The sequence below is a fragment of the Magnolia sinica genome, chromosome 8, assembly GCF_029962835.1.
Source record: "Magnolia sinica isolate HGM2019 chromosome 8, MsV1, whole genome shotgun sequence".
Taxonomy (NCBI): Eukaryota; Viridiplantae; Streptophyta; class Magnoliopsida; order Magnoliales; family Magnoliaceae; genus Magnolia; species Magnolia sinica.
Window position 1 is genome coordinate 19,723,194 of NC_080580.1, and position 72,089 is coordinate 19,795,282.

General features: G+C 38.2%; 2 protein-coding genes and 1 long non-coding RNA gene across 3 annotated transcripts; all 3 read left to right on the plus strand.

Annotated features, from left to right (window-relative positions):
• The first annotated feature begins 26,692 nt into the window (after nt 1-26,692).
• LOC131254155 (uncharacterized) lies at nt 26,693-28,463 on the plus strand. The gene is made up of 4 exons (XM_058255159.1): nt 26,693-26,759; nt 27,327-27,611; nt 27,805-28,019; nt 28,106-28,463. The coding sequence occupies exons 1-4, from the start codon at nt 26,693-26,695 to the stop codon at nt 28,418-28,420; spliced, it is 882 nt and encodes a 293-aa protein (XP_058111142.1). The 3' UTR covers nt 28,421-28,463.
• A 74-nt stretch (nt 28,464-28,537) lies between these two features.
• Nucleotides 28,538-29,810, plus strand: LOC131253893 (uncharacterized). The gene is made up of 3 exons (XR_009175337.1): nt 28,538-28,673; nt 28,772-29,053; nt 29,584-29,810. It is a non-coding gene; the product is annotated as an uncharacterized LOC131253893 (long non-coding RNA).
• Nucleotides 29,811-36,564: 6,754 nt separating this feature from the next.
• Nucleotides 36,565-38,448, plus strand: LOC131254157 (exocyst complex component EXO70H1-like). The gene has a single exon (XM_058255160.1). The coding sequence runs from the start codon at nt 36,565-36,567 to the stop codon at nt 38,446-38,448; it is 1,884 nt and encodes a 627-aa protein (XP_058111143.1).
• The last annotated feature ends 33,641 nt before the right edge of the window (nt 38,449-72,089 follow it).

Genomic DNA, 72,089 nt, shown 5'->3' on the forward strand with positions numbered 1-72,089 from the left:
TAAATCGCATCAGTTTTTCTCCCTTGTTTTCTTTTAAAATGGGAGATTATCACTTGTAGCCATGTTAATGTGTCAGGCGTGTATTTCACCTGATCCGTGAAATAGGTGCGCCTTATCACTGACTTTTATGCCTAATGAATGGTTTGGCTTTATTTTTGTGCAACTACTCATGCCATGCATGTCTACCTTGTTGGGTTGCAATTGATTGTTCTCTTTGAATGTTCTTCTGGAAAATTGGATTTTACTTGTGTGGCATTGTAAGGTTTTAACAATACCAGATGTTGGTATTAAAACCATTATTCTTTTGTTAGTGGGAGTTTGTGTGTATGTTTGGATGCACAGAATCCATGGAAAAAGAATGGAAAAATAATATCTAATGATGATTTTGATTAGAATGGTTAAAATGGTTAAGCATGGATTCTAATTTTGAGTTCTTGTTGGGATAGGAAGTGGAAATCTCATATTTCCTCTCACAATAGTCACATAGTTTATTGTGCCAAGAGTCCAAATTATGGATGAGGGTGATATGATTGCTGGGTGGAATTCACCCTTTCCTTTGCTACCTAAACAACACAAATTGTCATATCAAAGGAAAGCCTTTTCCATTGTTTGGTATGGAATCCATGGTTTCCAAACATGGCATACGTATTTGCCTGATTTTTATCCTTTTTTTTTTCCCTGGTGGGGTGTGGTGGAAAGATACTGTTCAGCTTCCTTTTTTACGTGCATGTAACTGTTTTGTTTTCTAATGTTGTTAATCTGGGTATCTGTGAATTTAAACATTTTGGTGAAGAAAACTTCTTTCATAGTTTATTAGGCCTTTTGTTGAGTTTGTTTCTGGCTTCACCATCTAGAATACTCTTGTAATTCTCATTGTTTGGTGATCGCAGTTTAATTGTTCTCTGTTTTGTTAGCCATCATGGGAAAGAAGAAGGTTCACAATAACATTGTCGTCATTGGTCATGTTGACTCAGGCAAGTCGACCACAACTGGGGGCATCTTATCTACAAGCTTGGTGGAATTGATAAGCGTGTGATTGAGAGGTTTGAGAAGGAAGTTACTGAGATGAACAAGAGGTCATTCAAGTATACATGGGTTCTTGATAAGCTGAAGGCTGAGCGGGAGCATGGTATCACTATTGACATTGTAATTATAATTGTAATTGATTGAATGAATGATCGTAATTGATTCATTATTGAATGAATGAATGATTATGCAGGTGTTGAATGAATGAATAATTATAAAATATTTTAAATGTAGGAAATAGCTACGGATATTGACCATAACTGGTAATCTGACTACCATAGCTGTTATTAAATTTGACATATTGCTACGGATTCAGCACTACTTTTAGCTACAAATACTATCCGTAGCTGTATGTAGTTTTCGCTATAGAAATATTTGCTACGGATTATATATGTAGCTACTTTAATTTATAACTACGGATTAAATCCGTAGCCATAGAGTTTAGACCTATTGGTTCAGTGCCTACAATGACGGTCGTGCTACGGGCGAAAATCGTGGCCATAGGTCTATGGCTACGGATTAAATCCATAGCCTTTGCCCAATTTTCTGGTAGTGCTCCCACACCCAAATCCACACCGTCCACTATGTTATGACATATGCATGCTATAATACATCAAAGGAACTTGCTAAAGGGTAGGGATCCTTTTTCCCACATGCATGCAAGGCCTAGATGGCCCATGGGGTGCAAGAAATAAGAAGGAGAAAGCATCATGGTGGTTCCATGGAGAATGACTCACCATGGATAGAAATATGGAGGATCTAGGCCCATGGCCTCATCCTAGGAACTATGTAGGACCTCCATCATGGATTGGTGGGTCTTACATGCTTCCATGCATACAAGAAAAAGAAAGAAGAGACAAGAAAGAGAAAAGAAGCTAAGGGAGCACCCACCTAGAAATGTGCCTTCAAACTCCAAGATCTAGGTACTAGGTTACAAGAGTAAGATGATTAAAGGTTGTGGATGGGTTGCTAATGGCTAGATGGAGAGGAAATGAGGGGAGAAAGGGCTAGAAAAGAGGAAAGAAGGGGTTGGAAGTTTTTACTAGGAGGAGAGGAGAATGAGAGAATGAGAGAGAGAAAAAGGAGGAATGGGAGAGGTATAGTAAAGAAATAATGGGATTTTTAGAAAGAGGAGGAGAATGATGAGTTTTCTCCCTTAAAAAGAGAAAAATTCAGATTTTTGCTAGAAAAGAGGACTTGGGTTAGAGCAACACATTATGAGTTTTTAGAAAAGATGTTATCCTTGCCTAGGTTAGAGAACTTCTATCATTGCTAACTATAGAGAGGCGTAGGGTAGGCTAGGCACTAGACTAGACTAGGCACATGGAACCTAGGGTGGGCCCACATGGAAAAATGTGCACACGGATAAAGTGAGCCCCACATCATGATCGATGGCCCAAATAATATACGGCTTATAACTTTTGAAGGGCACGTCGGATTTACACACGAGATGCACGGCGTTGGAACCGTGGTGACGATACGATCGAGATAACATAGATCTAGGGTCGATCCAAGTCGGGCCTACGTGACCGAACTCAAGGATGACCGCAAACACAATCTGAGGGTTACGGGTCGCCGAAATTTGACTGGTAGAACCACGGGACCAAAATGGATGGAATGCATACTCACACACACATATGCACACATGCAAACTCGGGTTAGGTCTCACAATCCTCCCAACCAACAAAGAAATTTCGTCCTCGAAATTGATAAGACCGGAACAACAAAATGCATAAATATCATATATATATATATATATATCTCAATCATCAAACACAACAGAAGGTACTGCAAGCAATACAAGCAATCAATCATCGAATAAATGGGGATAATGCTCTCTAATCTCGGCCTCGCATTCCCAAGATGCCTTGGCCTCTGAATGATGACCTCATTGCACCTTCACCAAGGGAATGGCCTTGGTCCTAAGGACCTGCTCCTTCCAATCAAGAATATGAATCGGCTGTTCAATGTAGGAAGCATCCTCACGGACCTCGAGTGGCTGCTAATCAATTACATGAATAGTGTCTGATCTACATTTCCATAACATAGAAACATAGAACATGTCGTGGATCAGGGACAACTCGGGAGGCAAGGCAAGCCTATAGACCATAGTGGCCAGGTGCTCGGTAATCTCGAAAGGTCCAATAAATCTCGGAGTGAGCTTGCTCTTCACACCAAAGCGAACCACGCCATTCATAGGTGAGACCTTGAGATATACCATGTTCTAGACTGTGAACTGGAGGGGTCGACGCTGACGATCAGCAAAAATCTTCTGCTGGCTCTAAGCTGTACGCATCCTCTACCTGATAACATCAATAACATCTGACATTTGTTGCACAAGCTCGGGACCTAAGAGACGACGCTTTCCTACCTTGGTCCAACAACTAGGAGATCTGTACCGTCTACCATAAAGTGCCTCAAAAGGAGCCATGCTGATAGTCGCCTGATAGATGTTGTCATACACAAACTCAGCGATGTGCATATGCTCATCCCAACTGCCCGTAAAGTTGATCACACAATGCCTGAGCATATCCTCAAAATCTAGTTGACCCTTTCGGTTTGTCCATCCGTCTGCGGATGATAAGCGGTGCTGAGATGCAAGGTGAACCCCAACGCCTGCTGAAAACTCCTCTAAAACTGAGATGTAAATTTAGAGTCTCGGTCTGAAACAATCGAAACTCTGACGCCATGCAGTCTCACTATCTCCTCAATGAATATCCTCGCCAATCGATCAATAGACCAGGAAGCACACATTAGAATGAAATGAGCTGACTTTGTCAGACGATCGACGATAACTCAAATGGTATCGTGACCACGGTAAGTCCTTAGTAAACCTACGATGAAGTCCATCGATACGTGCTCCCACTTCCACTCTGAAACACTCAACAGCTGCAAGGGACCAGGGGGTCTCTGGTGATCGGCCTTGACACGCTGGCATGTGTCACACTCAGCCACAAAACAAGAGATCTGGTGCTTCATCCCCTGCCAAAAATACTGCCTCCTCATATCACGATACATCTTCGTGAAGCCTAGGTGAATAGTAAGTCTTGATCGGTGTGCCTCGATCATCAGATCACGACGCAACTCTGGCATATCCGGGACACACAATCAGCATCTAAAGCGTAATCCACCATTGAAACCAATCTGCCAGTTTGATTGCTCCACGGATGCGGCCTCTTCTCGGTACTACTGAGCTTGGATCACCCTAGCCACAAAGAGGTTTGAATCGATAAGCTCGAAAGCTGAACAATGGAAGACTGCAGACTGAACTCAAAGTCATACTCTGAAACATCCTCAAGCATTTGCCACTGTCGAACTATCATATGTGCACCAGGCCTCATGGCTGATGACTAAGCGCGTCCGCCACCACGTTCGCCTTGTCCAGGTAGTACTGAAGATTAAAATCATAGTCCTTCAACAGCTCCATCCATCACCTCTGACGCAGGTTCAACTTGGACAGCTCTTATGATCCGAGAAGAGCTCGAACTTGACCCATATAGATAATGCCTCCACACCTTCAGTGTGAAGATGACTGTTGTAAGCTCCAAATCATGGGTGGGGTAGTTCAACTCATGGACCTTGAGCTGGCGAGAGGCATACGCCACTGGCTTCCCGTGCTGCATCAGTACAACACCAAAAACAACTCTAGAGGCATCGGTGAAAACAACGAAAACCTTACTCCCATCAGGAAGAGTGAGAACAGGAGCAGACGTGAGGCAGTCTTTTAACTCTGTGAATGCCACCTTGCAAGCGTCACTCCAGATGAAGTCGACGCCCTTCCACGTCAACCGGGTCAGCAATGCTGCAATACGGGAGAAACCCTCGATGAACCGTTAGTAATATCTCGTTAGACCAAGGAAACTACAGATCTCAGAAGCATTCGTGGGCTTGCCCCACTGACGCACTGCATCAACATTTGAGGAGTCCACAACGACACCCTCCTTTGTCACCATGTGACCGAGGAACTTCACCTCCTCTTGCCAAAACTCACACTTCTCCAACTTCGCATACAGCTGGTGGGCACAGAGGGTCTTAAGCACAATCTGCAGGTGCTCAGCATGGTCCTCTCGGGTCCTTAAATATACCAGAATATCATCAATGAATACCACCATGAACTAATCGAGGAACGGTCGAAAAACCTCGTTTATCAACTACATGAATATGACGGGCGCATTGGTCACTCCAAACAACATGACAAGGAACTCAAAGTGACCATAGCACGTCCGGAAAGCCGTCTTCGAAATGTCCTCTTATCGGATCCGAATCTGATGATAACCAGAGCGTAAGTCTATCTTGGAAAAATACTGTGCACCCTGCAATTGATCGAATAGATCATCAGTATGGGAAAGCGGATATCAGTTCTTGATGGTGACTCTGTTGAACTCGTGATAGTCCATATAGAGCCGCAACAACCATCCTTCTTCTTTACAAACAATACCGGGGCTCCCCAAGGTGAACTGCTGGGACGAATGAAACCCAACTCCTTGAGCTCATCTAACTAGTCATGCAGTTCCCTCAACTCCAACGGTGCCATCCGGTAGGGGGCCTTCGAGATTGGTGTGATACCATGCACCAGATCAATCTGAAACTCCACTTGCCGACGCGGCGGCAAACTCGGTATCTCATGGAACACATCCGGTTACTCACAAACAATTGGCAGCTGGTTAATACTCTCTGCCATAGAATCCTCAATGACATAATCCAAGAAGCTAGATAATGGATCTCCCCTGGGCTTGGCGACAAACTAGAATATTGGCAAGCCTAGAATGTGAAACGTACTGTCCTCACGGGACAGTCTAAGACAGCATAATACTCTGCAAGCCAGTCCATACCCAGAATAACATCAAAGCCTGACAGCAGCATCATGAACAGATTGGAAGGAAGGAACATCTCGCCCACTAACACCAGGCAAGAAGGACAGCGATGGGTTAATACAACAAACTTTCCCATGGGAGTCGAAACGGCCAAGGCCTCAAACACGGCCTTTGACGGAATACTGGTCGATTGGCAAAACTGCTCGTCCACGAAAGAATGGGAGGCACCAGAATCAAATAAAATATGAGCAATGCAGGAAGAAACAAGAAGAATACCCTTGACGACTCCACCGATCAATGACTGCGGGTCCTGGCCTGGCGCCTGCTGCCGAGGATAAAATCTGCCCTGAGCTGGTAGGGGAAGCAAACCGGAAGACTGAAGGTCCTGAGTCTGTGCCTATTGGGCTGCGATACATACTCGACCCAGGGACTGGACATACAGATATCCCATCTGCTGGTGCTGCTGCTGCGGTCTCTACTAGGGAGGTTTGCTTGGCTGCCTTTACTACTGAGGAGGAGCCCTAGGAGCAAGGGCTGGAAGTTGCACTTTCTACTGTTGCTGCTTAGAAGGATGAGGAGGAGGCAACGCGGTGGCCTCTTCTACTGAATGGGGAGAGGGCACTCACGCCTCCAATGCCCGGTCTATTCACAATCGAAGCAAACACCAGAAAAGGGGCCGAAAGATGAAGCGGATGGCGATGCTGATGATGATGAAGAAGATACTGGCTAAGCCACAGGCTGTCAAAACCCTGATCTGCCCCTCCATCTCTATTGATGATGCTACTGGAACTGCCAGTTGGTGCTCTCCTCTTCCGGTCTCCACTGAAACTCTGCTCTCTCGACCTTTGGGTCATAGCTCGGTCCTCCTCATAGACCAATGCCTGATATACGACCTGGTGAATGTCTCCAAACAATGCCTTACCACATGGCTGTGAAGGGCAGGATGCAAACCAGTCACAAAATGACGGGCTCTCATCTTCTCATCACTAGTGAGATGAGGAGCAAATCTTGACAAGGTTAAAAAACGGGCTTCATACTGAGATACGGCCAAATATCCCTAAACTAGTGTCTCAAACTCGATCGCCCACTGGATCTGAACGTGCTCAGGGAAGAACTTCTGGTCGAAACGGACCACGAACTCCTCCCATGTCCAAATGAACTGAGGCCCGACCATCCTGGATACGGATGACCACCAGTGACGGGCCCCACCCAGAAGAAGATAGGTTGTAAGGGATAATCTTTGATCTACAGGACAGTGAATAGTGTCAAAAATCCTCACAACCTCAGTGTGCCAAGCCTCGGTGGCAGAAGGGTCAGGGTCACCACTAAATCTCAGGGGATCATGTTGCCGGAACTCTCGAGCTATCGCACTATCACGAGGTAAATCAGACTATCCAGAAACCTCAGCAGTAACAGGCTGATGAGTTTACAATGCAGTGACAGCAAGCTGCATCAGCTATTGGAAATGCTCCACTCCTATGGGTATTATCGAAAAAGCAGGGGCGACACTCGCCTCAGGCAGAGGCACAGGTGCCACCGTCGAGGTAGGAGCCTTTGTAACTGGAACGGGAGGATGAGGAGGGGGAATCGACAGGGGAGCTGAAGCAACTAAGGGAGCGGGCGCTACAGGCTCAATCGGAGGAACATGTTGGATCGGGACCTCGAAAATTGGATCCTCAACAACAGGAGCAGGATGTGCTCGAGTAGGACGAGTATCTCGAGCGCCTCATCCACGAGCAACACAACCACGAATGTCGTGACCTCGGGTGCTACGTCTAAGCGGCATCGTCTATAAAACAACGATGATGCAAGGAATTAGGACAATTATAGGCTTGATACAGAGCGAAAGGAAAGGTCTCGGGACACTACTTGGCCTAAGCCCTAAGCAGACATATGATGTTATCCTGAGTTATTCTAGGACTACTTGCTATGTTTTGATACCAACTCCTGTCATGCCCCAGACTCAGTAACCGGACTCACAAGGAACCCGATGGTCGGTTCTGGCCGTAACAGCCTCTGTAGTACTCCATTCTCAGTTCATGAGGCAGGTTCTGATCCTGGGATCCTACAAGGAGGATTTCTATAACAATATAATCATTTTTAATGTGAGCATACCTAAGAATACTGCAAGTATATCTAAGAATAACAAGGCACATATCACAAAATTCACTAAGAATTTGAACTTTTACAAATATCCAAAAGGACATACATAAGATAATAGAAGAAGAGAGAAAAGTCAGCAATACTGGAGTCCTCAAACTCAACTCTACTCCAAGCTCTGTCGTTACGACACCCGCCTAGGATCACCTACATGCATCAATCGTACATAAACTTATAGAAGCTTAGAGGGTGGTGAAAGTGTGTGACAATAGTGCACAGACGAATAGAAGGAGGTATAGGAAGAGAAATATGCTCAATGATAATGTCGGTAGCCTTACCAAGGCTTATCATGAATACAATGTAATGAGTACTAGGTGTCATACTAAGGCAATGCATAAAGGGGCTTATGCAGCCGATGCGAATGCGATCCAAAATAATGTCAGTGCTCATAACCAATCCACATATCAAGTACATTTCCAATCATAAGAAAATCACCAGGGTCCATTATACTACTGAATAACTGCCACTCTACAGACCCCGCACAATCAAACGAGCGTAAGAGACCTCACTACCCGCTTGTAGACAACCAATCACCAGCAAGGCCTGACGGTAGTGGACCCATTTACGAGCTAGTCAGACTCAGCCTAGCAATGCCTCCTCACACCAAGCAAGTAAGGCCACACCCCTATCTAACCGACTACACGACAGTGAGAGTCGCGGCCTAACGGTATAATGCCCTCGTGTGCTCATAATTTTCACTCAGTCACGGCGTTGGAGCAGATCCTTGGTGCCATGGAAGTTTTAAGAATTTCACATATGGGCATCCTATGCACCCAGTATGCTCAAGTAACATTTTCGGTGTCCACACATATGGCTATCCAAGAATGTCCCTTTGGAGGCAAGGCCCTGATGAAGAAAGGGCAGTATCATCATGAAATATGATACCAATGCATGAGTCACACATATAGATAATGCACTAGCTGCAGGCGCATAATGTACATGAGAGGAGAAACTCCATCCCTCTATGACCACGACACAATGCAATCAATACACACAAATGATGCATATGGGTCACAATGACGTAATTGTGCTACCTGTAAAATATATTCCTCCTTCCCAAGGAGGGATAAGGTCTAGATCCATAGATGGTACTCTAAGGAGAAGTGAAGTCATTTAGTGGGGGCCCAATACTCTTGGATGACCCACAAGCTAAGAGAGTCATAAAGCCTCAAGGAGAAAACGGTCCTAACAAGGCCCAAGGTGGGCCTTCAACCACCTATAAGGGCCCTATGGGCCTACCTTAAGGCTATCAAGGAAGACATCTAACCTCAACTAGGTCCCAAAAAGGTAGCTTGCTACATATCTAAAGAAAAGTCCATGGCCCAATCAATCCATGGCCTAGTGGGCCATACACTAAGCCTAATATATAGGCAACCTGGTAGGCCCTTAAGCAAGGTTAGGGCCCAACCATAAAGGTCATGGGTTCACTCATTGTGGTGAGCCTAATGGGTAGCCCATTATCCCAACATAAGGAAAATCCTTATATTTAACACAAGTAGGTTGGGCTTCACATCTTGGCCCAAGTATAGATTTATTATATGGGGCAAGTAAGGGCCCAACTACTTGAGTATTTGGCCTATAAGACCCATCACAATGGCATGATAAATATAGGACTCAAGGGCCCAGCGGGCCTATCAAAAGTTCCAGCCCAACCAAGGCTATAAGGCCCATCAATTAACTAGAAAACTAGCCTAATAAGACTCCAATTGGAATGGGCCTTTAATCATGCACTAATTAAGCCCAAAATAAAATTAAAATGGTAAGATAACTGACTTAAATTTTTCTTAAATATATTGGGTCATATTGCTCTAAAACAAACATTTACAGACAACAATTATTGTGCTTAATGCCAAATTCCAGCCCATCCAAATTTCTGGGTTGGTTGGAGTCTAACAATAAAAGTATTTCTTAGTGTATTTAATCCTTGATGGCCCACACACATCACTGTGAGTCCCACCAGATAAGAGAGGATATGCAACACACATATCACGTGGGCCAGGCCATTGGCATGCAGGCCCAGCAGTAGCCTAAGGAAGGTATGTCCCATGTGTAGACTGCTCTATGGGCTCCTGGTGTCTAGCCCAAAAATTCACCTAATGGGCCCCAGTTGAATACCCAAAAAAAGGAAGGATAATCAATCCCCTAAGGACCCTATATTGATAGATGGTGGGATATACAACACATCAAGGTGGGCTCACGAAGCAGGCTGGATGGCCAGCCCACGCTGGACGCCCCAGCCTAGGCATCCCTGCTTAGTTGGCCACTCCCGGCCGTACCACGGTCAGCTTAAATATTTGTTATATCTGAAATTTTGTAGAGTAATACTTCCATGGGTGGACCACACCTCCAAAAAATTTTGTAATTTTTAGATAAAAAAAGTATTTTAATTAATTTATAGAAATCAGTCTGTCCAAAAAATTAGACTGACCTGGACATCCCAACGTGGTGGGCTGGTCTAGCCCTTGTCACGGTGTGCACAGGGGTCCATTGGCCCCAAAAAATTTTAGTTAGGTCCTAACATGAGTTGGGCACATCTTTGAAAAATTTTAGTATTTTTGAACAACTAAAAATATTTTAATTCATTTTATGAAAACAATCTGTTCTGAGATTCTACCTGATCTAGACACCATAGTATAGTTGGCCGGTTTAGCTATTGCCATGGTGAGTACAGGTATCTATTAGTCCTAAAATTTTGTAGGTGTATCCTAATATAAATGATCCATCCCCCTAAAAAAATTTATAAATTTTAAAGTGGTAGAAGTATTTTATTTAATTAATACAAATTCTGGACAACAATGTTTTCCAAAAAAAACCGGCTACCGCACAATGTTTTTGTCCCCATGATTGGCACCTCATGGGGTTAGCATAAGTCTCTCAATTCACTGGGAAAATAGGTGGGTTTGGTACTCCCATGTATAGATAGAAGGTGGGATCCACTGAAGCAGCCCACTTCCCCCAAATTCAAGGTACAATAGGCTCCACTCCAACATGCAACATTGCTGGACTGTCTAGAAATTTCTGGACGTCCAGCCTACTTTGGCCCATCCCATGGGCTTCAATGAAGGGTTAAATGATATGGGGCCCATCCTACATCAAGGTGGGGTCTACACCTCAGAAAAATCCTAAAGAAATTTTAGAGAAAAGGGCATGCAAATAGATCCAAACATTAGCTCAAAAGTCACGCTCAAACTGAGCCTGAAATTTGAACAGCAACATATGTTGTCCATATTTCAGCCCATATAAATTAATCAAAGGGTTTATGGCCTTAATTCAACATGTGGGTTCCACCTTGATGGGTTAAAAAATTCCAAACCCATGAGCTCACTCAGACCTCTATGAAAAAGCCATTTTGGAGGCCACCAAAACCATGCATGCATGGTAGGCTTGGACATCTAGTCAAAGTGGGCTTGGACTTCCCATCTAGCTAAGGGTCTGAGATGTTGTTGACCTCTCCCTAGTGGGCCACACATCATCAGAATACACAAGAGAAAAATAGAGAGAAATGGAGAAGGAAGAAGCAATCGGCCATTTGGTGGAAGGTCCCGCCATTAATGGACCTCCCACACCCAAATCCACTATGTTATGACATATGCATGCTATAATACATCAAAGGAGCTTACTGGAGGGTAGGGATATTTTTTCCCACATGCATACAAGGCCTAGATGGCCAATGGGGTGCAAGAAATGAGAAGGAGAAAGCACCATGGTGAGTCCATGGAGAATGGCCCACCATGGATAGAAATATGGAAGATATAGGCCCATGGCCTCATCCTAAGAACCATGTAGGATCTCCACCATGGATTGGTGGGTCCTACATGCTTCCATGCATGCAAAAAAGAGAAAGAAAAGAGAAGAAAGAGAGAAGAAGCTAAGGAGGAAAAGAAGGGAGAAGGGGCTGAAAGTTTTTGCTAGGAGGAGAGGAGAATGGGAGAATGAGAGAGAGAAAGAGGAGGAATGGGAGAGGTATAGCAAAGAAATGATGGAATTTTTAGAAAGAGGAGGAGAATGATGAGTTTTCTCTCTTGAAAGAGAAAAATTCAGATTTTTGCTAGAAAAGAGGACTTGGGTTAGAGCAACACATCATGAGTTTTTAGAAAAGAGGCTATCCTTACCTAGGTTAGAGAACTTCTATCATTGCTAGCTATAGGGAGGTGTAGGGTAGGCTAGGCACTAAACTAGACTAGGCACATGGAACCTAGGGTGGGCCTACATGAAAAAATGTGCACATGGGTAAAGTGGGCCCCACATCATGATCGATGGCCCAAATAATGTGTGGCCTACAACTTTTGATGAACACGTCGAATTTACGCACAAGACATGGCATTGGAACCACGACGATGATATGATCGAGATGACATAGGTCTAGGGTCGATCTGAGTTGGGCTTACATGACCGGACTCAAGGATGATCGCATCAAGCTGACATCTTCCCTTGCCTTCCCAATAGCACCTGTTGCTGGACGGTGCAGATGTAATACATATAAGAAGGTGGGGTCCATGTGTACGTGGCACACCAAATTCAGAATCAAGCTGATGTTCATGTTTTCCCACCGTCCACGCCTGCTAGACAATGAGGATGAGACACATACCTCATGATCAGGTCCATAGATGGACAATTTAGATATAACACTTCAAGGTGGGTCCATGTGGTGGCCCATCAAGGTTAAGATCAGACTGATATTTGTGGTTTCCCTCATGCAGGCCTATCCAGACGCATATACAAACATGCGAACTCAAGTTGGGTCTCACAATTCTAAAGCATGATCTCAAAAAATGAGGTATGTCCAAAGCTCAAGTGGATCACACCACATAAAGCAGTGGGTATTAAACAAACTATTATTAAAACTTTCCTAGGGCCAACCGTAAGGCTGATTTTCCATATGACATATTCATAAGATCACACATACTTGGATGATGTTAAAATACAAATATTAGCATTATCGGAGCCTTTGTGACCTCAATAAGTTTCAGCATTATTAGAGCCTTTAGTGACCTCAAGAAGTTTTTCAATGGTGGCATCAATTCCTAATGTTTCCAGTAGTATGGTCTACTTTAACTATGGATCTCCCTTATTTTTGGGCTTGAAATATGAAAATATGAATAGATGGTGTGGGTCTAAGAAATACATCATCACAGGGCCACCTAAATTTCAAGCATAAGTAAATTCGTTAGTTGTTGTGTGGTGCAGTGGAGAAAAGAAAACCGAAAGTGTTCACATCTGGAACTTCCATGGGCCCATCATGGCTTATGTATCAGATCCACACTGTCCATCCATTTTTCCATACCATTTTAGGGAACTATATGAAAAAAGGAGGAAGATCCAATACTGAGGTGGGCCACACTACAAAAATAGTGTGAATTGGACTTCTATTGTTGAAAACTTTGCCACCGAAGACTCTTATCAAGCTGATATTTGTTTTTTCCCTTCATCCAAGTCTGTGTGACCTTATGGAGAGGTTAGATTGCAAATAAACCTTATATTAGACCCTAGGAAGGTTTCGACATTAGTGGTTCAATCCCCACTGCTTTTTATGGCGTGGTCCACTTGAGGTTTGGATGTGCTTTATTTTTGGGCTCATCCTCAAGAATGATATGTAAAAATTGATGGACGGTGTAGATTTAAAAAACAAATTTTTGTGGGGTTCAGAGAAATTTCATATTAAATATTGGGTTGTGTAGCACACAATCTATTTGTAAGAGACGGCGTATCTTGTTAGCTAAAGTCATCGGCAATGACGTGGAACAATGAGAAGCGACCACATTGAATTTTCTTACACCTTTAACATCGATGACCCACACTCAACGAACGAATCTCCTAAAACAAATCCATTTAAAATAATTTTGTGTGTGTGTGTGTGTATGGGAAAAGGTACTATGCGCTCGAGCTCATGATAATGTCCCATGAGGTCGAGCTGTGTGGGCCCCACTGTGATGCATGTCGAAAATCTACCCCATCAGTCAGATGCACCATTCCATCGTGGGCCTAGGTCTCAAAAATCAAGTCAATCCGTGACTTGTGTGGGCCACACCACATACAGAAGTTGAGAGGGGCCGTGCACCATTAAAACATTCATAATCATTTTTTGGGCCCACCGAGATGTGGTTTGCAAATCCAACCCATCCATTATGTGTGTCCCACTTGGATGAGGGTTCAGACCAAGTTTCAGCAGCATTCAAAACTCAGGTGGGCCCCACCAAGTGCTTTTATATGTTTTTGGCATGTCTTCACATGATTTTAGATGGTATGGCCCACCTGACTTCCGTATACGGCTGATTTTTGGGATATCCCATAATTTAAAGGGGACCCATCAAATGCACGGTGTTGATGGTCGACACGCATCACGGTGGGGCCCACACAGCTCGACCTCATGGGACGTTATCATGAGCTCGAGCGCATAGTACCTTTTCCTTATATATATATATATATATATATATATATATATTCCTTGTATGGTCTCATACCAGTAAGGATTACCAATAAAATTATATGCACACACATGAAAAGGAACAAGAAAGAGAAAAACCTAGCCTAAAACGTGAGAAAGAAGGTTTTCATTAGAATATAAAATGCAATAAATAAAATATATTAAGAAAGAGGATGAACATTTGAATGAGAAGTTACTGACTCATTTTATATACAGGGATTTTGACCAGAAAAGCATTATGGTATTACCAAATGCCCCAAATATTAGAAGGATTAAACAAATGCCCTGCATAGTCACTTAACACCTTTTAAAAAAAGGTTGGGATAGAATTACCCTAACTGCCTTTTGCGTTAAGCAAGCATCTGACAACAGCGGGAGGGATTCAGATGGGGTAAACACTGTGGGGCCCACTATGGTGTTTGTGAGAAATCCACACCACTCACATGTTTTTTCAAATCATTACATGAGCCCAAAAATGAGGTAGATCCAAAGCTCAAGTGGGCCAGACAATGAAAAATAGTGGAGATCGTATGCCTATGATTGAAACATTCATGGGGCTGTAAAAGCTTTGGATCAGGCTAATATTTTTATTCTTTCAGTCCATCCCCATGGTAAGGAGTTTATGAGCATTTGGGCGAATAGTTTCGATTGAATATAAACATCACAGTGGAGCCTAGAAAAGTTTGAATGGTAGGAAATTCCTTTCCATTATTTTTAGTCGTGTGGTCTACCTGAGTTTCAAATCCATCCAATTTTTTGTCTCATGTATTGACATGATCTTTCAAAATGAATGGATGGAGTGGATTTCCCACAAACATGACGATGGACCCAACATAGCTTACGGTGGTAGAAACTGCCTCAAAAAAACTTTTATCTCAAAATCTGCATCATTGTGAGGTGACGTGATGTAGATTAGGTAACCAGACCTATCTAGATATGGATGGTCCTGTGGGACTTGTTGTGATGTATATATTTTATCCACATCGTCCATCCATTTTGAAATATCATTTTAGGGCATGAGCCCAAAATCGAGGCATACCAAAGGCTCATGTGGACCACACCATAGAAAGCAGTGAGATTGAAAACCTACTATTGAAAACCTTTTGGGGGCCATATAATTTGAAGATGTAATTCATTTTTTTGGCCCATAATGTTAAATTAAATTCTAAATCCAATAAATGGAGTAGATTCGATACATAATCCATGGCAGGACTCATAACCCTTGACACATGACAACCTCGACCCTTATAATTTATAAGCACTACCTCGACGCTTATAACATTACAACCTCAACCCTTGACATATTACAACCATGACCTCGACCTTTATAACATTACAACCTCGACGCTTACCAAATTACAACTACGACCTCGACCCTTATAACATTATAACCTCAACCCTTATAACATGCAACCTCGACTCTTACCAAATTACAACCATGACCTCGACCCTTATAACATGAAAGCCTCGACCCATAACAAGTTATAACCACGAACTTCACTGTATAACATGACAACTACAACTCTTAACACATTACAACCACAACCTTAACCCTTATAACATGACAATCTTGACCCTTAGCACATGACAATATCGACCTTTCACATGATAACCATAACACACACCTTATACATTAACAACATTGACCCTTAACACATGACGATCACGACCCAAACCCTTAACACATGATAACCTCAACCCTAAATAAATGACAACCATGACCCAGACCCTTAACACATGACAACCTCGACCCTTAACACATGACGACCACGACCCAAACCCTTAACATATGACAACCTCAACCCTTAACACATGACAGCTATGATCCATACCCTTAAAACACAACCTCAACCCTTAAAAATGATATATGTTCATTGTCTTACAAGGTAATGCATTGGAAAATCCAAAATTTATCTCCTTCATTGTCTTCCATATGATAACCACAATCATACTTATTTACCTCAAATCCCTTCTAACAATCACTTGTCCCCATGGCAACAACCACCATGACCATCCATCTCTATACACAACCAAAAGTGACTTCAATACATAAGAAAATGCTATTATAAAAAAATAAAAATTTTATTTAAAATATCTTCCACGTATTAGTGGCTTACCCATATGCTGGAGAAGTTGATGGTGATGAACGTATGCCAGGAAATGCATTCGAAAGGAGTGGTGGTGGGTCATTGTAAAACATTTTTGAAAAGGAAGAAGAAGCCCCAGGAAAATTGCAAAGAAAGAATAAGAAGAAGCTCTGTATAGATATCAAGTCCCAAGGACAAGCGCAATTTAGTCTAAAAAATTTTCAAAAACCTGTCAGATGACTACCCTCAGAATATTTGAAACTTCGCCTCTATTTAGAGATTCTTAACATACCTCAATGCTAGTATGGTCAAAATCCCTTATATTTATTCGACGATTGCCAGTCCCACGCACATGGAACCACCTACATGCAAACACATGTGCCAATATAGTATATGTGTGTGAGATCTGAGTCTTCCATTCGGTTGGCCAAATTGATTAGATCTGTCTCAAAATTTAGGATGTTTTAGTTTGTGGGTTAGTCTATAGTTAAACACAAATTGAGAGCAAGCATATTTTTGTAGTCACCTAGTCGGTGGTAAATTATGGCTCACCTGAGAATTCAAACTTCCTGGATATTATTTCAATTTATCCAATAGTGTGGTCGACTTGATGGATAGCTCTGATTCGGTACGCATGTACCTATGTGCCAAGCGTGCTTGTGTTTGTATGGCATGGCTCTATACATGTGTGGGCTTACTAAACATTCATAGAGTCATGCCATATTTCATAGGAATCCACATATAGGTATTTTTTTAAAAAAAAAAAAAACAACTAAAAAAGAAGAAAAAAAAACTCAAGTTTATTTAATAATGTGTAATAATGTCCCTTAACTCTCAATTACATGACTAATAAAAAAAAATTAAACTCTAATTGATAATTACAAAAATAGTAAAATTCTAACTTTAATAAAAGTTACCCAAAATAATAAAACACATTTGAAGCCTAATTTATCAAAAAATAGGAAGTCTGGATAAACTTTACTAGAGAAGTCCTAAGCATGATTATAAGTAATTTCTAAAAAAAAGTTGAAAAGCTAAAATTTTAAAATTAAGAAAATACTACAAAACTTAAAATTACTAAAAATAGAAAAAAAAAATTCCATTTTTTTAACTAGAACCGCATGTTTTCTTGCGAAACGGACTATCATGGCCAACCTCTGTGGGCCAATCACCCTGGACGACTCGTTACAATTAAGATTGATAGGTTGTGCATCCCATAACGATAGCCAGATTAAAAGTTATAGCAGATTTCTGTCTGGTCTTCTTTTGGTCTAGCCATTCTAGGAATGTATCTGTGCCTCATCTTACATCGGTCCGTTCTACTTGAAAAAATTTCATTCTCGAGTTATTTAGCATACTTGGCTCATGATACTCATATCGATCTGCCATAATGAAATTCCATGGCATCTCCATGCCCTCAAGATGATCAACAACATAGGCTCGATCTTCTTATTTCTTTGTTTTTATATGTGCTAGTCGGCTACCTATCCTTGTGCAGGGAAACTAGGTTTGTCATGTTTTCTCCCACAATACTCTTAACCGGTAACTTAGGCATAGAAACCAAGTCGAGTGTATGTTTGGTAACACGATCACGCACAACCTCAAATGAAGACTTACTAGTTGATCAATTTTGTATGTTGTTAAAAGTGAATTCCACTTGAAAAAGAGCACTATCTCGCATGGTGGGGGGGGGGGGGGGGGGATGGGATTCATCGTGAAGTTTACTAGGCATAATTCCATCAGATTCCTAAAATATTGGTTTTAACTTCTCTATGATGTCCATGGATTCCACTTCCTTTTCCTTTATAACTAATGCATTGATCTCTCTCGTCTTCTCATCTTTTTTTACGACCTCTATGATGTTTGTGGGTATTACTTCTTTTTCCTTTTCTAATGCATTGATCTCCACCATCTCATCAGATTCTTTGATGAAATCTCGTACATTTATGGGAGAGTACCCATCCAATATAGAAGTCTTTAATTGGTAGTGCATACTCATAAGGGCGAGGATAATCTTTCTATAATATATGACAAAAATAAAAATATTATCCCGACCTCTATGCATGACATTACGATCATACTGCCATGGTCGACCAAGTGACATGTGACGAGCTTCCATATCAACCACGTCATATATTACTTCACCTTGTAATATTTACCATTGAAAAAAGGAATACGACATCATTCATTTATACCTTTGTTTCAATGACCTCCTTCATCCATCTAATTGTGTATGGAGAGGGGTATTTTTTCTGTTTTTATTTGCAACTTCTCTACCATATATTTTGACATCATATTCTCACTGCTTCTACCATTTATGATTAGATCACAGACTTTTTTATTCACCATGCGTGTTGTTCAAAAGATGTTGTGTCATTGTGGGTCAACTTCCTTCAACATATACAACAACTTCCTCATGATCAGAGACTCACTATGATCTCCGTGCGTCCATTCATCTCCTTCTCCCTCATCCTTGACATGCTCAACATCACTGATTTCTAGATCCTATACATCTTCTACTCCCCCATTGTTGATGGTTAGATTAGACATCTGTCTTAGAGGACACGTATTGGATCATGTGACTAGATTGGTTACATCGAGATGTCTCTTTTTCAATAGAGGGTTGTAGGGGTTAGGGATTTTACTTGGACCAATAGCATCAATTGCACTTTCTGAGGTCTACTATAGGCACTCCCCGAATCTCGGTTCTTAGTTGGATGAGGTTGAGGACGCCCCTTATTGGTTCTTTTTTTGGGGGGTTTCGATGCATCCTGCTATGGTTCAGAAGTTGTTACCCCGTAAAAATAGGGAATGCTCCACTTGCATCTCTGCTTGAGTGACCAATTTGATTGCCTCGTTCATTGTCTAGATATGTTACATCCAGATTCGATCCTCGATCACTATACGCAAGTCATTGATGAATATGGCAACCTATTGTGACTCAACCTTAGCCAGATCATTTCTCGTGGACAGGCGATAAAGTTCCCCTGCATAATCCCTCATGGACAGCTCCCCTGCTGACAATTCTAGTATTGCTGGAACAATACCTGATCATAGTCACTTGATAAGAATCATGTCCCCATCAATTGCGTCATCCATTGCCATGTGCGGATGTATTCTTTCATATGCCTGATTCGAGTAAGTTGAAGTTTCTCTCAGCAAGTCGAGACTCTTCCCTTCAACTTGTAGGTCACAAGCTTGACCTTTTTCTCCTTATGAATCTCTATATAGTCGAAGAATCATTCAACTTTAAAAAGTGAATCGAGAAAGTCCTCAATATAAAGTTAGCCGTTGAAGCTAGAGAGATCAACTTTTATTCGGGAATCCCTATCTCGATCCGGCATGATGCCCCTTCGTTCTTTTTGCCAAAGAATTATATCATCAATCTCCTCATCACTAGATCCACCATCTTCGAGAGGTGGTCTAATATTCATCATCGAGATTATACCATGACCATGATGATTATGAGCACCAACAAGAACATCATGTCACTCATCATCACGAACATGGGTTTGCCCTAAGACTTTTGTCAAACAGTCAATTGTCGCCCGCAGCCTTTACATGACTTGTATATTCTTACGCCAAAAAGCCTCGAACACTGCCATTTTCATATGATTATTTCCTAGAGCATCGTTTATGGGATTGTTGCTGCCACGTTCATTAGATGCCATCTTCCTAAGGAAAAGCCTCACTCTAACACTAAGTAACATAGGGAATGGTGTGGAAATGAAAGAGGAGGAACACTGTCTTCTATAGGTGATACAAAACTTGAATCCACAAGGGTATTTTCTTAAATCCATAAGAAAAAAGAGAAAACTTGAGTTTATTGAATAATGTTTAATAATGTCCCTCAACTCTCAGTTACATGACTAATAAATAAAAAAATAAACCTTAATTTATAATTAACAAAAATAACAAATTTCTAACTTTAATAGAAGTTATCTAAAATAGTAAAACTCATCTAAAGACTAATTTGCCAAAAAATAGAAAGTTTAAATAAATCTTACTATATGAGTTTTAGGATGATTACAAGTAATTTCTAAAAAAAAAAAAAATGAAAAGCTAAAACTCTAAAATTAAGGAAATACTACAAAAATCGGAATTATTAAAAAATAGTAAAAAATTTCTAAGATTTCATTTTTTAAAAAGGAACTGCACATTTTCTTGTGAAACGGACTGATGCGACTCACCTTTTGGGTCAGCTCACCTCGGATGGCCTGTTACAGTAAAGATTGATAGGGTGTACATCCCATAACAATACCTGAATCATAAGTTATAACCTATTTTCATTCGACCTTTTTCTAGTCCAGCCATACTAGGAGGAATATATTTGTGCCTGCTCCTACATGAAAAACATAATAACAAAGTGTGTAGTGAAAATGAGGGTGTAGATATCAGTACACTAAAAAAATTTACATTATTAAAATTGAATTTAAAAACTTAGTATAAGGGATCGATCATGGGATGGGGATCAGATTGCGTGCTGAGTTATCTTACTGAGTAAACTGTGCTAGACCTACTGTCAATGTATGCGGTTTATCCACACTGTACATCAGTTTTTTCAGGCTCATTTTAGGGGTTGAGCTCAAAATTAAAGTATATCCAAAGCTTAAGTGGACTACACCACAAGAAATATTGGGAATAATGATTTCCACGGTCGAAACCTTCCAAAGACCGACAATGATGTTTATTTGTCATCCAACCTCTTCATAATTTCACACAGACACATGGATGAAGGGACAAAATAAATATCAACTTGATCCAAAACTTCTACAGCCCTTAAGAATGTTTCAATAGTAACTGTTTATTCAGTATGGGCCACTTGAGCTTTGGATATGCTTATTTTTTGTACTCAGCCCTAAACTCATGTGGTAAACTGAATGGATGGAGCAGATAAAATACATAAATTATGGTGGCCCCCCACAAAATTTACTCAGTATGTAATTGGCTTTGATAGGATGAAAATTAGTGAAGCGAGTGGTTATTTTTTGTCTCCCTAAATTAATAAAGAAATGGGCCATCATGTTATATGTCTGATAACCAAGTACAGTTGGTTGGAACTTTGTTCAAACTCAATCTTACCGTTTTAAGAAACGTGTAAGGGAGTTGAATTTCCACCCTAAACACACCCACCATTTCCACTTTTGGTTAGAAAAGTTGGAGGTACGTGACAATTACCCCCGTTCCGAGCTCAGGCTAGGTAGAGACTCTTGGGGCCACTGAGGGGCCATTGTGATTTATGAGTTTTATCCACATTATTTATTAATTTTTAAATATAATTTCAGATTATTAAGCCAAAAATAAAGAATGTCCAATTCCCAAATGGACCACACAATGGGAATTAAATTCCTACCATTGAAAATTTCTTATGGGCCATAGAAGTTTTGGATCAAGACAATACTTGTTTTTTTGTTTCATCCAACTGTATATAACCATATCAATAGGTTGGATGGAAAATAATAGACACAATGGACCTTAAGAAGGTTTCAATGGTGGGCGTCCTTAGTATCGCTGCTTCCTATAGTGTGGTCCACTTGAGCCTTAGATCTTCCATATTTTTGGTTCAACAATCTAAAATGATATGTAAATATGAATGGATGGTGTGGATAAATCTCAGAAATCATGGTGGCCCCTCAGTAGTCCTCGGAGCCTCTGCCTGTCCCGAGCTCGGAATAGGCGGGGTAGTACATAATCCGCGCCCCTCAATAACTTTCGAGCATTAAGTTTGGGGCCTTCTCTTCAAAAGCAGATTGGCTGGTGTATGACACACCAGCTATATAGTTGGTGTAAGTACGTGTCGTGTGAAGACGAGCGTTAACGCTCCTCGAGCTCCGAGTTGTACTAACGGTTCAAAGGAGATCAAAGTTACATGGCCCCACAGTGATGTATTTATTATATCCATACCTTTCATCCATTTTTTGAGATCATTGTAAAGCATTATCTAAAAAATGAATGATATCCAGATATTAACTGGACCACGCCACAAATAGCAATGGGATAATGATTCTCATCGTTGAAAAATTCATAGGGCCCACCATAAAGTTTATTTTCCATCCAATCTGTTTGTAAGGTCACAAATACATGCATGAAGAGGAAAAACAAATTTCATATTGATCCAAAACTTTTGTAACCCCTAAAAGGGTTTCAATGGTAGACGTTCAATCCCCCACTGCGTTTTGTAGTGTGGTCCAATTGATAGTTAGATCTGTCGTATTTTTCCTCTCAAGCCTTAAAATGAGCTCACCAAAATGGATAGATGGTTTGGATATAACACATGCCTCATGATGAGACCCACAGAACTTGCTGACGTCAATACACAGCTGTATAGCTGGTGTGTGCTACACCAACCAATCCGCTTCCCTTATCTTCACAGTAGCGTATGTCTAGTCAAATTCTACCTAGTCCTCAAAATTAAGACAGATGAGGTGGAGGGGAGCTCGCCACCAACCTTGGTGATGAAATGACCAGGTGAGATTTAGTTGGTGATGCAGCATTTTTTGGAATTTTGACTGTACTGACCTCAAAGTTTAGGCAAATTACCTAACGAGATTCAACCTTTCAAATATCCTAAGAGTGGCCTTCTGACAAGCTTTGAATATTGTTTCGAATGAAAATGCCCCTGTCCTTGGTTCAGAAGTCGTATGATCCTGGAGAGATGGAATGACTACTCTCCCAAGAAAGTGACGGATCAGCTACTCCCCCCTGCCACCAGGCAATAGCTAGTACTCGGTGCTCTGTGGGCCCCACCATGATGTATGTGTTTCATCCATGTTGTCCACAATCCATGTCGCCCATCCTTTTTGCTGTGTCATTTTAGAGGTAAGGCATCCATGCCATCCATAATCTATACCGTGTCATTTTAGGAGTAAAGAATACATGCCGTCTATAATCCATGCCGCTCATCCTTTTTGTCGTGTCATTTTAGTGATAAGGCTCAAATATCAGCCGACAAGGTGGATAGAAGTAGATATTGCCTAACTCAGGACTTTTTAGACCCATAGCGAGCTAGCTTATAGGGTGGATGGATCGAATCACCTCATTGTGGGCCTTAAGTTAGGGTACCAATGGTTTGGTAGAAAAAGAAGTGAACACATTGAAAACCACAACCACGATTCAGGCAACATGACAATTACGACCCATATAACATGGCAACTACGACACATGCAAACCACGACCCATATAACATGACAACCACGACCCGTATAACGTGACAACCATGATCCATGACAACTACAACCCATAAAACATGACAACCACGACCCATATAACATGACAACCATGCTAGCTTTGGTATGGGTAGTGGTTGTCATGTAATCTGAGAGTAGGAAATAAGAACCACGACCAATATAATATGATAACCACGAGGGTCGTGGTTGTAATGTGGTGAGAGTCGTGGTTATCATGAGGTAAGGGTTGTGATTGTCATGCAATCTAGGGAAAAGACAACCACAACCCATATAACATGACAACCACGAGGGTCGTGGTTGTAATATGGTAAGGGTCATGGTTGTCATAAGGTAAGGCACTACGCCAAAGTGGCCATTTTGCAACGTAGTGAAATTTAGTGATGGACCAAAATCCGTCGCTAAAATCCAATTTACGACGGATTTTTTGTCCGTCGTAACTAGGCAATGGATGAAATCCGTCGCAAATTTTGATTTGGCGACAGAAAACGAATAGTTGCAAATTCCCGCCGAAATTAGCAAATGGCGGGCTTTTTAGTTGATTTTGCGACGGATCAGGTCCGTCGTAAAAGGACTTTTGCCTAAACATTAATTTTTTTTTTCATTTTCTTTAGAATATGGTGGAAAATTAAGTTTTTTGTAGTCTAATAATTGTTTTTAATATAATTTCAGTGGTTTAATTGTACATATTTGTATCTAAGATTATTTTTTAACAATTGATTGAATGCAAAAAGAAAATTTAATTATTTTTATATCAAATGAGTGGAATTTTTATTTTTATTTTTATTTTTTAATTTAAAACTAATATTTAAATGATTTGTAATATCACATGAAAAAGAATATTAAGAAGTTTAAAAATTTTAACAATGTTTGAGAAAAAAATTAGATTTTGAAAAAAATAAAAATCGTGATTTAATAAAAATCTATTGTGGGAACAAAAAAGAATATTTAATAAAGTTGATAAATTTGAAAAAAAAATAGCATTTGATTTTGAGAAAAAATAATATCCTGAAAAAGAAAATTAAAAATATTTTAAAAAATGTGAAAATTTTCACAATGTTGAAAAATGAAAATATTTTTAAAACGAAAATGAGAGTTTGAAATTTGAAAAAAAATAAAAATAAATTGTGAAGTTCAATTAAATTGACAATTTTGAATAAAATGCTTTTTAAAAAAATGGAGAACTGAAAAAGAATTGAAAATTTTTAAAATAAAATGATATTAAAAAATCTATACTTTATCAAAAAACAAACATTTTGAAACGAAAAATAAATAAGTTGAAAAATTTTGTGATTTTGAAAAATAATTGAAAATGTTCAAAATTCGAAATTAAAAGAAAAGGTTATTTATAAAAACACTAAGATTTTGAAAAAATATATATAATTTTTTAAAAAAATTGAAAAGTTAAAAACAACATGATGCTTTTAAAGAAAAAAAATTGCATTTTGGAATTTTTGGGAAAAAAATTAAAAATTGTGAAAATTTAAGATATTTTGAAAATAAAAATTCAAAATTTGTATTTTAATTTATTTTTTAAAAATATTTTATATTAAAAATGATATTTTGTTAAAAGTTTTCAAAGAAAAATTAAGAGTAAAAAAATATACATTTTGAAAAAAAATGTTATTTTTGAATGGAAATTGATATTTATCTGTGAAAAAGATATTTTTTTAATAAATTATTAGGCACATCCACTAATTGAACATTTAACCATTTTTGGACAATCGAATTAGTCCAGATTGAAGAGTAAATAACTTCATATGTTTAAATCAAATTTCACTCAAATTGTTGATCAATCTTGTTTTCCCAATACCTTTCTCACATGTAGCTAGCCTGATTGAGGCGAGTAACTAGTCAAATTGAGGATATTGATCAATAAAATAGAGTAAATGGACTATACATATAAAATGGGCTAAATGTTATTGTCAAAATTGTGACCCAATTTATTGACCTTGTGAGAACCTACGAATTGATGTAGATAAGTTTTGTGGGCCCCATCATGATGTGTGTCAAACATCAACACCGTGCATTTAATGTGTCCCCTTTAGGTTATGAGATATCTCAAAAATCATCCGTAAACGAAACTCAGGTGGACCATACCATCTAAAACCACGTCAAGACATCATAAAAAATATAAAAGCACTTGGAGGGGCCCACATGAGTTTTGGATGCGGCTAAAACTTGGTCTGACCCCTCATCCAAGTGGGACACACATAATGAGTGGGTTGGATATGTGAATCACATTAAGGCAAGCCTAATATATGATTATGAATGTTTTAAGGAAACCCCTCTACATTTAGGTGAATTAGTCATTACCTTTACCAAAGTAAACTTTGTGGGGTCCACCGTTATTTATTTATTTTATCCATTCCGTTTATCCATGTTAACAAATAATTTGAGGTCTAAAGAACAAAAAGGAAGCATATCCAAAGCTCAGGTGAACCACACCACAGGAAATAGTGTGATTGAACCTCTACCATTGAAAAATTCTTGGAGGCCATAGAAGTTTTGGATCAAGCTGATGTTTGTGTTTTCTCTTCATTCATATATATTTGATATTATGAATAGGTTGGATGGCAAATAAATTAACGTTAACGTTACTGTGGGCCCGAGGAAGGTATCAATGGTGGAAATCATTATTCCACATTGTTTCGTGTGGCATGGTCCACTTGAGCTTTGGATTTACCAAAAATTTGGGATCAACCCACACTGTTCATCCATTTTTTGAGATCATTTCAGAGAATTATTCCAAAAATGAATTATTTCCAAAGATTAAATGGACCACACCACAAAAGTATGTGACGAATCAAACTTATCCAGAGGGTTGTATTGCTGAACGCTACATACTGGAAGAGTCCATGATGTACTGCATGGACTACATGCCTGATAAGATGTTAGGAAGCCATAAGAGAGTGAAAAGGATATTCTATGATGAGGGTGATGATAATGCCGATAATTTTCAAATCGATAAAAAAGGAAAAAGCTATCTTCTTACTAATGTGCAATATCAACAAGCACGCAGATGGGTATTACAACATCACGCTGAAAATGCTCAATGGCTGGGGTAAGTTGACAAAAGTCTATGTTTCTATTCTTAATGTTTTTAAATTGTACCATGTAAAGTAAAAAGTTTAATTCATATATTATATTATATGTGAATTGTAGGAAGTACAATGAATACATTCATGGCCAAACACGTAAGGGACAAAACAGGAGGGGCAATCCGTCAGTACAAAAAGAAGTAGACTACAATGCTTGGTTAAGGGAACAATTAGAGAATGCAGAAATGTCACAATTTAAGAGAATCGCTACTGTCCTAGCTACGATGCCACATCATACAGTACATACTCAGTAAATGGATATGTTTTTTGCACATCAGACTCTGAAAAAAACTTGACAACACAAAACAGCGGAGTCTCTATGAAAGCCTTAACTATGTTCAGGGCGAGTGCCAGGGATAAGAACTTGGTAGAATAGGAAGCCACCTACTATGGTATCATTAGACAAATTCTTGAATTAAACTACTTTACCTTTAAGATAACATTGTTCTACTGTGATTGGGTGCATATCGAAGATAGTTCAAATGGATGTTATGTAGATCCTGAAACAAATCTGATATTTGTTAACCTAGGAAGGTTTAGAAGGAATATCAAGGAAGAGGATGAGCCATTCATACATGCATCTCAGGCGGCTCAAGTCTTCTATTGCAAGGATCCGACAAGAGATGATTGGCATGTTGTATTAGATGTTCCGAAGCGACTAACAAAAGATGCATATGCATTTGAGGATCCGCTAGTGTTTGAGGCCAGGTTGACTGCATGTTCCTCGAGCCCTTCCTTGGTAAATGATTTGTATGACCCAACTAGTGAAGATATACAAGAAGGGTCATATGTAGAAATTGTATTAAGTAACCCACGTATTCAGAAGCGAAAAAGAAACTGATCAAGTTTCATATCAGGTTGAAATAAATTTAACTACTTTCACTATATTAGATTATTTTCCTTTTCATTTTTTCTAAATTCAGTAAAAACTTATGCATGTGTATAGTGTCATCTCTTTATTATGTATAGCAACATATTAATTGACTAATAATCTTAATTTTTTTTTAGGAATTATGTCATATGTAGGGCCTTCTAGTTCTGCCCCAGGAAGCACCACAAAGATAAAAGTTTCAATTAGTCCAGTTGGAGAGATTACTGGAGATAACAAAAATCAATTCACCTCATTTCTAGGAAATGTGGTCAGGACTTATTGTCCAATTGCATACAAAGACTGGCGGCTTGTGCCAGATACCATCAAGGATAATGTTTGGTCAACTGTTTTAGTAAGCATTTAAATACATGAGTTTTACTTTTTAATGTTTATAATATAATTGTTGTTAACAATTGCCCTATTTAATGAAATATGTAGGCCAAATATGATGTTGGCGACAGTGACGGCTGTAAAACTGCCATAATTAAGCGTGCTAATGATATGTGGAAGGATTGGAAGAACCGATTACGAGGAACTGTCCTGGATATGTATGATAATGATGGAGACAGGAAAAAAAATTGCCCTAATGGCGTAAAGCTAGAAGATTGGGTCAAATTCGTTGATTACGAATCTATAGAAGAGGCAAAGTCTCGTCGTGGAAAGGGAAAAGAATCCAGAAGCGAAATGAAGTTCCCTCACACGACTGGGCGACAGGGATCTGTTAGGACGGCAGAGTTGATTGTAAGTTTTTAATATAACTTTAATTTCTTTTAATCCAATTTAAGAATACAGAATAATTAACATGATTTCTCATTGTAAATTACAGCAACAAAAAATTCCAGATACTTAAATCAGAAGAACTGAATTATTTCTGGCAACTCATACTAGATCCGATGGGTCTCTCCCTTCACAGGAGCTGAGCATCACAACGGAAAAAATAAAAGACATAGTTGCCATTGACCCGGCTTGTATACATAATGATTTAAATCACGACCCGGTTGCACAGGTTTTTCATTCATTCTCTTCACTTTGACATACTTAGCTTTCTGAACATTTTTTATTATAATATACATGCATTACTAATAATAGTTGATTATCATTTAGGTTTGTCGTCTTGATAAAAGAGGACGTGTAAGGGGGTTGGGTCATATTGCAAAAACTACCATTATTGCTTCAACCCCTTACATTAATGAAATTAGAGAAGGAAAGGGCGAAATTGCCGAGGTTAAAGCATCGATGATTGTATTAAAAGAGCAAATGGAAAACAAGATCAATGAGTGAAAGGACATGATATTGACCATTGGAGAACGTTTTCTTGAAGTTCAGAATCAAATAAATACTCCAGTTCAACCAATGCAATGCTTTCTAGGCACTGCTGGTTCTCAGGTATTTTAACAATAAAAGAATAATGTACAGTTACTATTTTATCCATGAAAATAATAAAAATTATTTCTTGTAGGCATTTTTTCGATCTGGCGATACCTCAAGTCATCGTGATGAGTCAGCTCCACCTCCACCTCCACTTCTACGGGTGGAACAAATCTGTCATTTGACAGATATTTGTAGTCGAGTTGTTGCACGTGGGCGTCTGATTAGAGATAATGCAGGCATCCCTCCAGATTGCATCAAAGTTATATTGGATGTTGTTAAAGTTCCCAGTGCGAATGTGTTTGGTGACATTGAGAAGACGTTAGCCGATTGTGACGTGGGTGATGTTCTCGTTTGGCCTAGAGTGCTGATGAAAACATAGATATTAAAGGAGTTTACTTAAAACTTTTCCTAAGTCAAGAACATATTTTTGTAATTTGGTCAGGACATATAGATTGTGTTTGAGGCTATTTTGGATATTATTTGACTAAATCTTTATCTTGAATTATTTAGTAGTTTTGCTTGACTAATCTAGTGATTTGTTTCAGCTTTTCATCTTCTTATGCGTGACAGAAGGTACACATTTCTATTATGATTTATTTTAATTTTTTCTTTGCTTATGCGTAAAATGTTCTGATTTAAATATTAAGAACTACGTAGTGGCTTGATCCCAATCTTCTAAACATTGGGTACGTAGGCAGCCGTTCATACTAGACCGTATCGGTGCAGCCATAAAATTTTTATTTTTTTTCCCTTCTCGTAGTATGGATGCATTTTCGTCGGGACTACTTGGCAATAAGAGCGAGGTGGATGTAAGTTCTCGAAACCTTTAATTAATCTCAAATCATTTATATCTTTATCGCTTCATTTATATGCTGTCGTTAGGGTCAACTTGTAACTCCTCAAAACCCGCTCTGCCATAAGACATTATGGTGCATAACGGTTCCCAGTAGGTTAAGTTGCAAATTATTATTAAGAGTTGGTTGGATATATTTTATTTTTTGTAAATGTTGTTAATAGTTTGATGGATGATGAATGTATTTGTGAATGTAAATGAAAAAAAAAAAAACTTATTATATATATATATATATATATATATATATATATATATATATATATGTTATCAATGGAGGATGCCTTGTTTAGGGGGACATGAAATTTTGTAGCTTATGGTATGGTGCCCCAATATTGGTGTATGTTACTAGTATGTAGTAGATAATACTAGGATCAATAGTAAACATTTTGTTTTGAGTGGAAGACCGAGTAAAAGAACTTGGAAGATGTACTTTTTATGCCTTTCAGCTTCAAACTAGATACCTTTTGGATAAACCAAACATCCATTCACCACTAGTTTTCCAACTTCAGATTCATACTTTGGAATTCAGATTTAACAAATACCAACCTGGCATGTTTTGGAAGGAAATGAATGGATAGTTTAATGTTTATTTTTTCTTCTTTTAATGCGATTTGTGTGATGGACGGTTGCAAGTGTTCAGTTTATGTGATTGAATTTGCTATTTTTTTCCTTATTTTTTCATTCCAAAGTTATCTGGGATTTTTTTAGTCTAATATCATCCCTTGCACTTGCATTAAGCACTTCTGTGGGCATTTTCAAGTTTTGTATCTTTTACAGCATACATGGCTGACTCCAATGGTGATGGTTATGGCAAAACTGAAGATGTTAATGCAAATGACAATCATGGTTTTTTTTCCCCAACTTAACAGTCATTGAAATCAACTGATTCAGGTGAGATTTTACAAGGACATTGGTAATGAACTGCACATGCATTGGATTCTTTTCTTTAGTTTGATCTCCAAATTCTTGTATTTTACTACTAACAGTATTTGTTTTAGTTGTAATGCATGTTTGGGGATCTATTTATCTTTTCTTCTTTTCCATTACACCTAGAGCTCTTCCTTAGCTCTGGAATTGTTTGCCTCTCTATTTATTCATTGGTTGCTAGGATCTTTAGCATGAATCTCTCATATACATGGAATCTAAACCATGGATATCTATTTAAATGGGTACATTTTCTCCTTTTTTTTCCCTTTCAAATAGACAATATGTGCTTGACTAAACACATGATATTTTCGTATACAAATCAAGTTTCTTCATGTGGTCCCAAACAGTCAACATGCATGTGGGACCAGCCTGAATTATGGGCTAGGACATCTATACATATAGGGTTCATCTGATGCATGGATTGTGCTGATTTTTGCACAAGGTGCTCCTCATGGTAGGCCCACCTTTTGGACAAGTTGGATGTTGCATGCACGACAGGTTAGAAGTTGTCCATTGGCTGGACAATAACCTACAGTCCAACTTAGCTGAACTTGATGCATTATCCCTGCTCATAAAAGAGTTCGAATTGTTGGGAAATAGGAATTTCCCAGTTCCTACACTTTCCTTTGGTCATGTCGTTAGACACTAGTGCATTAAATGCAGATTGCCTTGCACTGTTGTGTATTGATTCCAACATCTAAAGATCCTTTCAAACTGTATTGTGCTCTCCCAGTGAATGCTATGAAGTTAAGAAATGCTCTTACCTGAACCTCTAATGGCTAGGATGAATTCTAATCTTTTATTTTGTTAATTGGTTTCAGTTGATTAAACTCTTCACATTTCATGGATTTGAGCTGGTTATTTGTAATATATGAAGGGTTGACTAAACTATTCTTTTCTTGGATTGAATCTGGTTATTTGTAATATATGTAGGAATGGCTCAAAAGAAGGTTGAACAAGAGTAGATACTAAGTAGCCAATTCAAGGCAAGGCATAGTCAACAGTTGAAGTTCTGGGTAATTTCTTTTGTACGGTTCCTAGTTTAAGAGGGGGAAATGTTTAGTTAGTAGGGTAAGTCAATTTTTGTTGGAGTGGGCCACTTGGGTCATTTCCTCTTTTATTGAATTGAGTTGTTACCAATTTTGTGAATAGGATTCTTATCAAACAGTAGTGTGAATTATTTTTTAAATGACTATCAGGTGCAAGACTAAAATAATAATAATAATAATTTATCAATATTTTGTTTTATTTACAGATATTTTAGCGACGGAACAAATCCGTTACTAATTTGTGAACATAAACAACCAACGACGGATTCGAGGTCCGTCGCTTACTCATATTAGCGACGGACCTTATCCGTCGCTAATTTCCGACCGTTGAACGTCAACGACGGATTTGAGGTCCGTCGCTTATTCATATTAGCGACGGATCTTATCCGTCGCTAATTTCTGACCGTTGAAAATCAACGATGGATTTGAGGTCCGTCGCTTACTCATATTAGCAACGGATCTTATCCGTCGCTAATATTTTTAGTAATGACTGATTTTTTGAATTTTACCGACGGATTTTTTATTTTTTACGACGGATCTTATCTGTCGCTATGAAACGACGGACGTTATCCGTCGCAGATTGAACGATGGATTTTATCCGTCGAAAAAAAAAACAACCCAGTAAACAGCGACGGTCGAAATCCGTCGTTTATTTGGTTTTACGACGGATTTGGTCCATCGCAAATTAGCGATTTTGGCATAGTAAGGGTCATGGTTGTCATGCAATTTGGGAGTAGGAAATGACAACCACAACTCATATAACATGACAACTATGAGGGTCGTGGTTGTAATGTGGTAAGGATCGTGGTTGTTATAAGGTAAGGGTCATGGTTGTCATATAATCTGGGAGCAGGAAATGACAACCACGAGGGTCGTGGTTATGATGTGGTGAGGGTCGTGGTTGTCATGAGGTATGGGTCGTGGTTGTGATGCAATCTGAGAGCAGGAAATGATAACTACGACCCATATAACATGACAACCACGACCCATATAACATGATAACTATGACCCATATGCCAACTACGTTCCATATGTCTACATACGCACGACGATGGCGTAACTTGCACATAAGAACCTTACCATCTATCAAAGTTACTACATGACATATGTAGATATCGTTTATCCCATATACTCACCAAGTTGGTGCACATAAGATACCGTCCATCAAAGTTAGTGCATGACATACGTAGATATCGTTTATCCTATGTACTTACCAAGTTGGTGCACGTAAGATACCGTCCATCAAAGTTAGTACATAACATACGTAGATATCGAATATCCTATGTACTCACCAAGTTGGTGCAAGTCACGCCATAGTTGTGCAAACGATATCTATATCGTAGCATAGGTCGCATCAGGTGGTTGTAATGCGGTAAGGGTCGTGGTTGTCATGAGGTATGGGTCGTGGTTGTCATGTTATATGGGTCGTGGTTGTCATGGGTCGTAGTTGTTATGTTATATAGGTCATGATTGTTCTGTTATATGGGTTGTGGTTGTAATGAACCACGGCCCATCAAAGTTAGTACATGACATACGTAGATACTGAATATCTCATGTATATATGGGTCATGGTTGTCATGTTATATGGGTCGTGGTTGTCATGTTATATGGGTCGTAGTTGTCATGGATCGTAGTTGTCATGTTATAAGGGTCGTGGTTGTCATGTTATATGGGTCGTGGTTTGCATGTGTCGTAGTTGCCATGTTATATGGGTCATGGTTGTCATGTTGCCTGAATCGTGGTTGTCATATTATTATATGGGTTGTAGTTGTCATAGATCGTAGTTATCATATTATATGGGTTATGGTTGTCATATTATATGGGTCGCAGTTGTTGCATGTTCACTTCCTTTACTACCAAATGAAAGGATACCCATTGGTATAATAGCCTAAGGCCCACAATGGGGTGATCCGTTCCTTCACCTTGTCTGCCGGCTCGCTGTGGGCCCAAAAAGGATAGGTGGTATGGATTATACACATACATCAATGTGACCCCACCATTATTTTCTTTTTTCTAGCCCACACGAGCGTTGGATCGAGCTGATATGTCCACAATGGGGTGATCCATTCTCTCCATCCTGTCGGCCTGCTCGTCGTGGGCCAAAAAGTCCTTACTTAGGAAGTGTCCACTTCTAACAAGCATCACAGTGAGCCTTGAAAGTTTCAACAGTGGGTTCCATTGTCACCATTATTTTCTATTATGTGGCCAACACGAGCTCTGGCTAAGGCTGATATTTGGGCCTTAGCCCTAAAATGACATGATAAAAAGGATGGGTGGCATGAATTATACTTAAACATCCATGTGGGCCCTACTAGTTTGGTCCTTGCCAATGCACAAAAAAGGAGTATGTACACATCACTTTCTTAGCATTAAATACGATGTAACTTCTTATTCCTTAAAAAATAATAAAACTAATCAAACAAGGACAAGGGTATTTTGGTCCAAGTAATTTAAGCTTGACAGAGAGCCACTCTTGTGATATTTGACAGGTTGAATAAGGTTAGATATTTTACACAAACTACGTGGTAAATACGGTCAAAATCCTTATTTTGTTAGGGATAGGCCGGACCTTTTTAAGACTTTCCGCCACTCTTACGTGCCTCCCATCAAATCACACCTCGTAATCAAAACTAAGATGCCGATTGGGTTACGAGGAGCTAGCGACTCTCCTCGGTGGTGTAATGTCTGGTGAGATTTAGGTGGTGGGGCTTACACTATCAGAGATGGGCCCAGTCTTTTGAAAATTTTTTGGCACTGGACATCTCAAAGTTTTCGGCTCCACTGATCAAATCTCACCATGTCATCTTACCAACCAGGTGCTCATCACCTAATCCATGTCCTGGCGATAAATGATCTCTCGTCTAATACAATTTCTATAATGTTACAGCTCTTTGGATTTTAGTTTTTAACGGAAATGCGCTGAACGGCTGTCAGCGACTCAGCGTGTGATGGTTGATAGGGCTGTGGCAAGGAATTGTAAACGCGTTGTACAAGTACCTCAAATCAAACCGTTCAAATTTATGCTCAGGTGAATCAAACCGTAAACTCTTGTAAGCGGTGGGTAAAATACCTCAGCTCTGTGGGGTCCACCTCTTGTTTATATAACATCCACTCCGTCCATCAGGTGAGCCATCTTATGTTCACTGGCCATCCCAAAAATCATATATACGAACGGTTGATCAATGGCAGGGCCTACTAGATGAATGGTAGAGATCTCTTACACGTGCGTCTTGGTATCGATCCCTAGTGGGGGTGGCTAACATGGAGTGTGTGTGTGTACCGACATGGGTGTGTAGTAACCAGCTAAGCCAAAAATAAAAAGTACTATCTAAGAAAGACATTATTTTCCTATTTTCATCAGGCCCATGGAATATGACAGCTGAACTAATATTCCGCCATAGCTGGACCATGGAATGAATGCATGCTTGATGGGAAAACCCTCACACTCCAACTGACGATGGCATGCAAATAGACAGTTGAGAAAGGGAAATACATCACTGATCCACGTTCAACTGAAAAAAGCTAGAGAGTGGACGTTCGGATATCTTTTCCAACCGGCGAGATTTCTCCCAACGGTGTGGATCACCGAACCATGGGGTCCACTTTTATTTATCGAGGCCCCGGTATGCTATCTCAAATGCTCCGCTCGATGTTTCACTTTCAAAAGAGTGCGGATTAGCCGATTAGGTGAGACCCCGGCCTCACCTAAGATGGTGCGGCCCTTACCGTGGGATAACTGTGGGGCCCACCTTGATATGTATGTTATGCATCCATGCCGTCTATCCGTTTTTCCTGATCATTTTAGGCATTACCTCAAAAATGAAGCAGATCCAATTATCAGGTGGACCATAAAATAAGAAACAGAGGTCTATGACCATTTACCATTAAAAACTTATTAGGGCGCACCTTAATGTTTCTGTAGTGTTATTTACCATCCAATCTTTTGATAACACATAGGCCTGGATGAACGGGAAAAACAAATATCAATTAATCCAAAACTTTTATGGCCCGTTAATGGTCACTCATCACTGTTTCTGATGGTATGGTCCACCTGATAATTGGATCTCTTTCATTTTTGAGGTAATACCTAAAATAATCTGGAAAAATCGGATGGACCGCGTGGATACAAAATAAAACCATCAAGGTCGGCCTCACGGTAACCTAGCCGTAAGGGCCGCACCGTCTTGGTTGAGGTCGGGTCCTTTTCTCTAGCCGCCTTTTATCTTTCGCCCGCTGATGGGACCGAAGAAAATATCAACGGAAGCAAGGTTATTTTCGTGAGTCCGGATCCTCTGTTATCAGGTCAACAGAGAATTTCTGATACCCTAATTCTGATTGGTCCACGTCACCATTCACTAAAAAAGTAAAAATAATGAAAAACAGCTTCGGACGCCAAACCATTAGGGTAACAGGAATTCTCTGTTGACCTGATAACAGAGGATCCCGACTCTATTTTCGTCGTTTCGAGACCGATACACGGCGAACGCGTCCCGTAGTCTACCATCTTCTCTGACCGTCCACTCGTTTCAAAGAACCCTTCCATCCTCCCTCTCTCTATAAAAACACCTCCAGATCTCTATCTCTCTCTCTCCAAAACACCAGGAACTACAACAGCATCGTTTCTTCCCGGTCCTAATACAACACAATCACATACAACCACCCAAAAACACCCTCGCAAATCTCATCAAATAACTCACATGGCGACCAAGGGAATGAGGACTCTCTTCTTCCACCACCACTCAAAATCTCCTTCCTCTTCTATTCCCTCCTCTCCTTTGCATACTCGTCCCTCCTCTCCTCTCCATCTCTCCTTCTCCGAATCGATGATAGACGGAACCATTGCCACTGCCGAATCCATTATCTCCAAGTGGGACACAGAGTCATCTTCCTACTCTAAGATCACTTCTCTCTTCTACGAAAACCGCCATGAAGCGAGAGAATTCCTACAATCGGTGAGAGACGTCCAGCGATCCATGCATTTCTATGTGAACCATAACTCCAGATCTCAGAAGCTTGTCCATGCTCGAACTCTCATGCAGACTGCAATGAAGCTGCTCGAGAAGGAATTCTATCAGATCCTGGTCATTAATCGCGATCAGCTGGATCCAGAGTCTGTGTCCGGTCGCAGTTCGACTGGGAAGAGATCGAACCTCTCAGATTATGAAGAAGATATGGGGTCCGAGGATGAGATCCAGATTGCCGGGAAGTCAATCCAGGAGGTCGAACGGGTGGCATCGATCGCCATGGAAGATCTCCAAGCCATTGCCCAGTGCATGATCTCATCTGGGTATGGCATGGAATGCGCGAAGATATACAAAATCATGAGAAAATCGATCGTGGATGAAGGAATCTATCGGCTCGGATTCCAACAGATGAGTTCCAATCATATACTGAAGATGGACTGGGAGGTCTTAGAACACAAGATAAAGAACTGGGTGAACGTGTCAAAGATTGCTGTTAAAACACTCTTCTACGGCGAACGGATCCTATGTTATTACGTCTTCACAAACTCAAACACGATCAAAGAATCCTGCTTCTCTGAGATCGCCAAGGATGCTGCGACCCACCTCTTTGCATTCCCGGAAACCGTCGCAAAATGCAAGAAATCACCTGAGAAGATGTTCCGATTCTTGGACCTCTATGACGCAATCTCCGAGCTCTGGCCCTATGTAGATTCGATCTTCTCCTATGAATTGACATCCACCATCAAAACAAAGGCCATCAATTCTCTCATCGAACTCAGTGACGGAGTCCGATCCATGCTGGCTGAATTCGAATCATCAATGCAGAAGGATTCATCACGATCACCCATCTCAGGCGGTGGGCTTCACCCACTCACCCGTTACGTAATGAACTATTTATGTTTCCTCGGTGACTACAAAGAAGCCCTTGCAAATATCTTAGCTGACTATCCATTGCAAGTGCAGCATCCAATGCCTGAGGCAATGCTCCAAAATTCACTCACAGCAGAGAATCCACTGTCGTCGATCTCGAGCAGACTCGAATGGCTGATCTTGGTCCTTCTTCGCAAGCTGGACGGAAAAGCCGAGCTATACAAAGACGTTGGATTGTTGTATCTCTTCCTCGCTAACAATCTACAATACGTTGTATCAAAAGTACGAGGCTGTGATCTACGGTACATACTCGGCGCTGACTGGATTTCCAAGCATGAGTCGAAAGTCCGGCAGTATGTGGCGAATTACGAGCGGATGGCATGGAGCAAGGTGGCTTCCGCATTGCCACAGAATCCGACTTACGAAATGGAACCCCAGAAAGTGAAAGAGCGTTTTCGGGAGTTCAATTCGGCTTTCGAAGCCGCATATCGGAGCCAATCTGGGTGGGTTGTGCCGGATGGAAAATTAAGGGACGAGATTAAAGTTTCGGTGGCCAAGAAGATCGTGCCAGTGTATCGGGCATTTTATGAAAAGTATCGGGTTCTTTTGAGAGGCGAGAGTGGCAAATTTGTGAGATTTGCACCAGAAGATTTAGAGAATTATTTATCGGATTTGTTCCATGGGAACAGAATTTCAGGTTCCGGGTCTGGATCTGTTTCATCTTTACACCCGCAGGGATCGATGTGAAGGGTATCTTATACTCGTTTTTTTTTTTTTTTTTAATATATTTATTTACATTTTTGTACGTAATCTTATTGTATGATTATACGGAAGGTTGGCCAGTTTTTGTGGCGTGAGTTACCTCTTCAATATATCCTGATGAGTATATGATCGCCAACTATTTTCTTTTTTTCACCGTTCCTTCCTGGTACACATAAAACTTAGTTAAATAGGTTAAATTTTTAATTTTCTGAATTATAAATAAAATAAATCACTTGTGCTTTGGTTTAGGTTCTCTTGGTTAAGGAAAAGGTTGGAAGATCGCCTTACGTTGTTATGGGTGAGGTTGAAGGTTGATTTCGGCATTTGAGAGATCTCTCGTAGAAAAATTTCAAGGATAGAAAGGAGATCGACTTTAAAAATAAAAATAAAAATAAAAAAATGTATTTTGGGCCTGATTCATGCAGTAAGAGATGATAGAAATTCAGATCTAAGCGAAGTATCTTACTAATCTGAACATATCATAGGATCACTAAGGCCAAAATTGAAACTGTGAGCCTATGGTATAATGAGATTACCACGGCTGAGCTTGTGGAAGCTTAGCGGGGCTAAGGAATGAAGGCTATTTCCTGGAGGGGGTAATTAGGACCTATTTAAATTTATGCCTTTTAAAATCATAATTGCCTAAATTAAACTAATTTCCAATTAAACTAAGGCAATATAACTCTAAGGCTTCCAAGCCAATAGATGGCCCAATCACATAGACTATAAATGATTTACAAATAAGCAACTAGTATATATCAAGATAATGTATGTGTGTGTGGGATGTGATAACTATTAACACTAAATACTCATCTAATCATGCATACATAATTAAGCATTCAAACATATAAGCATAATTAAACAAGTATGCATATGACAATCCCAAACACAATCATATATAGTGGTTTGGCTAATTACCTATTCTACTCTCAGTAAACGCACTCAACCCATGAGAATACCGGATTTTACTATCAGAGGTTTTAAAAATCAGGTTCAACTCAAACCTTTATAACCCTACACAAGGAGTCTAAAATTTAGGCTCTACTCCCGAGCTAACGTCCTACAGAAGAACCCGAAAATTTAGGACCTATGCAAGAGTCAAGTTCCTACACAAGAACGTAGGATTTAGGCCCTACACAAAGGCCAAGGTCCTACACAAGAATATAGCTCGGGTTTGGGTTTACAAACTCTTACCCTTAATCCAATACAATGAAAGATAATAAACTAGTACTCTTACAATTGACAACTTACTTTTCAGATTTAGCCCCTTTTGTAGCACCTTCTTGGGTAGCTTAATCATCGTTTTCTCGTGCTTTAATCAACTCCCTGGTGCTCCCCCAATCATGATACTGATGCTTTGCCAAGGCCTCAACTCCAAGATCAACCGCCTTTCATACGATGCTTCTCTGAGGTGTCCAAGGTGATGGGAGGTTGGTTGGATCTCCTACAACTAGTGAAAGTTATTTTTCCTAGGGATTCACCTAGATGGGTCTCATAAATGATTTGGACAATGGTTTTCCAAGATAGTTTACGTCCAATCTTTAAAAAATGGAAGAGTACATGTGTAACATCCTGAATTTTCACGGTCAGAATTTATTCTCGTGCCTAAGAAAACTGGGTGTTAATTAATAAATGAATGAATTAGATGCTTTAAAAATCGCATCATATTTTTTCTTATTTAAGTCACATCCATATACATTCATGAAGGTAACCATTTACAAGAATATAATCGACTATATTTATTATTTCATTAGAGTAAAAAAAATTCAACAAATTATCAAATGGTCTCTCAATGAGAGCGTATTACATTATTGAGTGTGCAGTGAAAATATAAAACTATCTTCTTATTCTTTCAGTATAATCTTCCATAGAGAGATGGTTATCTAGATTTTCAACTTGTGCATCATCTGCATCATCTGTACGATTGGAGAGGGTGAATGCCCCACTCATAGTAATGGTTATCCTTTAAGATTAACAAGAATTCAAGAGATTCATAAAAGTAATGTGAGGGTTCTAATACGTTTCGTACTCCACCACTACGAGAGCTATCAGTATGCACAACCAATATATATGAATGCATGCCTAACAAAGTGTGTGCAGCTCATCATACGTAGTAATCATTATCACAATATAGTTCAAAATATCCAACTCGCCCCGTATTCTCACACTATGAAGATTTGCCGGTATATCCAACATTAACGTATATTTATGCGAACATCTCAAGGTGAGACAACAATACAATTAGGGGATTTATGTAACATAATATATTCATGGAGCGACTATTTGTGACATCTAATCCCAAGAAGTGATGTAACACACATGTTGCACTACCAAAAAAAGAGGCAAGGATACAGACCACGTTAGTTTTTTGCTATGAATATAAACCTTAGCTATATTTACTACAGACTTAATCTGTAGCTAAAAGTTAATTATCTGTAGCTAAAACCTACCTCTCACCATAACCTTATTAGATATTGATGGTGCTTAAGGGGCTCCATGGGGCCCATTGGAATATATATGTGATCTAAACCTCCCATCAATTCCAATATATAATTTCAGTAGATGAGCCAAAAAATTATGTAGATTAAAGGTCTAAGTAGACCACACCATAAGAAATAAAATAAATAAATTTTTATCGTTAACATGTTATGTAGTCCGCTTACAGCTTTGATCTGACTCATTTTTTGGATCAACCCTTAAAATGATATTTTAAAATGAATGGACGGAGTAGATAAATACGGTGGGCCCCACAAGACCTACAACAAAGCACTTAAAAGTGTCGTTCGTCACCCTGCCCACGCGCGACCCAAATCCCTTAAATCTCCCTCACGTGCCCGCCCCTCTCCCAAAACCTAAACCTTCTCTCTCTCACGCCCGCGTCCGTGCCTCTCCCAAAACCCAAACCCTATCTCTTGCACGCCCGCCCCTCTGTTTCCCAACCTCTCTCTCTCTCTCTCTCTCTCTCTCTCTCTCTCGTTAGGGTTTTCAAAACCCCCTTTTACTGCAAATTCATCGTTGATCTGTGATCGCACCATGTGTTAGGGTTTTCGAAACCCCTTTCATCCTACCCTCATCACCGCCTTGGCTCCTCCACCAACCGCAACCGCTGTGACCACAAACTTCGTCCGCAGCCACCATCTTTGCTCCACCAGCGCCACCACCTCCACCGATCGACGACAACATTTGCCCCATCGAGAGTTCGATTCGGAGTTTCAGCTAGTTTTTCTTATTTCGAATCAAGGGTTTTCTGTTTTAGAATATCTTTTCTTTTTCCCTTTTCATATTGTATAATTTTTTTGAATTTGATCTATTTTTGCCCATTCGATTCGATGGGGAAGGTGATTTTTTGATGAAGTTAAAAATTTCTGTGTGGTTGTTATACATGATGGGGAATCTAGCCTGTGCAGAGTGCACATGCTAGTTATCCTATTCCCCCAGTGGGCCCCGCTGCGAAGCTGCAGCCGTGGGATACTCCTACTGATCCATAATGGGAGGGTGTAAGAGAATGTTGTCAATTGAGGACATTGGAAGGGAAAACGCTCAACTCATTGGATAGCTAGGATTAACCAATAGGGGGATTTTCCGGACTATGGCCCATGTGCAGCGGGGCCTGCTAGATGAAAAGTCTAGAGACTGCCAAAATGTTGTGCCACATGCATGATTTGTTTGTATGTGACCCATGATAATTAACCCATACACCATGCACAGGTTAGGAAACCGATTTTATACTATATGTGTTCTGAATTTAGCTTATTTTTAGATTATTGATGGACCAGTGGCTTGTTGTTTTTTCTTTCCTTCCGCTGCTCCTTGTGATTGGTGTTTTTAGTTGAATTTTGTTAGGCGGTTTTGAACTATCTATTTCTTTTTTCTTTTACTTTAAAAAAAAATTAATTTCAGCTGAGATCATGATGACAAGTGGGTTAGTGATTTAATTTTATTACTTGAATGCATGATTCGTGCTTTTAGTTAAATTTTTGTCTTTGAAAGTGGGAGCTGTATTCAGTTTCCTTCATGCTTGAAAATATTTGATTGCCCATGGTTGCTTCCCATTTTGCCCTTTTTTTAAACTATATGATTAGTGTGTTTACTAGGGTTTTGTTATTGCTAGTTATGAACCATACCATTTGGTTTTTGAGTTATCTCTCTCTTAAAAAAAAATCTAGTGTTTGTGGTCACAGGGGCTGCGGCTGTTTTAATTGCATTCATGTTGTTTTAAGAGTAGTGTTGCTTGTTTACATATTTAAAACATGAATATAAGTACCTTTTCACTTGTGTTTTCTTATTAGCTGCATAAGCAGGCAATATAAGTACCTTTTCTGGAAAGAAAATTTGGATATATGATAATCATATGACTCAAGAAAATGGTTGGTAATAAAATTTCTATTTTCTTGATATTCTTTTGTTTTCATGTGTAGATGAAGGAATGGGTATTGTATGTTGGAACAAAAGGTTGCTTATAATAGGTATCTCTAGAGCTGTTCCATGCATTTCCATTTCATCTTTTTTTCCTTCTGTCATTTTAACTCTCCCACATTAGTTTTCTTTAGGTCAGACTGTTGGTTGGGGCATAGTTAGTACCTGATGTATAGTTTGGGGCAGATTTACTGTTTCATGTGGTGGGTTGCAAATCCAAGAGAATTACAGCTGCACATAAGAAAACTCTTGTGTGCTTTTTTTTCCCCCTCCATTCATTGCATGTTACTTCTGTTTTGCCAATAGTCTTCATTAGAACTTGTGGCTTTCCATTTCATCATCATCACCAGGTTTAGTTTAATCCACTAATGAATCTAAAAGTGATCATCATCATCATCATCATTAGGTTCAACTTAATCTACTGATAGATTTTTTTTTTTTTTTTAAAGGCTACACCTTGGAAATTTTGGTCCATTCCATCCTTGATTTATGACAGCTACCAACTTCGTGAGAAGAGTATGATTAGTTTTGTTTCGTTTTTATTTATTTTTTTTTTTTTATTTTTATTTTTTGTATTGACTTGATTTATGTGTAGACCATTTACCTAGTTCTAATGGAGAAACTCGGTGCAAGGATGGGCTTTCATCAGACAATGTACATGAGACATACATGAATTGAAATTAAAACCGGATTGAATTGTGTGACCCACTGTCTTGAAGTCATTGTCCCAAAATCAGATTGGTTGAGCAATCATGACCTCTGATTCATAGACACGTGTTTCTTGAAATACATAGAGAACAGATTGAAAATTGCTCGGTATCTGCTTCAGAATGTTCACATGAACTCTTGAAACAAGTAGGAAGCAGCTGCAAGCAATTCTATTCAAGTGAGGAGCCTTGAGCCTTGGGGCTTTTTCAGTGGGGTACACTGGACTTAGATTGAAAAAATAGAGAAAAAAAACCTTTAAAATCACATTTAAGATGGCCCTCATTAGCTAAGATTCTTTGACATTAACAGGGCTTGTGTAGGAGAACTACATCTCACATGGAGAAACAGGTACTAAAAAGTAGACTGAACAAGTAATGACTTTTGCTGTCACCTTTTCTAATTTGTCAACTACCTTAACTGTTGTCATCTACCAGAAAATCATTGTTTACTTTTTGTCATAGATAGACTAGAAGAAAACCTCTTGGACATGGTATGAACCATGTCTCTCTTTCTTTCTTTTTCTTTTTTATATGCTTTTATATGAAAGGAGATATCTGTATTTGGTAGATAATATGCTATGCCAATTTGTTGATCCCATGTTCTGCACCCATATGGATTAAATCAACTGTTTGACATTGAAATAGACAAGGTATATACTCCCATATGGATGTTGTTGCCATGCTTTCTAGATCATACTGTCTACACTGGAATCTTGCACAAAAGGAAGGGAAAAAAAACTTTTTTCTCGATTGCAAGACCTGTCTCTTACTTTAGAGGTGTTATAAGATGCTTGATTGGGAGAAACAATATGGATTTGTTCGACCCGAAAGTAGCAGTGATTGGTCCACATTATGTAGTTTAGAGGAGTCTTGGGTCCAATATACATCTGATTTTATCATTTATGAAGTGTTTTTATTGTTTCATAATACTAATGATTTAGCGCAGATGTGAAATATTTTAGATTGTTGGTGGATCTGAACATAACATACATGCAAAACTCACATTCTTACAAGAATCATATGGTATGACCGAGATTCTAACCTATGAATTTGAAAGAAAATGTATGAGCTGCAAGCTTCCATAACACATCTTGTTTATTTTTCTATTTAGTGTAAGCATTAGCTTGATTCGTTGATTTTATTTTTTTAATGTCTCTTTTGGTGGAAATGGATTCCAACAAGAAACCAATTCCAAGTATTTACGTGGGCCCAAATGCAAGAATTTGCATCTGCCTTCACCTCTTTTTTTGGTACATTGGCATATATGATGTGTTACCCATACAAGCTTTTGTCATTTTTTGTTATTTCATTCGTATAATTTTTTATTTTGTCAATGCAGCTAGGTACAACATTGATGCAGTTATCTTACTCTGGGCACCTGTAGTCTTGGTATGTCTCATTGTCCTTTAATAATTTAATATATCGAGATTTCTTTCCCATCATCATTTACATTTTTCTTCTTAATCGATACTTGGAAGTTAATATAACCATTTACTCTGTTTTACAATCTTTAAAATCTTTATATGTAAATCTGTGCCCATATGCATTGTCGGTGAAATTAAAAAACTTACTCATTCTCAGATTGCATTGTGGAATATGCATCCATTATTCAAAGAAAGGGTGACATTCCAAGCACTCACACTTTCTCTCCTTGCTAGCAAAATTGGTGAGTCTTCTTTCCTTCATACTATATGATTCATTGATGAAGTGGCCTGACCATTTGGATAGGCCCATTTTATATATTATCTCGAAATTGATGAAGCAGATCCGGATGTGCGTCGGAGCTCTCCGGATATTGAGCGAGGGTTCCTGAAAGGTGGGAACCACTGTTATGACCATGATGAAGTTGTCCATTTCCTATGGACAACAATCACTACTAAAAAAGGGAAAAAGGCTACGGATTAAATCCGTAGCCATAGACCTATGGCTACGGATTCAGTCCGTAGCTAGTCCGTAACACGACCGTCGTTGTAGGTGCCATAACGATAAGTCAATGGCTACGGATTAAATCCATAGCAATTATATTTGTAGCAAAAAACTTAAATAGCTACGGATATTATTTGTAGCCGAAAGTCCATAGCAGTAAGCCAAAATTTAAAAGGCTACACCTGTCTGATTATTGGCTACGGATTTAATCCATAGCTATATCTTAAATAGCTACAGATATAATTCATAACAATTATATTTGTAGCAAAAACTTCAAACAGCTATGGATATTATTTGTAGCTGAAAGTCCGTAGCAATATGCCAAAATTAAAAAGGCTACACCTGTCTGACTAGTGGCTATGGTCAATATCTGTAGCTATTTTGTACATTGAAAAATTAAATCATTTGTTCATTCAATTACCACCTGTTCATTCAATTATCACCTGTACAATCATTCATTCATTCAATTACAATCATTCATTCATTCAATTACAATTACAATCCTTCATTCATTCAATTACAATTACAATTCTTCATTCAATTAATTACAATTACAATCAATTACAGTTACAATTACAATAATGCTGAAAATACAAATCTTTGGCTTCATTAGAGAAATGTGCTCGATTTCACCCTGAAATTTCGACAGCTTCGTATATTCCATCATCCTACAAACAGTCATGTCATTCATAAATTAGAATGCCCATTGGAGAAAAGAAAGACAGTGAAAAAAGTGCATCACGTATAACCACTTTTTTTTTCTTAATGAATTAAAAAAAAAAAAAACTCAAAGAGGAATGAAATTGACACAAAAGAAATGGTCTCACCATATGATTATAGGTTTAGATTTTGGTTTTGGTTTAGGTTATAGGTTTAGGTTAAGGTTAAGCTATAGGTTATAATTAAGTTTAGGTTATAGGTTAAGGTTTAGGTTATAGGTTTTGGTTTAGGTTTAGGTTAAGGTTTAGGTTATAGGTTATAGCTTTTGGGAACTTGATTACAGGTTAAGGTTTAGGTTTAGGAAATCGGGTTCGGGTTTGGGATTGGGTTTAGGTTTGGGTTTTCAAGTTTAGGTTTAGGTTAGGGAGTTGAGATTAGGATTAGGTGTAGGTTTGGGTTTAAGGATTTGAGAATACATTTAGGTTTTAAGTTTAGGTTTAAGTTAAGGTTTTAGGAAAGGTTATAAGTTTAGGTTAGGTTTATGTTTAGGTTTAGGTTTAGGTTATATGTTATAGCTTTAGGGAATTGAGAATGGGTTATGGTTTAGGGAAATGTTAGGTTTATGTAACAGGTTTTGGGATTTGGGAATAGTTTTAGGTTATAAGTATAGGTTTAGGTTAGGTTATAGGTTAAGGTTTAGGGATTTGAGTTTAGGCTATAGGTTTAGGTTTAGGTTTAGGTTTAGGTTTACGGAATTGAGTTTAGGTTATATGTTTAGGGAAAGATTAGGTTTAGGTAATAGGTTTTGGGATTTGGGAATAGTTTTAGGTTATAAGTATACGTTTAGGTTAGGTTATAGGTTAAGGTTTAGGGATTTGAGTTTAGGTTATAGGATTAGGTTTAGGTTTAGGTTTAAGGATTTGAGTTTAAGTTATAGGTTTAGGTTTAGGTTTTATGTTTAGGTTTAGGTTTATGTTTGAGTTTTGGAATTTGAGAATGGGTTCGGGTTTAGGTTATAGGTTTTGGTTTCGGTTTAGGTTATAGGTTTTGGGATTTAAGAATGGGTTCGGGTTTAGGTTATAAGTTTTGGTTTTGGTTTTGGTTTAGGTTATAGGTTTTTGGATTTGAGAATGGGTTATGGTTTAGGTTTAGGAAATCGGGTTCAGGTTCGGGATTGGGTTTAAGTTTGAGTTTTCAAGTTTAGGTTTAAGTTTAGGTTAGGGAGTTGAGATTAGGATTAGGTGTAGGTTTAGGTTTAGGGAATTGAGTTTAGGTTATAGGTTTAGGGAAATGTTAGGTTTATGTAATAGGTTTTGAGATTTCGGAATAATTTTAGGTTATACGTATAGGTTTAGGTTAGGTTATAGGTTAAGGTTTAGGGATTTGAGTTTAGGCTACAGGTTTAGGTTTAGGTCTAGGTTGAGGTTTAGGGAATTGAGTTTAAGTTATAGGTTTAGGTTTAGGTGTCGGTTTGGGTTTTGGGATTTGAGAATGGGTTCAGGTGTAGGTTATAGGTTTTGGTTTTGGTTTAGGTTATAGGTTTTGGGATTTGGTAATGGTTTCAAGTTTAGGTTATAGGTTTTGGATTTGAGAATGGGTTTAGGTAATAGGTTTTGGGATTTGGGAATAGTTTTAGGTTATAAGTATAGGTTAAGGTTTAGGGATTTGAGTTTAGGCTATAGGTTTACGATTAGGTCTAGGTTTAAGTTTAGGGAATTGAGTTTAGGTTATAGGTTTAGGGAGAGGTTACGTTTAGATTATAGGTTATAGGTTTAGGTTATAAGTTTAGGTTTAGGTTTTGATTTATAGTATAGGTTATAGGTTTAGGTTTAGGTTATAAGTTTTGGGATTTGAGAATGGGTTCGGGCTTAGGTTATAGGTTTAGGTTTTGGTTTAGGTTATAGGTTTTGGGATTTGAGAATGGGTTTGGGTTTAGATTATAAGTTTTGGTTTTGGTTTAGGTTTACGTTATATGTTTTTGGATTTGAGGATGGGTTATGGTTTAGGTTTAGGAAATTGGGTTCAGGTTTGGGATTGGGTTTAAGTTTGGGTTTCAAGTTTAGGTTTAGGTTTAGGTTAGGGAGTTGAGATTAGGATTAGGTGTAGGTTTAGGTTTAGGGAATTTAGTTAAGGTTATAGGTTTAGGGAGAGGTTAGGTTTAGGTAATAGGTTTTGGGATTCGGGAATAGTTTTAGGTTATAAGTATAGGTTTAGGTTAGGTTATAAGTTAAGGTTTAGGGAATTAAGTTTAGGTTATAGGTTTAGGATTAGGTCTAGGTTTAGGTTTAGGGAATTGAGTTTAGGTTATAGGTTTAAGGAAAGGTTAGGTTTAGGTTATAAGTTTTGAGATTTGAGAATAGTTTTAGGTTTAGGTTTTATGTTTAGGTTTAGGTTTATGTTTGGGTTTTGGGATTTGAGAATGGGTTCGGGTTTAGGTTATAGGTTTTGGTTTAGGTTATATGTTTAGGTTTAGGTTATAGGTTTTGGGATTTGAGAATGGGTTCGGGCTTAGGTTATAGGTTTTGGTTTTGGTTTAGGTAATAGGTTTTGGGATTTGAGAATGGGTTCGGGTTTAGGTTATAGGTTTTGCTTATAAGTTAAGGTTTAGGTTTAGGTTATAGGTTTAGGGATTTGAGAATGGGTTCGGGTTTAGGTTATATGTTTTAGTTATAGGTTATAGGTTTATGTTAAGGTTTAGGTTATAGGTTATAGGTTTAGGTTATATGTTTTGGTTTAGGTTTAGGTTTAGGTTTAGGAAATTGGGTTCAGGTTCGGGATTGGGTTTAAGTTTGAGTTTTCAAGTTTAGGTTTAGGTTTAGGTTAGGGAGTTGAGATTAGGATTAGGTGTAGGTTTAGGTTTAGGGAATTGAGTTTAGGTTATAGGTTTAGGGACAGGTTAGGTTTAGGTAATAGGTTTTGGGATTTGGGAATAGTTTTAGGTTATAAGTATAGGTTTAGGTTAGGTTATAGGTTAAGGTTTAGGGATTTGAGTTTAGGTTATAGGATTAGGTTACGGTTTAGGTTTATGTTATAGGTTTTGGGATTTGAGAATGGGTTCGGGTTTAGGTTATAGGTTTTGGTTTTGGTTTTGGTTTTGGTTATAGGTTTTGGTTTAGGTTATATGTTTTTGAATTTGAGAATGGGTTCGAGTTTAGGTTATAGGTTATGGTTTTGGTTTAGGTTATAGGTTTTGATTTAGGTTATAGGTTATAGGTTTATATTAAGGTTTAGGTTTAAGTTAAAGGTTTTGGAATTTGAGAATGAGTTCACGTTTAGGTTATAGGTTTTGGTTTTGGTTTAGGTTATAGGTTTTGGTTTAGGTTATAGGTTTTAGGATTTGAGAATGGGTTCGGGCTTAGGTTATAGGTTTTGGTTTTGGTTTTGGTTATAGGTTTTGATTTAGGTTATAGGTTATAAGTTTAGGTTAAGGTTTAGGTTTAGGTTATAGGTTTTGGGATTTGAGAATGGGTTCGGGTTTAGGTTATAGGTTTTGGTTTTGGTTTTGGTTTAGGTTATAGGTTTTAGGATTTGAGAATGGGTTCGGGTTTAGGTTATAAGTTTTGGTTTTGGTTTAGGTTTAGGTTATATGTTTTTGGATTTGAGGATGGGTTATGGTTTAGGTTTAGGAAATCGGGTTCAGGTTCGGGATTGGGTTTAAGTTTGGGTTTTCAAGTTTAGGTTTAGGTTTAGGTTAGGAAGTCGAGATTAGGATTAGGTGTAGGTTTTACTTTAGGGAATTGAGTTTAGGTTATAGGTTTAGGGAAAGGTTAGGTTTAGGTAATAGGTTTTGGGATTTGGGAATAGTTTTAGGTTATAAGTATAGGTTTAGGTTAGGTTATAGGTTAAGGTTTAGGAATTTGAGTTTAGGCTATAGGTTGAGGATTAGGTCTAGGTTTAGGTTTAGGGAATTGAGTTTAGGTTATAGGTTTAGGGAAAGGTTAGGTTTAGGTAATAGGTTTTGGGATTTGGGAATAATTTTAGGTTATAAGTATAGGTTTAGGTTAGGTTATAGGTTAATGTTTAGGGATTTGAGTTTAGGCTCTATAGGTTTAGATTTAGGTCTAGGTTGAGGTTTAGGGAATTGACTTTAGGTTATAGGTTTAGGTTTAGGTTTAGGTTTAGGTGTCGGTTTGAGTTTTGGGATTTGAGAATGGGTTCGGGTTTAGGTTATAGGTTTTGGTTTTGGTTTAGGTTATATGTTTTGGGATTTGATAATGGGTTCAGGTTTAGGTTATAGGTTTTGGATTTGAGAATGGGTTTAGGTAATAGATTTTGGGATTTGGGAATAGTTTTAGGTTATAAGTATAGGTTTAGGTTAGGTTATAGGTTAAGGTTTAGGGATTTGAGTTTAGGCTATAGGTTTAGGATTACGTCTAGGTTTAGGTTTGGGGAATTGAGTTTAGGTTATAGGTTTAGGGAGAGGTTATGTTTAGGTAATAGGTTTTGGGATTTGGGAATAATTTTAGGTTATAAGTATAGGTTTATGTTAGGTTATAGGTTAAGGTTTAGGGATTTGAGTTTAGGCTATAGGTTTAGGGTTAGGTTTAGGTTTAAGGATTTGAGTTTAAGTTATAGGTTTAGGTTTAAGTTTTATGTTTAGTTTTAGGTTTATGTTTGGGTTTTGGAATTTGAGAATGGGTTCGGGTTTAGGTTATAGGTTTTAGTTTTGGTTTAGGTTATAGGTTTTGGGATTTGAGAATGGGTTCGGGTTTAGGTTATAAGTTTTGGTTTTGGTTTAGGTTTAGGTTATAGGTTTTTGGATTTGAGAATGGGTTATTGTTTAAGTTTAGGAAATCGGGTTTAGGTTCGGGATTGGGTTTAAGTTTAGGTTTTCAAGTTTAGGTTTAGGTTTAGGTTAGGGAGTTGAGATTAGGATTAGGTGTAGGTTTAGGTTTAGGGAATTGAGTTTAGGTTGTAGGTTTAGGGACAGGTTAGGTTTAGGTAATAGGTTTTGGGATTTGGGAATAGTTTTAGGTTATAAGTATAGGTTTAGGTTAGGTTATAGGTTAAGGTTTAGGGATTTGAGTTTAGGTTATCGGATTAGGTTACGGTTTAGGTTTAGGTTATAGGTTTTGGGATTTGAGAATGGATTCGAGTTTAGGTTATAGGTTTTGGTTTTGGTTTTGGTTTTGGTTATAAGTTTTGGTTTAGGTTATAGGTTTTTGAATTTGAGAATGGGTTAGAGTTTAGGTTATAGGTTATGGTTTTGGTTTAGGTTATAGGTTTTAATTTAGGTTATAGGTTATATGTTTATGTTAAGGTTTAGGTTTAGGTTAAAGGTTTTGGGATTCGAGAATGAGTTCATGTTTAGGTTATAGGTTTTGGTTTTGGTTTAGGTTAATAGGTTTTGGTTTAGGTTATAGGTTTTGGGATTTGAGAATGGGTTCGGGCTTATAGGTTTAGGTTTAGGTTATAGGTTTTGATTTAGGTTATATGTTTAGGTTTAGGTTATAAGTTTTCGTTTTGGTTTAGGTTTAGGTTATAGTTTTTGGTTTAGGTTATAGGTTATATGTTTTGATTGAGATTATAGGTTATAAGTTTAGGTTTTTGGTTTTAGTTGTGGTTTTGATTTAGGTTATAGGTTATAGGTTTAGGTTAAAGTTTTATGGAAAGGTAATAGGTTTTGATTTAGATTATAGGTTATAGGTTTAGGTTTTAGGTTTAGGTTTAGGTTTTGATTTATTTTATAGGTTATAGGTTTAGGTTTAGGTTATAAGTTTTGGGATTTGAGAATGGGTTCGGGCTTAGGTTATAGGTTTTGGTTTTAATTTAGGTTATAGGTTTTGGGATTTGAGAATGGGTTCAGGTTTATGTTATAAGTTTTGGATTTGGTCTAGGTTTACGTTATATGTTTTTAGATTTGAGGATGAGTTATGGTTTAGGTTTAGGAAATTTAGTTTAGGTTCGGGATTGGGTTTAAGTTTGGGTTTTCAAGTTTAGGTTTAGGTTTAGGTTAGGGAGTTGAGATTAGGATTAGGTATAGGTTTAGGTTTAGGGAATTGAGTTTAGGTTATAGGTTTAGGGACAGGTTAGGTTTAGGTAATAGGTTTTGGGATTTGGGAATAGTTTTAGGTTATAAGTATAGGTTTAGGTTAGGTTATAGGTTAAGGTTTAGGGATTTGAGTTTAGGTTATATGATTAGGTTACGGTTTAAGTTTAGGTTATAGGTTTTGGGATTTGAGAATGGGTTCGGGTTTAGGTTATAGGTTTTGGTTTTGGTTTTGGTTATAGGTTTTGGTTTAGGTTATAGGTTTTTGAATTTGAGAATGGGTTCGAGTTTAGGTTATAGGTTATGGTTTTGGTTTAGGTTTTAGGTTTAGATTTAGGTTATAAGTTATAGGTTTATGTTAAGGTTTAGGTTTAGGTTAAAGGTTTTGGGATTTGAGAATGAGTTCACGTTTAGGTTATAGGTTTTGGGATTTGAGAATGGGTTCGAGCATAGGTTATAGGTTTTGGTTTTGGTTTAGGTTATAGGTTTTGATTTAGGTTATGGGTTTTTGGTTTAGGTTAAGGTTTAGGTTTAAGTTATAGGTTTTTGGATTTGAGAATGGGTTCGGGTTTAGGTTATAGGTTTTGGTTTTGGTTTAGGTTATAGGTTTTAGGATTTGAGAATGGGTTTGGGTTTAGGTTATAAGTTTTGATTTTGGTTTAGGTTTAGGTTATATGTTTTTGGATTTGAGGATGGGTTATGATTTAGGTTTAGGAAATCTGGTTCAGGTTCGGGATTGGGTTTAAGTTTGGGTTTTCAAGTTTAGGTTTAGGTTTAGGTTAAGAAGTCGAGATTAGGATTGGGTGTAGGTTTTGCTTTAGGGAATTGAGTTTAGGTTATAGGTTTTGGGAAATGTTAGGTTTAGGTAATAGGTTTTGAGATTTGGGAATAGTTTTAGGTTATAAGTATAGGTTTAGGTTAGGTTATAGGTTAAGGTTTAGGGAATTGAGTTTAGGCTATAGGTTTAGGATTAGGTCTAGGTTTAAGTTTAGGGAATTGAATTTAGGTTATAGGTTTAGAGAAAGGTTAGGTTTAGGTTATGGGTTTTTGAATTTGAGAATGGGTTCAAGTTTAGGTTATAGGTTATGGTTTTGGTTTAGGTTATAGGTTTTGATTTAGGTTATAGGTTATAGGTTTCTGTTAAGGTTTAGGTTTAGGTTTAAGGTTTTGGGATTTCAGAATGAGTTCACGGTTTGGTTATAGGTTTTGATTTTGGTTTAGGTTATAGGTTTTGGTTTAGGTTATAGGTTTTGGGATTTGAGAATGGGTTCGGGCTTAGGTTATAGGTTTTGATTTTGATTTTGATTATAGGTTTTGATTTAGGTTATAGGTTATAAGCTTAGGTTAAGGTTTAGGTTTAGGTTATAGGTTTTGGGATTTAAAAATGGGTTCGGGTTTAGGTTATAGGTTTTGGTTTTGGTTTAGGTTATAGGTTTTGGGATTTGAGAATGGGTTCGGGTTTAGGTTATAAGTTTTGGTTTTGGTTTAGGTTTAGGTTATATGTTTTTGGATTTGAGGATGGGTTATGGTTTAGGTTTAGGAAATCGGGTTCAGTTTCGGGATTGGGTTTAAGTTTGGGTTTTCAAGTTTAGGTTTAAGTTTAGGTTAGGAAGTCGAGATTAGGATTAAGTGTAGGTTTTGCTTTAGGGAATTGAGTTTAGGTTATAGGTTTAAGGAAATGTTAGGTTTAGGTAATAGGTTTTGGGATTTGGGAATAGTTTTAGGTTATAAGTATAGGTTTAGGTTAGGTTATAGGTTAAGGTTTAGGGATTTGAGTTTAGGCTATAGGTTTAGGATTAGGTCTAGGTTTAGGTTTAGGGATTTGAGTTTAGGTTATAAGTTTAGGAAAAGGTTAGGTTTAGGTAATAGGTTTTGGGTTTTGGGAATAATTTTAGGTTATAAGTATAGGTTTACGTTAGGTTATAGGTTAAGGTTTAAGGATTTGAGTTTAGGCTATAGGTTTAGGTTTAGGTCTAGGTTGAGGTTTAGGGAATTTAGTTTAGGTTATAGGTTTAGGTTTAGGTTTAGGTTTAGGTTTAGGTGTCGGTTTGGGTTTTGAGATTTGAGAATGGGTTCAGGTTTAGGTTATAGGTTTTGGTTCTGGTTTAGGTTATAGGTTTTGGGATTTGATAATGGGTTCAGGTTTAGGTTATAGGTTTGGATTTAAGAATGGGGTTAGGTAATAGGTTTTGGGATTTGGGAATAGTTTTAGGTTATAAGTATAGGTTTAGGTTTGGTTATAGGTTAAGGTTTAGGGATTTGAGTTTAGGCTATAGGTTTAGGATTACGTCTAGGTTTAGGTTTGGGGAATTGAGTTTAGGTTATAGGTTTAAGGAGAGGTTACGTTTAGGTAATAGGTTTTGGGATTTAGGAATAATTTTAGGTTATAAGTATAGGTTTATGTTAGGTTATAGGTTAAGGTTTAGGGATTTGAGTTTAGGCTATAGGTTTAGGGTTAGGTTTAGGTTTAAGGATTTGAGTTTAAGTTATAGGTTTAGGTTTAAGTTTTATGTTTAGGTTTAGGTTTATGTTTGGGTTTTGGAATTTGAGAATGGGTTCGGGTTTAGGTTATAGGTTTTAGTTTTGGTTTAGGTTATAGGTTTTGGGATTTGAGAATGGGTTCGGGTTTAGGTTATAAGTTTTGGTTTTGGTTTAGGTTTAGGTTTAGGTTATAGGTTTTTGGATTTGAGAATGGGTTATGGTTTAGGTTCAGGAAATCAGGTTTAGGTTCGGGATTGGGTTTAAGTTTGGGTTTTCAAGTTTAGGTTTAGGTTTAGGTTAGGGAGTTGAGATTAGGATTAGGTGTAGGTTTAGGTTTAGGGAATTGAGATTAGGTTATAGGTTTAGGGAGAGGTTAGGTTTAGGTGATAGGTTTTGGGATTTGGGAATAGTTTTAGGTTATAAGTATAGGTTTAGGTTAGGTTATAGGTTAAGGTTTAGGGATTTGAGTTTAGGTTATAGGATTAGGTTACGGTTTAGGTTTAGATTCTAGGTTTTGGGATTTGAGAATGGGTTCGGGTTTAGGTTATAGGTTTTGGTTTTGGTTTAGGTTTAGGTTATATGTTTTTGGATTTGAGGATGGGTTTTGATTTTGGTTTTGGTTTTGGTTATAGTTTTTGGTAGGTTATAGGTTTTGGGATTTGAGAATGGGTTCGGGCTTATAGGTTTAGGTTTAGGTTATAGGTTTTGGTTTAGGTTATATGTTTAGGTTTAGGCTATAGGTTTTCGTTTTGGCTTAGGTTTAGGTTATAGGTTTTGGTTTAGGTTATAGGTTATATGTTTTGATTTAGGTTATTGGTTATAGGTTTACGTTTTTGGTTTTGGTTGTGGTTTTGATTTAGGTTATAGGTTATAGGTTTAGGTTAAGGTTTTAGGGATAGGTAATAGGTTTTGATTTAGATTATAGGTTATTGGTTTAGGTTTTAGGTTTAGGTTTAGGTTTTAAGTTTTGAGATTTGAGAATGGGTTCGGGCTTAGGTTATAGGTTTTGGTTTTAATTTAGGTTATAGGTTTTGGGATTTGAGAATGTGTTCGGGTTTATGTTATAAGTTTTGGCTTTGGTTTAGGTTTACGTTATATGTTTTTGGATTTGAGGATGAGTTATGGTTTAGGTTTAGATAATCGGGTTCAGGTTTGGGATTGGGTTTAAGTTTGGGTTTTCAAGTTTAGGTTTAGGTTTAGGTTAGGGAGTTGAGATTAAGACTAGGTGTAGGTTTAGGTTTAGGGAATTGAGTTTAGGTTATAGGTTTCAGGACAGGTTAGGTTTAGGTAATAGGTTTTGAGATTTGGGAATAGTTTTAGGTTATAAGTATAGGTTTAGGTTAGGTTATAGGTTAAGGTTTAGGGATTTGAGTTTATGTTATAGGATTAGGTTACGGTTTAGGTTTAGGTTATAAGTTTTGGGATTTGAGAATGGGTTCGGGTTTAGGTTATAGGTTTTGGTTTTGGTTTTGGTTTTCGTTATAAGTTTTGGTTTAGGTTATAGGTTTTTGAATTTGAGAATGGGTTCGAGTTTAGGTTATAGGTTATGGTTTTGGTTTAAGTTTTAGGTTTAGATTTAGGTTATAGGCTATAGGTTTATGTTAAGGTTTAGGTTTAGGTTAAAGGTTTTGGAATTTGAGAATGAGTTCACGTTTAGGTTATAGGTTTTGGTTTAGGTTATAGGTTTTGGGATTTGAGAATGGGTTCGGGCTTAGGTTATAGGTTTTGGTTTTGGTTTAGGTTATAGGTTTTGATTTAGGTTATAGGTTTTTGGTTTAGGTTAAGGTTTAGGCTTAGGTTATAGGTTTTTGGATTTGAGAATGGGTTCAGGTTTAGGTTATAGGTTTTGGTTTTGGTTTAGGTTATAGGTTTTGGGATTTGAGAATGAGTTCGGGTTTAGGTTATAAGTTTTGGTTTTGGTTTAGGTTTAGGTTATATGTTTTTGGATTTGAGGGTGGGTTATGGTTTAGGTTTAGGAAATCGGGTTTAGGTTCGGGATTGGGTTTAAGTTTAGGTTTTCAAGTTTAGGTTTAGGTTTAGGTTAGGAAGTCGATATTATGATTAAGTGTAGGTTTTGCTTTAGAGAATTGAGTTTAGGTTATAGGTTTAGGGAAAGGTTAGGGTTAGGTAATAGGTTTTGGGATTTGGGAATAGTTTTAGGTTATAAGTATAGGTTTAGGTTAGGTTATAGGTTAAGGTTTAGGGAATTGAGTTTAGGCTATAGGTTTAGAATTACATCTAGGTTTAGGTTTAGGGAATTGAGTTTAGGTTATAGGTTTAGAGAAAGGTTAGGTTTAGGTTATAGGTTTTGGGATTTGAGAATAGTTTTAGGTTTGGGTTTTATGTTTAGGTTTAGGTTTAGGTTTGGGTTTTGAGATTTGAGAATGGGTTCAGGTTTAGGTTATAGGTTTTGGTTTAGGTTATATGTTTAGGTTTAGGTTATAGGTTTTGGGATTTGAGAATGGGTTCGGGCTTAGGTTATAGGTTTTGGTTTTGGTTTAGGTAATAGGTTTTGGGATTTGAGAATAGGTTCGGGTTTAGGTTATAGGTTTTCCTTATAGGTTAAGGTTTTGGTTTAGGTTTAGGTTTAGGTTATAGGTTTAGGGATTTGAGAATGGGTTCGGGTTTAGGTTATATGTTTTGGTTATAGGTTATAGGTTTATGTTAAGGTTTAGGTTATCGGTTATAGGTTTTTGGATTTGATAATGGGTTGTGGTTTAGGTTTAGGAAATTGGGTTCGGGTTTGGGATTGGGTTTAAGTTTGGGTTTTCAAGTTTAGGTTTAGGTTTAGGTTAGGAAGTCGAGATTAGGATTAGGTGTAGGTTTTGCTTTAGGGAATTGAGTTTAGGTTATAGGTTTAGGGAAAGGTTAGGTTTAGGTAATAGGTTTTGGGATTTGGGAATAGTTTTAGGTTATAAGTATAGGTTTAGGTTAGATTATAGGTTAAGGTTTAGGGATTTGAGTTTAGGCTATAGGTTTAGGATTAGGTGTAGGTTTAGGTTTAGGGAATTGAGTTTAGGTTATAGGTTTAGGGAAAGGTTAGGTTTAAGTAATAGGTTTTGGGATTTGGGAATAATTTTAGGTTATAAGTATAGGTTTAGGTTAGGTTATAGGTTAAGGTTTAGGGATTTGAGTTTCGGCTATATGTTTAGGTTTAGGTCTAGGTTGAGGTTTAGGGAATTGAGTTTAGGTTATAGGTTTAGGTTTAGGTTTAGGTGTCGGTTTGGGTTATGGGATTTGAGAATGGGTTCGGGTTTAGGTTATAGGTTGTGGTTTTGGTTTAGATTTATGTTATAGGTTTTTGGATTTGAGAATGGGTTATGGTTTAGGTTTAGGAAATCGGGTTCAGGTTCGGAATTGGGTTTTAGTTTGGATTTTCAAGTTTAGGTTTAGGTTTAGGTTAGGGAGTTAAGATTAGGATTAGGTGTAGGTTTAGGTTTAAGGAATTGAGTTTAGGTTATAGGTTTAGGGAACGGTTTGGTTTAGGTTATAGGTTTAAGTTAAGGTTGAGGTTTAGGTTATAGGTTAAAGTTTTAGGTCATGGGTTTTGATTTAGGTTATAGGTTATAGGTATAAGTTAAGGTTTAGGTTTAGGTTTAGGTTTAGGTTTAGGTTATAAGATATAGGTTTAGGGAATTGAGAATACATTTAGGTTATAGGTTTAGGTTTAGGTTTTAGGTTTTAGGTTAAGGTTATATGTTTAGGTTAAGGTTTAGGTTTAAGTTAATGTTGAGGTTTAGGTTGTAGGTTAAGGTTTTAGGTCATAGGTTTTGGTTTAGGTTAAGGTTATAGGTATAGGTTAAGGTTTAGGTTTAAGTTTACGTTTAGGTTATAAGATATAGGCTTAGGGAATTGAGAATAGGTTAAGGTTTAGGTTTAGGTTTTGGATTTAGGTTTAGGTTTTAGGTTTTAAGTTAAGGTTTAAGTTTAGGTTAAGGTTGAGGTTTAGGTTATAAGTTAAGGTTTTAAGATAGGTTTTGGTTTAGGTTAAGGGTTTGGTCCCTGCAAATACAGATATAAACACGGCCATCCGACACAAATGCCAGGCCCTTCCAATGCTGTCCATAAAAAATAGGCAGTTTCATCATGGTCATAATAGTGGTTCCCTCTTTCCAGGGAACCCCGCTCTTCCGAATAGCTCCGACGCACATCCGGGTCTACTCCATTAATTTCGATCAAGTACATAAACACGGCCTGTCTAAATGGCCAGGCCTCTCCAATGCTATCCATAGGAAATGGACAGCTTCATCATGGTCATAACAGCGGTTCCCACCTTCCAGGGACCCCCGCTCATTCGGATAGCTCCGACGTACATCTGGGTCTACTCCATTAATTTCGAGCAAATTTAATGGAGCAAATACGTAACCACTTGGTCCCAAATACTTACTTTATAAAAGAAAATCTCTCATGTTTTCTCAAATTTTCTATTTCGATATTTTTTAGCTCAAATCTATGTCAATGCATGAGAATCATGCATAAACATGGATTTTAAGCAAAATACATGAGGGAAATTACAACATAGATATCATGCACACGATATCACATAATGTATTGTTTGATGAACTACACATGTGCATTTTTGACAAGAGACGTACCAGATGCTTAAATCTGAAATATGCAGCTCCAACCCTCCCACATGCAATATCCACCTGAAAGAATGCGCATAACCGTCATGCTTGAGTAATCAATATAGGAATGTACAAGTAAAACTATAAAATCAGAGATACTCACTGCATTTTCAAGATCTCCTCCATAGTTGACGATTCATTCTAAAGCCCTTCTCCCTCCTCCTTTACCCGGGCTTGGGACCGGCAATGCAAGGAGTTGCATTGGCGGAGTTAAAAAAGAGCTTAGGCTCCATTTGGTTTTCAAAAAAAATGTTTTTATAAATACTAATGTGATGACCAAATGGAGCCTAAGACTATAAATACATTCAAATATAGAGTACAAAATTCATTCAATATTAAAAGAAATAAAAAAACAAGTGCCAAATTAGTTCAAAATTAGTTCAAAATGCACACAACAAGTTCAAAATTAGTTCAAAATGTACACAACAAGTTTAAAATTAGTTCAAAATGTACACAACACATGTTCAATTATGCAGTACCAAATTTGTTCAAATTATTGAATTCTCAAAGCCTCTTTCCCCCATTGCACAAATGATCCTGGACCGGCCTCTCCAAGTGTAGATGTGAACCCATCTTCTTTTCACAAAGGAGCGTGAGGTTATATAACCTCAGTCAGGACAACTACAAAAGCTCCATCCTCCAACAACTCGTAATGGACAGTTGCATCTGGATTAACTTCGTGTACTTCACCACGAGCAACTACATCACATTTTCCAAAACCAAGCAAGTCGCATTTCTTACCGATATATATAATATCCGGCTACATTTACCCAAAAATGGCATTGGTATTGTTAGCGTTTATAATATAATTGTAAGCTCATTATAGTAAAAAATTTATACTTGCATACCGACGACGCCTGAGTAGATTTAGCGACTGTTGGTGATGAGAGATTTTGAGTATACTGTCTATCTTTCTGCATATCAACCAATGTTTTCTTCATCTCAACTATATCTTGGGTCATACCATCCAATTTTTTCTTCACCTGAGATAACTCTTGAGTTACGCTCTCTTTTTCTTTTGTCACATTCTCTACCTTTGAACGAGCAGGGGCTGACTTCTTCAGTCCTACCTTGCTTATTGAGCAACCTAGACCCCGCATTCGCCCTCTATTGTCAGACCCAACCAACTGTAAAACATTGTAAATTAAGTTATTAGGATATTCATAATTACCATAAAACTTAAGTAATTTTTAAATTTTATTAGTACCTCTGTAAGGGCATCATCCATGCCGGTCATCCTAGAAGCAGGATTGCTACTATAGAGCTCATCTAGTTTTTCCTGTGAAAAAATACAAATGAATGCAATATAATTCAAAGTTATACTTAGGCTTTTCATAAGGGTACTAGTTAGTGGTACGAGGGATACACTTATAGCAAGGTCAGGATATTGGACAACTTTGTCCTTTCTTGTATGGGTTCTTAAGAAGACTTCACATCTACCTATCTCGACATCAGAGGTAAGATTCTTCTCCATCGCCTTTGGCACATTACATATCATTCAAATACACATCATTAATAGATTTAGATGAATGATAATTCAAATTTAAATTCAATTTTAAACTATAATATCTATTTTTAAATACATACCATCTTATGGCGAGTAACAGCCATGCTGTGCCTCCCAAGACATGCAGGTCCTTTTAGCTTGGCCCGATTGACTTTATTCCTTGCGCTTACCCTCTTGAATTCCTCGGTGGTACGTTGATCCACGAAGGCCCTCCAATCCTCCATAGGGATACCTGGGGGGGCAGGACCATCTCTTACAACAATAGGATCCTTGTTTGTAATATATTTTGCAGTCAATCTTCTTTTGTAATTCCTCCACACTTCATTGATGCGTTTTGTAATGTAATCAAGACTTGCAGCCCAACTTTGTCCCTCAAACTCATAAAATTGTGACAATCTTTCTGTGACCATATGAATTTGTTCATGAGGCACTTGGCGAAAGTCCAAGTATATGATCGGGATATGAGAACGGGTGAGGACACCGACATGCGATGCAAAGTCTCTGTGATCGGAACAGTCCTCATTCGGTTGCCCGAATTCATTCGTCTTTAGGACTTTTTTCCTATCAGGTGGCACAAGTAAAGAGACCCCCCTAGTAATGCCTCTTTTTTTAGATGAAGAAGAAGCCGACACAATTACATAAACAGAATAACAGTTATATATACACATCATTGATTACTGCTAATATATAAGGAAAAAGAAATTTACATATATAATTAAGGAGAAGTATCTTATTACCTTTGGTATTGCTTGAATCTGTACTCCTAATCACCTGTGCACCCAATACCTCTGGTTGTGAATCTATGTGCCTATTTCTTCCCTAATATGAAAAGATAAGAAAAGATTTTTTTTTAAAAAGTTAATAGTTAAGAAATAATTTAGATCACAGATAAAGTACAAAAAATTCACTATATTATCCAAACCTTGTTTAGATTTCCCCCAATAAATATCATTCTGTTACATGCTTCGAAAATACAAACAAATCAATAGATTCTCTTCGATCGTTTTCTTTTCTTTGTTTTCTCGACCACAACACTAACATCGTCAGATTCATTGAATATCAACTCATCAACCATTGCTAATGAGGTGAGATCAAGTCCTGCATCGACATTACTTATAGCCTTTAATCGTTTCGATAGAACGCACGTCTCTTCTTCGACAAAATTTTTTTTAGGAACCTCCAAGACCACATGCCAGTCAGGATTTTTTGGATCTCTGGAGTAGAAAACTTGCGTGGCATGCTCTGCAAGAATGAAGGGCTCGTCATCGACTTTGTCTGAACTGTAAAGACTAACCAAATTTACCAATCTCAAATTCGCTTCTGCATCAAAAGAAACACCATGATGTGTCACTTTCACCCAATCACACTTAAATAGGATGGGCTTGTACCTGTTCGGTACTTCAATTGGATAATTCTACGAAGGACTTCGTAGTAAGGTTGATTTTCGTCCACTGTATTGATATCCTTAGCACTTGATCGAAAGGTTGTCATACCCTCTGTCCTAACCCCACTGTTTTGGTTTGTTTTATTCTCCTCATAGTCCTTAGTGACAAAGAGGAAACCATTAATACAATATTTATTATATTGCATAGAAAAGCTAGAGGTCCTCTCACAACATCTTTAAATTCATTATCGTCAGATTCAATGAACTCTGGTTGTCTCTTCAACCAAGATATGAATTCGTCCTCGCTAGGCACCCTGTTGATCCTCTTATAGCATCGCTGCAAGAAATCTTTGTGCTTCCTGCATGATATTCGATAACATTGTTATATTAAAATCGTATAAAGTAAGGAAGATATATATATATATATATATACATATATATATATATGAGCTTATTATACATACCATTCCCACTCGTCGTAGCTGGGATGACTCTTCAGTACCCATCTACGAGCTTGTTCGTATTCGATACCCGCTAGGATAACACTTTAACCTGAACCTACTGGACCAACATTGTCATCATTAGGGTCATCATCAACGATATCTTCCAACTTACGTAGTCCTGGAATGACTCTGTTAAACCGTTTTTCCAGCTTTTCTAGTAGGCTTGTTTTCTATTTTCCTTTATATTGGATGCAGAATATAACTGTCTCCTCTTGGATGTACTGCTCTACAATACAACCCTCAGGTCGTGTCTTGTTATGGACATAGGCCTTGAATGTCTTCATGAACCTAACAAAGTTAATAATACATTATATATACATGCAAATGTAGATGTTAAGCCGATTTATTCTTATTAAGCTCGTAATGTACCTTTCGAATGGATACATCCATCGATAGTATACAGGACCACATATGCGAGCCTCGTAAGCCAAATGGATCGACAAATGCATCATAATGACAAATATCGATGGCGGGCATATAGTCTCAAGTTGACATAACGTCCTAGCCATGCCTCTCTCGAGAGTAAGGAGTGTTTGAAGGTCTACGGTTGTCGAGTACAAGGCATTAAAGAATGTGCAAAAGCTTGTAATTATAGAACGAATGACCTTTCTATCCCTGAATGCATGCTGGATGAGAACTGGGAGCAGATGTTGCATCAACACATGGTAAGAATGAGACTTCATTCCCTTTAAATCCATGCAATCTTCCTTTATGATGGTCCTCCAATTCGCACTAAAACCGATCAGAACACGCAGCTCATGCAAAGTCTAGATGAAAAGTTTTTTCTCTTCTTTTCTTAGACAAAGGATTTTGTTTCTGAATCACCTTGCCATTGTTCTTTTTCAGCCATAGACGCTTCTCAATTCCTAATTATTTCAGGTCCCTGCGTGCATTAGCATCATCCTTGGTTTTGCCAGGCATGTTCAACATCAAGGCAATAAGGATTTCACATATATTTTTCTCAATATGCATGACATCAAGGTTGTGACGTATGGGAATATCTTTCCAATACTCCAGATCAAATAATATAGACCGTTTGAAGAACCACGGTGATTCAACATCATCCGCTAGCTCTTGTCGGCCTCCATCAATAACCCTTATATTACTCTTCCCAGTCTTCCCCCACTGCATATTCAAGTTCGCGGTTTGTCTTTTAACCTCAATCCCATCCAGACGGATCGGTTGACGTCGTATCTCTACCTTCTTGTTGAACGTGCTAGCACTTGTGTCCTTCCTAGCTTGTTCTGACATTGGTAACCATCGTCTGTGGCCCATATAAACATGTTTCTTTCCATATTGGAGTCGCAAAGAATTTGTATTAGGACCACATACAGGACAACAATACTTACCCTTTGTCCTACAATAAGAAACGTTACCATATGCTGGAAAGTCATGAATTGTCCAAAGCAGAACGACACGCATGTTGAATTTATTTTCATGGTATGCATCGAACGTCGTGACTCCTTCTCGCCATAACTTTTGTAGTTCATCAATTAATGGCTGTAAATAAACATCAATATCCTTTCCCGGTTGTCGCGGTCCCTCAATGAGCAAAGTCAACATAATAAACTGAGGTTTCATGCAAAGCTTTGGTGAAAGGTTGTACGTCACACACATAACGGGCCATGAACTATGCGACATACTGAAAGTGCCGAATGGGTTAAACCCATCTGTAGCCAAACCCAATCGAACATTGCGAGGCTCAGCTGAAAAATCTGTATACTTGTCATCAAGATTCTTCCATGCAATAGAATCAGCCGGATGCTCCATCTTTTCATGTTGAAATTTTCTGGTTCAGTGCCAAGACATTTCTTTCGCCAACCATGGCACACTGAACATTCTTTGTAGCCTTAGTGTTAATGGAAAATACCTTAACACCTTCCTAGGTATTGTAGATCCTTTTTTCTTAGAACCTATTTCAATCTTGTACCTAGAAGTTTTACAATTTGGACAAATGGTTTTCATCTCGTTCTCTCTTCAGTATAAGATGCAGTCATTTGGACAAGCATGGATTTTCACATAATCAAGACCTAACTTTGTAATGATCTTCTTCGCTTGGTAGGTATTAGTTGGGGCCTTGTTACCGGAAGGTAACACCTTTAGTAGTTGAAGGAGCTCTGTAAAGCTTTTTTCACTCCATCCATGATTCACCTTTAATTTGAAAAGCTGTACAATGAAAGTCAGCACGGTGAAATCTTGGGCCCCAGGGTATAGCTCAGCCATTGCGTCTCGTAGATTTGCTTCAAACTCATTAGTTTCATTTTCTCCGAAGACGCCTTCAATTATAGGGGTCACGTTGGGCTCATCCTGTACAACTTCATCTAGGTTATTACCACCAAGTTCTTGAACGATCGCGTTGTAAACCTCATTTAAGTTCGAGACACTATGGTATTGTTAGGAACTTGATTCACGTACAGTACACTTAGGTGATACATGTTCCCCATGCATGTTCCAAACCCTATAGCTTGGGTCGAATCCATTTTTCATTAGATGTATTTCCATATCATCATAAGAAACCGAAAAATGTGCACATTTGCAAGTGGTGCATGGACAAGGAACAAATTCTTTACCAGGAAGGTTTTCTTGTGCAAACTTTGAAAAACTTCTGATTCCAGAAAGAAAACGTGGGTCAGGGAAACTTAGTGTCATCCACTTCCTATTCATTACAGCTAAATCTCGATTAATCAATGGGTCCATTTTCAACCTGCACCTTACCAAAAATTAAAGTTAGAAATTAACCTAATGCACCATCCTCCTCAAAAGTTGAAAATGAAGGAAGTGCTATCAGATGATTGGACCCATACAGATATTATCTACCAAATACAATGTATTAAGGAGTTTGCAATCATTGTATTTTTACAATAAATTAATAATGTAATTAATAAGTAAAATATTAAACCACTTGCATAGATGAAAAGTCTCGCATGCAATTCTAATATATCAAGCTAAATAATGGATCGTACTAGTCAAAGACTTCACCACACAAGGGCAATGGAATGCTTACAAAGACCTAGGATGAAGAAACCACACAAATATCAGCTCTATCCAAAATTTCTTCAACCCACATTAAGTTTTAATGGTGAATTACCACTGTTTCCTGTGCATCCAATCCATTCATATAGTATTGGCTCATCATGATGAAAAAAACTACCCAAAAATTGTATTATTCCGAGACTGAAGTGGACCATACGATGTATATTTACAATTTTTAGGTATAATTTTATAAGTGGCCAGACTAGGAGTTGAAACAGCCTGATTTTTCGAATAAAAGCCAAAAATGTTTACCTCCAAGCTTGATTCCTGATGAATGCAATGCAGTGGATTAACATGTTTTATAACACGTGTGGTGGATGAGTCACCAACATTTAAAAAAATGGTGTAAATGCACATGCTAGTCTAGCACTTCAATCATATTTCTCAATATATATATATGAATGCCTATGCCAGCAACATAAAAGACATTGTAAAAAAAAAAAAAAAAACATAGAAATTTAAAGGGATCCTGACCCCATGATATAGCAATCCCATGGATCTTAAGACAATCCACTGACATCACCATCATTACCTTTAAATCCCATCCAATCCACCCTAATCCCTTTAAAATTGCTTGGGACGTGTTTGGTTCAAGGGATTAAAAGGGATTGGAAGGTTTAATCCCGGGATTGGCCAAGCGTCCCAAACAGACCAGAAATAGCAATCCTAGGATATAACAATCCCATAGATCTTGCACCAATCCATTGACGCAGCTATCATTACCTTGAAATCTGTACAATCTACTCTAATACCATCCAAATCCATCCAATCTGCCTGGCCAAACAGGCCCTAATGGTGGGCATTCAATCACCACAGTTTCCTATGGTGTGGTCCACCTGAGATTTGGCCCTAAAATGAAGTTGAAAAAATGAATGGCCTGCATACACATATTATGGTGGAGCCCACAAAGCAGTTTTAGGGCCCGTTTGGCGAGAACAGATTGGCTACTCCCCCTGCCACCAGCCCCGTAGCTAGTGGTCGGTGCTTTGTGGGCCCTACCATGATGTATGTTTTTCATCCATTTCGTTTATCCATTTTTAAAGATCATTCTATGGAATTATCCAAAAAATTAGAAGGATATAAATCTCAGGTGGTCCACACCCCATGAAAACAATACTGATTGGATATCCACCATTAAAATCCTCTTAAGGCCCACTATACTATTTATTTGACATCCAATCTGTTGATTCAGTCAGACAGACCTAGATGAAGGGAAAAAACAAAAATCAGCTTGATCTAAAACTTTAATGGCCACCAAAATTTTTTTAATGGTCGACGCTCATTCAACACTATTTCCTGTAATGTGGTCCACTTGAGATTTGGATATATCTCATTTTTGGTCTCATATTTTACAATTATCTGTAAAAATAGATGGACAGCATGGATGAAACACATACATCATGGTGGGGCCGAGCATAGCCAATTCGATCCCCGAACTGCCCTATTCCCCTGTTTGGCTGGGTGGATTGAAAGGGATTGAATGGTATTATGGTGGATGGCCTGGATTTCTAGGTATTGATGGTGTTGTTAGTGGATTGTCTTCAGATACATGGGAATGTTATATCCCTGGATTGATATATCCAGTCTGTTTGGCACACCCGGCCAATACTGGGATTAAACCTTCCCATCCCTTCCAATCCCTCGAGTCAAACACGTCTCAGGCATTGGGATCTGATCACCGACTCTGTTTGGCACGCCCGACCAATCCCAGGATTTAACTTCCAATCCCTTCCCATAACTTCCAATCCCTTCCAATCCGACCGGCCAAACGGCCCTTAGATTTCAGAAACAGAGAGAGGGGCAAATCCTTCCAATCCCTTCCAATAACATTCAATCCCTTCCAATCCGACCGGCCAAACGGCCCTTACATTTCAGAAACAGAGAGAGGGGAATGCGGATTGAACCTCTGAAAGATTTGAGAAAGAGATAAAGAGGGAAAAAGAAATAAACTAACTGTATGATGCTTCTTCTTCTTCTCCTTCATGCAGCGAAATGGGTTTCGGGAGATGCGGAATGCGGCCTTGAGACAGGGAGAGAGGGTGAGGGAGATCTGGAGATGAAGAGAGGGCAAGGGAACGAGAGAGACTGAGTGCGAGAGAGAGGGCAAGGGAACGAGAGAGACTGATTGCGAGAGAGAGAGAGAGAGAGAGAGAGAGAGAGAGAGAGAGAGATGGAGAATGGGTTTCGATTTTGGAGGGCAGGAGAAAATGGGGATGGGTTTCAGTTTTGCAGGGAGCTGCGGTTTTGGACAGGCGCGTGACGGATGGCCCTGAGTTGTTTTAAAATTTCTTTAGATCAAATCTTTAAGGTGACCACACAACAAATTAACAGTAAACATTTAATTTATATTATTTCTTATGGTGTGGTCCACTTAGATATTTATTCCACATAATTTTTGGGCTCATGCAATAAAATTATATATCCGAATTTTTGGACGGCTTAGATCAAACACATATATTCCAATAGACCTCATGGATCCCCCTAAGCACCATCTATATTTAATATGCTTTAGGTTGAGAGGTACGCTTTAGCTACAGAGTACTTAGGCTATAGCTACGGATTAAATCCGTAGCTATTTTGCTACGGATTAAATCCGTAGCTAAAAGCTTTCAATTTCCATAGCCATTACTCAATTTTTTGGTAGTGAATATGGGTAGCCTGGCCATTTGGATAGGCCCATATTTATATATTATCTCGAAATTGATGAAGCAGATCCGGATGTGCATCGGAACTATCCGGATGTTGAGCGGGGGTCCCTGGAAGGTGGGAACCACTGTTATGACCATGATGAAGCGGTCCATTTCCTATGGACAACATTGGAGGGGCCTGACCATTTGGACAGGCCGTGTTTATATCTGTATTTGCAGGGATCACACCCTTAACCTAAACCACACCCTAAACCTATAACCTAAACCTAAACTTAACCTATAACCTAAACTTTAACCGATAACCTATAACCTATAACCTAAACCTATACCTATAACCTATAACCTAACCTAAACTTACACCTAATCCTAATCTCAATTCCCTAACCTAAACCTACACCTACACCTAATCCTAATCTCAACTCCCTAACCTAAACCTACACCTACACCTAATCCTAATCTCAACTCCCTAACCTAAACCTAAACCTAAACTTGAAAACCCAAACCTAAACCCGATACCGAACCCGAACCCGATTTCCTAAACCTTAACCTATTCTCAATTCCCTAAAGCTATAGCTTATAACCTAAACCTAAACCTTGATTTAAACTTAAACCTAAACCTATAACCTTAACCTAAACCTTAACCAATAGCCTATAAGCTGAACTTATAACCGATAACCTAACCTTAACCTTAACCTAAACCTATAACCTAAACCTAAACTTAAAACCTAAATATATTCTCAAATCCCTAAACCTAAACCTACACCTAATCCTAATCTCAACTCCCTAACCTAAACCTAAACCTAAACTTGAAAACCCAAACCTAAACCCGATCTTGAACCCGAACCCGATTTCCTAAACATAAACCTTAACCAATTCTCATTTCCCTAAAGCTATAACCTATGAGTTAAACCTAAACCTAAACTTATAACCTTAACCTAAACCTAAAACCTAAATGTATTCTCAAATCCTTAAACCTAAACCTATACCTAATCCTAATCACAACTCCTTAACCTAAACCTAAACTTGAAAACCCAAACCTAAACCCAAACCCGAACCCGAACCTGATTTCCTAAACCTAAACCTTAACCTATTCTCAATTCCCTAAACCTTAACCTATAACCTAACCTAAACCTATAACCTAAACCTAAGCCTAAAACCTAAACCTAAACCTAAAACCTAAATGTATTCTCAAATCCCTAAACCTAAACCTACACTTAATCTTAATCTCAACTCCTTAACCTAAACTTAAACCTAAACTTGAAAACCCAATCTTAAACCCGATCCCGAACCCGAACCCAATTTCCTAAACCTAAACCTTAACCTATTCTCAATTCCCTAAAGCTATAACCTATATATTATAACCTATAACCTAAACTTAAACCTTTTCTAAACCTATAACCTAAACCTAAACCTTAACCTAAACCTAAACCCATAACCTTAACCTAAACCAAAACCTATAACCTAAATCTTAACCTATAACCTAAACTTATAACCTATAACCTAACCTTAACCTAAACCTAAAACCTAAACCTAAACCTATAACCTATAACCTAAACCTAAACATAAAACCTAAATGTATTCTCAAATCCTTAAACCTAGACCTATACCTAATCCTAATCTCAACTCCCTAACCTAAACCTAAACCTAAACTTGAAAACCCAAACCTAAACCCGATCTCGAACCTGAACCCGATTGATGTAATAATGTAGCCCAATCACATGGCAACAAATAAGAAAATCTTGCTTTGTTGGCAAGCATACTCGAACTCAATCATCACAATGCATCTATTTCGATCTCCACTATCTCTTATAGCATAGATTATTTGAGATTTGGATTTATCTCATTTTTAGAGTCATGTCCTAACATAATATGATAATATTAATAGACAAGATGGATTTGTCACCAACATTATTCCAAGACCCATATAACCAAATTGGGTTGTTCCTACTTTTGGCAGAAAACCATGAAGTTTAGTAGGAATGGATATCGTCTGTAAATAGTAAGTTTACTTTTTATAGTAAGTCACATATTTTAGTGTGTTTGAGTTGGAGTTTTGAGTTTAAAAGTCCATCCTAGGTTTGAACACATTACTCATGTTGGATTTTGCCATAGTTTAGAAGATTTGTAGGTACATTTTTGATTTCTTCATATATAAGTAATTTTTTTTTATCTTTCTTTCTTTTGAGATGTGTACAAAGGCATGCTTGTTTGATCATGTCTACAAATGTTGTTTTATACAGGTTGACAAGCTAAAGAAGTCAGTGGAGGATGAAATTCATTTTCTCAAGGGAAGGGTTTCAGAGCTTGAAAGTGATCTTGTGTCGAAGTCCACAGAAGTTACATCTGCAGTTTCAAGGAAAGAAGAAGCTCTATCTCTGCATTTGCTAAAATTGACCGTCTGAAGGAAGAAAATTCTATAAAAACGTGAGCATTATTAAATGCATCTAGAGGGTGTTTACTGTGTTGGAGTGTATTTGTTTCTTACACATAAGGGTACGCCTTAGTTGTAATTTTTATGATAAATTGAGCAAAGTGAAGTATTGTTTATTTAGAAATGTGAATGTAGGATGCATTGTATGATTTAATTGCTATTTGTAATAAATGCATCATTTTTTTTTCTGATTGCATTTTATGTACTATTTTTATCAGCATTAAGCTTAGATGAGTTATCAATCACAGCAGGTTCTTACAATGGAAACAAGTCGTATTATTACAATTTTTAAAAAAATAGCTACGAATATAATCCGTAGCTATAGCTACGGCTTTTGTTCGTAGCTATTAGTATATATTGCTACGGATATTGTCCGTAACTATTGGTATATATTGCTACGGATATAATCCGTAGCTCTTGGTATCTTTTGCTACGGATATAATCCGTAGCATGTCCATCGCTATTGGTGGGGTAGCTAAAGGTATTGCTATGGATATGATCCGTAGCTATTGGTATCTATTGCTACGGATATGATCCGTAGCTATTGGTATCTATTGTTATGGATATAATCCGTAGTGATACCTTTCGCTACCCCACCAATAGTGACGGACGTGCTACGGATTATATCCATAGCAAAAGCGCTTTTGCTACGGCTTTTGGCCGTAGCCTTTGCCCATTTTTCTTGTAGTGTTGGTTTACTTACATCGATTGTGTACCATGCCAACCAACCCATGAAATTACGTACCAACCAAGAGGGCCGCTTCCCGTAACGCATTACATCCACGATAAAATATATGAATTGCTAAATGTGAGACCTCTAACACATCACTTGCACCAAAGGAGAAATAAATTGAATCATGAGAGTTTTGAAATTCAAAGACATATGCCCAAGCTGTAAAGGGAGGTAGCATGAGACTAACGTAATAAAGGAGAAGAGTAGCAATGGCTAACTCAACAAAAGAGGAGAGTAGCAATGGTTAACTCAACAAAAGAGGAGAGTGACAAGGGCTAAGTCAACAAAACAAAGGTAAGGCCAAGGCTTGTATTCATCACCCCACATAAATTAATTAACATCACACCATAATTCCCAAAGGATAAATAATTGTTGGTGGTAAATTAAACAATTGCAGGGAGAGAATCATAATAACATGAAAGCATGTAAAAGGTGAGATAAATCATACTAACTTAAATTAATGTAAGCTTAAAGGAATCCCTCACCTTAGCCTTAGATTTAAACCCTGGGTAGATATCTATGTAGGAAAATTTTTACATGAAAAGTTTTCACATGAATCACGACATCGCTTGAGAAAGAG

Excerpts from the sequence above, each read along its gene's own strand:
- LOC131254155 (XM_058255159.1), top strand. The coding sequence starts at position 26,693 with ATGTGCAATATCAACAAGCACGCAGATGGGTATTACAACATCACGCTG. Across the intron at positions 26,760-27,326 it reads GAAAATGCTCAATGGCTGGG|GAAGGTTTAGAAGGAATATC; the intron begins GTAAGTTGACAA and ends TTGTTAACCTAG. Across the intron at positions 28,020-28,105 it reads ATGTTTGGTCAACTGTTTTA|GCCAAATATGATGTTGGCGA; the intron begins GTAAGCATTTAA and ends TGAAATATGTAG.
- LOC131254157 (XM_058255160.1), top strand. The coding sequence starts at position 36,565 with ATGGCGACCAAGGGAATGAGGACTCTCTTCTTCCACCACCACTCAAAA.